General features: G+C 41.3%; 1 protein-coding gene across 8 annotated transcripts; it reads right to left on the bottom strand.

Moving 5' to 3' along the window:
- Window positions 1-22,005: 22,005 nt before the first annotated feature.
- On the bottom strand, window positions 22,006-70,978 carry SRD5A2 (steroid 5 alpha-reductase 2). Of its 8 annotated transcripts, none has more exons than XR_011255755.1 (7): window positions 70,570-70,899; window positions 48,635-48,694; window positions 43,163-43,326; window positions 33,700-33,801; window positions 29,924-30,074; window positions 24,054-24,208; window positions 22,006-22,855 (listed from the first exon to the last, which is right to left on the bottom strand). XR_011255755.1 is itself a non-coding variant. In XM_069583630.1 (7 exons), the coding sequence occupies exons 1-6, from the start codon at window positions 70,848-70,850 to the stop codon at window positions 24,072-24,074; spliced, it is 783 nt and encodes a 260-aa protein (XP_069439731.1). In that variant the 5' UTR covers window positions 70,851-70,899; the 3' UTR covers window positions 22,006-22,855; window positions 24,054-24,071. The 8 variants fall into 8 exon arrangements, 5 of the variants coding, with proteins under 5 accessions (XP_069439731.1, XP_069439733.1, XP_069439734.1 ...); XM_069583630.1 differs by having other exon boundaries at window positions 30,036-30,074; XR_011255756.1 differs by lacking the exon at window positions 48,635-48,694 and having other exon boundaries at window positions 70,570-70,932.
- Window positions 70,979-72,089: the final 1,111 nt, after the last annotated feature.

Genomic DNA, 72,089 nt, shown 5'->3' with positions numbered 1-72,089 from the left:
TACACCTGCAAAATGTTGCCAGGGAACTGGAACCAACCAGAGCATCTATCACTTTGTAGCAGATTTCTTTGCTCATAAACTATTCCTTGTTGCTGTTTAGTCACTAAGTTGTGTCCAACTCTTGGAGACCCCCTGGACTGCTGCCTGCCAGGCTACTCTGTCCACCAGATCTCCTAGGCAAGAATACTGGAGTGGGTTGCCATTTCCTTCCCTGGGGGAATCTTCCCAATCCGGGGATCAAATCCATGTCTCCTGCCTGAAGACTTTATCACTGAGTCACCTGGGAAGCTCCTATCTATTCCTACATGTTAATTATCCCTGATTAAAAATAAAGTAAATTCTTGTTTGGAGTGTCTAACAGCATTATTTTTTGTTTCATTTATAGAGAAACAGTTGTTGCAGCTCAACGGGCCCTTGAGAACCCTGTTGCATGGAACTGAGGCTGCTAACCCACCACCAGTGTTTCCATAGCTGACACACTCTACTACCTGGAAACACAGCTCAGAAAAGAGCTAGATCTCAGGAAAGGGTGAGTGACTGCCCCGCCCTTCCTGAGCACTTGATTCCACCTCCTCTGGAATAAATCTGTGGCATAGAAAAGTGACACATAGCTTCTATCAAAACGGATGAACTGGAGAGCTGTATTCAGCAACCACCCAAGCAACTCAAGTAAGTGGGTCCAACCAAGAGAGCAGAAATCACTGAGCAAACTTGAGTGGCTTGTTCATTGAGCTCAGGTGAGATCTTACTGCAGTCTTTGGACTAAATATGCTGGTTGTTGTTCAGTTGCTCAGTCCTGTCCAGCTCCTTGTGACCCATGGACTGCAGCACGCCATGTTTCCCTGTCCTTCACCATCTCCCAGAGCTTGCTCAAACTCATGTCCATTGAATCAGTAATACAATCCAGCTATCTTGTCCTCTGTCATCCCCTTCTCCTCCTGCCTTCAACCTTTCTCTGCCTTCAGTCTTTCCCAGGAAATAAGTATGCTGGATCAGGCAGCTTATGTGCCATGTTTCATTAACAACATAAGTGAAAACAGCAGGGGCAGAGAGCAGCTACCACAGGTACTAAAAGGAACCAATGTTCACTCATCATCTCAGTTCAGTGGCTCAGTCGTGTCCGACTCTTTGCGACCCCATGGACTGCAGCACACCATGCCTCCCTGTCCATCACCAATTCCCGGAGTTTACCCAAACTCATGTCCATTGATTCGGTGATGCCATCCAACCATCTCATCCTCTGTCATCCCCTTCTCCTCCCACCTTCAATCTTTCCCTGCATCAGGGGCTTTTCCAATGAGTCAGTTCTTCGCATCAGGTGGCCAGAATATTGGAGTTTCAGCTTCAGCATCAGTCCTTCCAATGAATATTCAGGACTGATCTCCTTTAGGATGGACTGGTTGGATCTCCTTGCAGTCCCAGGGGCTCTTAAGAGTCTTCTCCAACACCATAGTTTAAAAGCATCCAATTCTTTGGTGCTCAGATTTCTTTATAGTCCAACTCTCACATCCATACATAACTACTGGAAAAACCATAGCTTTGACTAGATGAACCTTTGTTGGCAAAGTAATGTCTCTGCTTTTTAATAAGCTGTCTAAGTTGGTCATAACTTTTCTTCCAAGGAGCAAGTGTCTTTTAATTTCATGGCTGCTGTCACCATCCGCAGTGATTTTGGAGACCAAGAAAATAAAGTCTGTCACTGTTTAATTTATTTCCCTTCACTTAGAGGTTAAGTTGGAGCCATGGTAAAGCCCAACATTCCCTATACTAGTGCAATAGTGTCTATATTTTTTCCATATGCAATAAATAATTCTGCAAAAGCACCATCAAGTTTCCACGCAAATCTATGACACACCTTACTACAAGGTCTGTGCAAATAATAATTTTTTAAAAAGCAAAAGAAAAGAAAAAAAGGAAAGTATCTTGTTGGAGATCAGTAGACACTAGCGGGGACCCTGACAAATTACATAGCATGTTGAATGGCATGTGCTTAGAATAAAAGGGGTGGCTGCCAATCGGTTCCCACTTACTGTTGTCATATGGAAATTCAGGTTAAGGATAAATGGATTTTTGTTATTTTTCATTTATTTCAAACCCTATTTAGTTTAAACAACCAAAATATTCCCGAGGCTCCATAATTTGCAAACTCCAATTCAGCCAATCACTCTGACTTGGCAGAGACCCTTAATGTGGGGGGAGCCGCTGAGGTCCCAGGGCAGTCCTGACATGGTGACCAAGAAAGGCAGGGTACGAAAGGAAGATTATGAGTTCAGCATGGGGCCACCAGGCTTGGGAGAGGACGCCAGAGGCTTGAGGGCATTTTCCTGGGAGCCCACCAGAGCTCAGGAAGCATGAGAAGGAGGAGTGGGGCCTGAGAATTAACCACGCAAGAAGTGGGAGGGAAGCCAACGCAGGGGTCAGTCACAAATGTAAGGAGGGAGTGGACACTTGAGAGAGACCCTGCACAGGGTAAAATCCTTTATTTGGTGTGTTAGTCCGTTTGGGCTGCTGTCACAAAAATGCCATAGTCCTGGTGGCTTAAACAACAGAAACCTTCTTCTCACAGTTGCGGAGATTGGGAAGTCCAGGATTAAAGGGCCAACCTATTCGGTTCCTGGTGAGAAGTCTTCCTGGTTGTGTCCTCAGATGGGAGAGTGAGAAAGGAAGCAAGCTGCCTTGTTTCTCTTCTTAAGGGGGAACTAATTCCATCATGAGGGCTCCATCCTCATGACATAATCACCTCCCAAAGGCCCCACTTCCTACTACCATCACAATGGAGACTAGGGCTTCAACATATGAATTTTGGAGGGACACGAATATGCAGTCCATAGTACTTGGAAAGGACAGTTAAATGCTTGCTGTATCTGGCCAGTATGAGGTCCTTAGCAGTGCTCTTAGTGAGTGTGGTGAACAGACTAAAAGATGGACCCACAAACCACACCTGCTGGTATTCACACCCAGTGTGATCCCTCTCACATTGTGCTAGGGTGGTCTGTGTGTCAGAAGGAAAGATGAATGTATGGGTGAATAAACGGATGTGTGGGCTGACTGACAAAGAAAACAGCTCTGGCAATTTGGTCTGTCCTTGGAGCACCCCATAAGTAGAATGCTGTATCCCTTAGGATTATCTTACTTCACTTCTGTGTATCTGTGGGGAACATGTGAGACAATCACATTAAAGGTCATTTTCAGAGCTGATAGCCGGCTGTCACTCGTTGGGTACTAGTTGAAGGTCATCCTGATACAAACATCTAATATTTCTGCAGTTCCAGTTCTTGGTTTCAGAGGCCCTCATGGCTGCGTGTTTTCCACTGCAAACCTGCCAAAATGAGAACAAGTCCCATGAATCAACTGCTGCTGAAGAGGCCAGAATCTATCAGCATTCAGAGAAGGCTTTCCTTCTCATCACGATTTGTTTTCATAGCTACTGTGTGAGATCAGTTAGGTAAGTGTTAACCCCACTACACAATAGAGCTGTGATTAAATTCCACTCTGCCAAAATAGCTGTACTCATTATGCTAGTAGCTTTTCACTTTTCTTAGGGACACAGTCACATGCGTTAGTGGTGTTATTCTTATTTGAGCAGAATTCTGCTTCTCCTGGCTTTAAAGTAAGGGGGGAAATCTGGAGGTGCATGGAAGGTCTCAAACAAAAAGGAAGAGAGTGTATTTTTTGTTTAACATACTTTGCATAACATTCCATAACTATGTTTTTGAGATTTCTCTTTGTTTATATTTTCAGCTCTGATTTATTTAACTCTGTACTGTATAGGATTTCATTTCATTTCATGGAGACAAATTAGTCATAGTCATATTAATTAACATAGAGGTTATTTCTAAATTTGTCTTTGCAAGCAATGCTACTACAAGCATTCTTGTACATACCTTCTCAAGTGGATGTATGGGAATTTTCCTAGACCAGCACTGTCTAGTAGAAATATAATGCAAGAAACATTGTAATTTAAAATTTTCCAGTAGCCACATTTTAAAAATTAAAAGTAACAGGTTAAATTTTAATTCAAACAATATATTTTATTTTACCAATATATCCAAAGTATTATCATTCCAATAAGTAATCATCATATATAAAATTATGAATTAGATACTGTACATGCTTTTTCTTATACTGTCTTTTCAATCTGTAGTTTATTTTACACTTATTTTTGTTGTTGTTTAGTCGCTAAGTATTGTCCAACATTTTTGCAACCCCACTGACTGTAGCCTGTCAGGCTCCTTCGTCCATGGGATTTTCCAGGCAAGAATACTGGAGTGGGTTGCCATTTCCTTCTCCAGGGAATCTTCTCACCCGAGGAACTGAACTTGAGTCTCTTGCATTGAAAGCAGATTATTTTTTACTGCTAAGCCACTAGGAATTTCATTTCACACTTAGATTATATCTCAATTTTTCAAGTGCTCAAATAGCTACATGTGGCTAGAGATTACTGTAACAGAGGGTGAAACTATAGTCACCACGCCGAAAAGTAGAATTGGTGAATTGTATGGACATCACCAGATGGTCAACACTGAAATTAGATTGATTATATTCTTTGCAGCCAAAGATGAAGACCAGGAGCTGACTGTGGCTCGGATCATGAACTCCTTATTACCAAATTCAGACTTAGATTGAAGAAAGTAGGGAAAACTGCTAGACCATTCAGGTACAACCTAAATCAAATCCCTTATGATTATACAGTGGAAGTGAGAAATAGATTTAAGGGCCTAGACCTGATAGATAGAGTGCCTGATGAACTATGGAATGAGATTCATGACATTGTACAGGAGACAGGGATCAAGACCATCCCCATGGAAAAGAAATGCAAAAAAGCAAAATGGCTGTCTGGGGAAGCCTTACAAATAGCTGTGAAAAGAAGAGAAGTGAAAAGCAAAGGAGAAAAGGAAAGATATAGGCATCTGAATGCAGAGTTCCAGAGAATAGCAAGAAGAGAAAAGAAAGCCTTCTTCAGTGATCAATGCAAAGAACTAGAGGAAAAGAACAGAATGAGAAAGACTAGAGATCTCTTCAAGAAAATTAGAGATACCAAGGGAACATTTCATGCAAAGATGGGCTTGATAAAGGACAGAAATGGTATGGACCTAACAGAAGCAGAAGATATTAAGAAGAGGTGGCAAGAATACGCAGAAGAACTGTACAAAAAAGATCTTCACAACCTGGATAATCACGATGGTGGGATCACCAATCTAGAGCCAGACAGCCTGGAATGTGAAGTCAAGTGGGCCTTAGAAAGCATCACTACAAACAAAGCTAGTGAAGGTGATGGAATTCCATTTGAGCTATTTCAAATCCTGAAAGATGACGCTGTGAAAGTGTTGCACTCAATATGCCAGCACATTTGGAAAACTCAGCAGTGGCCACAGGACTGGAAAAGGTCAGTTTTCATTCCAATCCCAAAGAAAGGCAATGCCAAAGAATGCTCAAACTACTACACAATTGCACTCATCTCACACGCTAGTAAAGTAATGCTCAAAATTCTCCAAGCCAGGCTTCAGCAATATGTGAACCATGAACTTCCTGATGTTCAAGCTGGTTTTAGAAAAGGCAGGGGAACCAGAGATCAAATTGCCAACGTCCGCTGGATCATGGAAAAAGCAAGAGAGTTCCAGAAAAACATCGATTTCTGCTTTATTGACTATGCCAAAGCCTTTGACTGTGTGGATCACAAGAAACTGTGGAAAATTCTGAGAGAGATGGGAATACCAGACTACCTGACCTGCCTCTTGAGAAACCTATATGCAGGTCAGGAAGCAACAGTTAGAACGGAAAAGGAGTACGTCAAGGCTGTATATTGTCACCCTGCTTATTTAACTTCTATGCAGAGTACATCATGAGAAATGCTGGACTGGAAGAAACACAAGCTGGAATCAAGATTGCTGGGACAAATATCAATCACCTCAGATATGCAGATGACACCACCCTTATGGCAGAAAGTGAAGAGGAACTAAAAAGCCTCTTGATGAAAGTGAAAGAGGAGAGTGAAAAAGTTGGCTTAAAGCTCAACATTCAGAAACGAAGATCATGGCATCCGGTCCCATCACTTCATGGGAAATAGATGGGGAAACAGTGGAAACATTGTCAGACTTTATTTTTTGGGGCTCCAAAATCACTGCAGATGGTGACTGCAGCCATGAAATGAAAAGATGCTTACTCCTTGGAAGAAAAGTTATGAGCAACCTAGATAGCATATTCAAAAGCAGAGACATTACTTTGCTGACTAAGGTCCATCTAGTCAAGGCTATGGCTTTTCCTGTGGTCATGTATGGATGTGAGAATGGACTGTGAAGAAGGCTGAGCACCAAAGAATTGATGCTTTTGAACTGTGGTGTTGGAGAAGACTCTTGAGAGTCCCTTGGACTGCAAGGAGATCCAACCAGTCCATTCTGAAGGAGATCAGCCCTTGGATTTCTTTGGAAGGAATGATGCTAAAGCTGAAAGTCCAGTACTTTGGCCACCTCATGCAAAAAGTTGACTCATTCCAAAAGACTCTGATGGTGGGAGGGATTGGGGGCAGAAGGAGAAGGGGACGACAGAGGATGAGATGGCTAGATGGCATCACTGACTCAATGGACGTGAGTCTGAGTGAACTCCGGGAGATGGTGATGGACATGGAGGCCTGGCGTGCTGCGATTCATGGGGTCGCAAAGAGTCGGACACGACTGAGCGACTGAACTAAACTGAATATAAGCAAAGTAACCTAACCAAGTACTGCAATATCACCCTTTGAAGTGATTGTCCCAACTTCACTCCCAGCAAGAATGTACGAAAGTTTCCATATTTCCACATCCTTGCCAACAATTCAGTTTTGAATTTGTTTTAGTGTTTGAAAACTTGATAATTGCAAAGTATCTCATTTTTGTTTGTTTTTCCCTGATCAGTAATGAAGTTGAACCTCTAGCTTTCTTCTTCCATGAACTGCCTGTTTAAGTTCTTTGTCACTGGGGAGTATTGATTTGTGAAACTAGTGCATACATTCCTGATCAGATATATTCACTGCAAATATGTTCTTCCAAGCTATGGCTTATCTTTTTACTTTCTCTATGTTATCTTTATTTTGAAGAAGTTGACGGGTATTTTTAAAAAGCTAAGAAGTTATCGATTGTTTTATTTCTTATACTTTTGGGGGGATTTTTTAAAGAAATTTCTTTCTAAAAAAAAAGAAATTTCTTTGTATCTCAAATTCATAAATATATTATTCTATTGTTGTTCATTCGCTCAGTCATGTCTGACTCTTTGCAACCACATGGACTGCAGCACACTAGGTTTCCCTGTCCTTCACTATCTCCCACAGTTTGCTCAAACTCACATCCATTGAGTCATTGATGCTATCCAGCCATCTCATCCTTTGTCGTCCCCTTCTCCTCTTGCCTTCAATCTTTCCCAGCATCAGGGTCTTTTCCAATGAATCAATTATTTGCATCAGGTGGCCAAAGTATAGGAGTTCCAGCTTCAGCATCAGTCCTTCCAATGAATATTCAGGACTGATTTCCTCTAGGATGGACTGGTTGGATCTCTTTGCAGTCCAAGCGACTCTCAAGAGTCTTCTCCAACACCACAGTTCAAAAGCATCAATCCTTCGGCGCTCAGCTTTCTTTATAGTCCAACTCTCACATCCGTACATGACTGCTGGATGCTTACCTTAGTATCACTACCTTCAAAATAACTTTTATTTCTGCGTAGGAAAGACTTCTAAACATGTTCTTCAAAACTGTCTTTCCTTCAATTCTGGTATCCTCAGTGTGTATGCCCAGCAGTGGGATTGCTGGGTCCAAGTTCGATGCATGAAACAGGGCTCTCAAAGTCAGTGCATTTGGAAAACCCAGAGGGATGGGATGGGGAGAGAGGTTGGGGGAGGGGGTTGGGACAGGGGGACACATGTACCCCCATGGCTGATTCACGTCACTGTATGGCAAAACCACCACAATATTGTAAAGTAATTAGCCTCCAATTATAATAAACAATTTAATTGTCTTCCCTTATATTGGCCTTTTCTTGTTTGTTTCCTTTGAATTTTAGAATCATTCCATAAAGCTCCATGAAATACCATGGAAATTATTATTTTATAATTTCTTCTAAAACTTACCTTTCCCACATTTAGACTTTAAATCCATGTGTAATGTTTTTGTATGAAGTGAATTAGGAATCCATTTTTTTCCCAAATGGGCAATTACTCGATTGTCCTAGAAAAGTATTTTATTTTATTTTTTTAATTTTAAAATCACTTTATTTACATTTTAAACTTCATTTGTACTTTCAATATATTTGGTTTCTTTAAGCCATTGTGATTATCAAATATAATAACTAGATACTTATTTTAAAGAGCTCATCTTTCCCCCATGTATAAGAACTGCCATTTCTGATTTTATATATATATATAAATGGCATCATCACCACCACCACCATCATCATCATGAATTTATGTTTCAGGGTCCACATCCTATACCAGTAACCTAGTTGTTTCTCCCCAACTCTGTGCATGCTTACCTTAATAGATGTACCTTCAAAATAAGTTTTATTTCTGCTTAGGAAAGTCTCCTAAACTCTTTCTTCAAAATTGTCTTCCCTCATATTGGTCTTTTCTTGTTTGTTTCCTATAAATTGTAGAATCATTCCATAAACCTTCATGAAAAATCATTCTAAAAACCTCCTGTTGCCATTTTTACCAAAAATGCCCTGAATTTGTGAAGTGATAGGTAGACATGTGCACAGGGAGGCCTGGCATGCTGCAATTCATGGGGTCGCAAAGAGTCGGACACGCCTGAGCGACTGACCTGAACTGAATGCAGACACTTGACATGTTCATACATTTTAGTCTTCTTATCTAGGAACACAGTATATCTCTGTGTCTGCTCAGATATAATTTGGCCTTCAATTTGTTTTTTAATATTCTCTATACAGGGCTCATACATCTTTCATTTTTAATGAGAGTTATCTCTAAATGCCTTTAGAGTTTTGTTATTACTATCAATGCCTTTTTCTTCTATTAAATATTGATTATGCCTAGTGTAAATAAAAGCTATTAATTTCTGTATGTAAATCTTTTAACCAACAAATTTGCTTAATTCTCTTTTTTGTTTCTACTCATTGTATTTAAATTCTTTTGAATTCTATGTGAACAATAATATATCTGTAAATAAAGATGGCTTTGTGCTTTCCATTTCAGTTCTTACATCTTACGTTTTTTCCTATTTTACATTACTGGCTATAACCTCTAATACTACATTGAATTGTAAAAGCAAGCACACTTCTCTTCTTCCTGAGTCTTAGCTCTTAAGTCTGACGTTTTCTGTAGTATTCAAAAGGCATTATTTGTCAAATTGGGGCTTCACAGATGGAGCTAGTGGTAAAGAACCCACCTGCCAATGCAGGAGACTTAAGAGGTTCAATGCCTGGTTTGATGCCTGGGTCAGGAAGATCCCCTGGAGGAGGGCATGGCAACCCATTCCAGTATTCTTGCCTTGAGAATCTCATGGACAGAGGAGCCTGGTAGGCTACAGTCCATAGGGTCACAAAGAGTTGAATATGACTGAAACTACTTAACACGCACTCAAGCTCATTTGTCAAATTAAGAGAGAGTTTCCTTTTATTAGTTTGTTAAGAGTTTATTTTTAATCATGGATGAATATTGACTTCTCAAATGTCTTTCATGCACTTATTTATATCATCATAAAGCATTTCCCTTCATCTGTTAATGTAAAGAATTATGTTAGTAGATTTGGATGTTGAACCATCCTTGTATTTGTGGAATAATCCCTCTTCTTGTGATGTATGATATAAATAAATATATGATATGCAAACATTTTCTTTGAGATTTTTGTATCTATACTTACAGATACAATTTATAATTTTGATAGCAAGGTTACTCTAGCCTCATAAAATGAGATGTATAGCTTTCCATTTGATACAATTTTATGAGATAGAAATAATCTGCAATTTTTTTAAAAGAAAGAGAAAAAAAAGAATTCACCTGTCCCTTCAAAGTTCAAAAACCTGATTGTTAATCTCTCTGGGTACATTTTGAGTATGGCAATGTTCAACGTGGTCCGTGAGATCAGATTGGTTAGTTGTCTGTGATTTCAGTGTCTGCCCTCTGATGCCCTCTCTCAGCACCTACCATCTTACTTGGGTTTCTCTTACCTTGGACGTGGGGTACCTCCTCATGGCCACTCCAGCAAAGCGCAGCCGCCGCTCCTTACCTTGGATGTGGGGTAACTCCTCTAGCCGCTGCCCCTGACCTTGGATCTGGGGTAGCTCCTCTTGGCCATGCTTGTGCACCATCACAGCCATGAAAAAGTTGGCTTAAAGCTCAACATTCAGAAAACTAAGATCATGGCATCCAGTCTCATCAGTTCATGGGAAATAGATGGGGAAACAGTGGAAACAGTGGCTGACTTTATTTTTCTGGGCTCCAAAATCACTGCGGATGGTGATTGCAGCCATGAAATTAAAAGACACTTGCTCCTTGGAAGGAAAGTTATGACCAACCTAGACAGCATATTAAAAAGCAGAGACATTATTTTGCCAACAAAGGTCCATCTAGTCAAGGCTATGGTTTTTCCAGTAGTCATGTATAGATGTGAGAGTCGGACCATAAAGAAATCTGAGCACTGAAGAACGGATGCTTTTGAACTGTGGTGTTGGAGAAGACTCTTGAGAGTCCCTTGGGCTGCAAGGAGATCAAACCTGTCAATCCCAAAGGAAATCAGTCCTGAATATTCATTGGAAGACTGATGCTGAAGCTGAAACTCCAATACTTTGGCCACCTGATGCGAAGAACTGACTCATTTGAAAAGACCCTGATGCTGGGAAAGATTGAAGGCAGGAGGAGAAGGGGACAACAGAGGATGAGATGGTTGGATGGTATCACCGACTCAATGAATATGAGTTTAAGCAAGCTCCGGGAGTTGGTGATGGACAAGGAGGCCTGGCGTGCTACCATCCACGGGGTTTCAAAGAGTCGCACACGACTAAGTGACTGAACTGAACTGATGGCACTGGTACAAAAACAAACACACAGATCAGAGGACAGAATTGAGAGCCCTAAATAAACCCATACATATATAAAATTAATATATGACAAAGATCAAAGAACATTTAATAAGGAAAGGATAGTCTCTTCAATAAATGGTGTTGAGGAAAACGGACAGCCACATGCAAAAGAATGAAAGAAGGCAACTATATTACACTGTACACAAAAATTAATTCAAAATGAATAATTAAGCTAAGATCTGAAACTACAGATGTTTGAAAACTATGTTTTCAGAAGAAAACATAAGCATAGACATCCATCTCTCTGATATTTTTGACTCCAAAGGCAAGGAAGACAAAAGCACTAATAAACAAATGGAACTATATCAAACTAGAAATTTCTGCACAGAGGAGGAAACCATTGTCAAAAAAAGAAAAGTGAACTTACTGAATGGGAGAAGATATTTGCAAATCATATATCCAATAAGGAGTTCATATCAAAACATATAAAGAACTCACTCATATAACTCAACACAAACAACCAGATTTAAAAATGAGTAGAGCATCTAAATAGACACTTCTCCAAAGAAGACATACATATGGCCAACAGGTATATGAAAAGATGTTCAACATCACTAATTATTAGAAAAATGCAAATCAAAACCACAGTGATATGTGGCCTCCCACCTGTCAGAGTAGCTATTAGTATTATTGAAAAAACAAGAAATAACAAATGTTGGATAGGATATGGAGAAAAGAGAACCCTCATCCACTGCTGTTTGTACTGTAAATTGTTGTAGCCACTATGGAAAACAGTGTGGAGGTTCCTCAAAAAATCAAGAAGAGAGCTACCAGCGATTCCACTTCTGAAGAACAGAAATAGGTATGTATTTATCTGAAGAACACGAAAGCAGCAATTCAAAGAGACGCATGCACCCTTATGTCCGCTGCCGCGTTATCTACAATAGCCACAATACAGATACAACATAGGTGTCCATCAACAGGTGAACAGATAAAGAAAATGTGGAATGCATAGACAGTGGACTCAGCCATAAAAGAAGAATGAAGTTCTACCATCTGCAACAACATGAATGGACCCTTGGAGATAAAACGTGAAGAGAAATAAGTCAAACAGAGAAAGACACGTACTTTATGACTCCACCCATATATGGAATCTAAAACAAACAAATGAATAAACAAAATAAATAAAAACTAAGGTAGATAAAGCGAACAGATTCGTGGTTACTGGAAGACAAGGGGGGTTAGAGGGTGGGCAAAATGAGTGAAGGGGGTCAGCTGTACGGTGACAGATGGTAACTGGATTTGTGGTGGTGACCCCTCTGTAGTGCACCCAGATATCAAACTATAATCCTCTCTACCTGAAACTCAGATAAAGAAAAAGATCAGAGAGTTAAGAGAAGAAGAGTGCATTGAGGGAATTCTGAAGCAGTCTATCACCATATCAGTTACTGAGACCTGTACAGCTTCACATAGTGCTTTGTGCTAAAAGGATCCTGAAGTGTGAGACACAGGCTCTGGACCTCAGAGGGGACAAGACTCGCATCCATGAAATGGTCAAGAAACCATCCTAGCAGGACATAAATCATGACCAGGCTGCGTGGGACCACTGGGGAATGCATGAACAGAAAGCAGCAAAGGGAGGGAGTCTGGGGAACTCGAAAGAAGGGAGTGAGACTGGGGCAGGATTTGGAAGAAGAGTTGGGTTAGCTGAGGAGTATGAATGCCGTGGGGGAGGTATTCTCAGTTTGGACGGGAAAGAAACAAAAAGGAACAAAAACTCTGAGAGGTAACTGAGTGCTGAATGTCCATGTGACCAGAGGAGGTAAAGTACAGAAAAAGAGGATAAGGGGTTCATAGGAGAAGCTGTTAGAAAATCTTGTAAACTGAGAAGTCCGTTTGAGTCCACATTTGGGGAAATACAAAGCCTTGTTAGCAAATGGTAAATAGAAATCTATCAATTCAGCTGCTATTGGCCCCAGGACTAGAGTGAAGCAAATGAGGTGAAACAGGCATTTGCTTTTCTATTGCAAAATTTAAGAGGGCACGAAAAAACTCAGCAATCAATATAAATAATATTCTGGGCAACTAAGAACATTTAAAGGGCATTTAAAGAACAAAGCAATGTACAAAAATTTATTGTGAACAAAATATCGAGGTTTTAAACAAAGGCAGAATCAGTGATGGTGGCACACTAAGCCATATTAAAGCTTGAGACAAAAGCAAGAATAAGTAATATCTTGTCCTCTTTTTGAAAACACAGAATATGTATTAACATATTAAAGGCTTTGAAAAATACTGCAGGAAAGAACCCTATTCAACTTTGTTTAATCCTACAGATTCTACATATATTTAACCACACAACCTTTTTGCAAGGAACATTTCTTTTCTCCGTAGGATACTTTTCAGGGCAGACCAGGATAGTCTAACTTTTAAAAAAAACTGATAATGAAGCCAAGGCATCGAGAGTCTAGTTAAGTAGGAGTAAAATCAGTGAAAATGATTTGAGTTCTTTGAAATTTGAGTTCTTGAAAATGTGTGAGATCTTTTCTTCATTAACAAGTGTGATATAAAGAATAGTTTTAAATCTTTAACTGTTTTTACAGACCTTAGGTCATTATTATTATTATTAGTTCATTGAGAGCCATCTGTGAAAATGATTGTATAAATTGTGAGTGGTTGGGTTAAACCCATGCTAACTTCAAGGTAAAATACTACCTTTAGTTTCTGCTTACTGTATTGCAAAATGACCTGAAAACCTGAACTTGCTGAAATAAGAGTTGTAAAGTCTGGACAAAATATAAAAACAACTGCCTGAGACTCTAGAGATGTAACAAAAGCAGGCAAGTTTTGGAGGAGAGTTGAAATCTGTTGCAAGGAACGCAATGGAAAACAATAACGTCCCCTTTTTTGTGACTTTCTTCTGAAGGCTGTAATTTAAAGATGGATCAATAGAAAGTATACAATCTAAACAACAGGAAAAAAATCAACACAGCTTCTTGGATATATGGAACAATTTCAAAAGGTCGATATATGTGTAAATGTTAAAGAAGGGAGAGAAAAGGGAGCAGAAAAAAGTATTTGAAGAAATAACAGCCCAAACTTCCAAAATTTAGTTAATAATTTAAATTTAAAAATTCTGTAGTTTCACGAACCTCAAACAGGATAAAGTTGAAGAGAACCACACCTAGATACATCATTTCTCAAACAGTTGAAAACCAAAGATAAAGAGAAAATCAGGAAGTATGATCTGTAAAAAACAAAAAAATGACACATAAACATAGCATTCAACAATTATTTGAACGATCACAACTTCTCATCAGGAAAGGTCAATATACAGTGAAAAACATCTTTATAGCACTGACATAGCATGAAGCACACACGCTATAATATGGTATTTGTCTTTCTCTTTCTGACTTACTTCACTTTTGATAATCTCCAGTTCCATCCATGTTGCTGCAGTTAAAAAACAAAAACTGTTTCCTAAGAATTCTATATATCACAATAATGCTTTTCAAGAATGAAGATGAAATAAAGATGCTTCCAAACAGTGGAATGGTCCTCATCTCTGCTGATCCACACAAGCACTTGGATGAGTCTCATGACTGCCTTGTGATGCCCAGTGAAGAAATCAACACATAGCAGAGTGCATCCTGTAGGATTCCATTCAGATACAATGCAAATGACAAAGAGGTGGACTCAACTCAGCACACAGGCTGACAGTCTCAGAAGGATGGGCTTACTTGCTGTCATCCAACCAGTCTGGTGACTCTGACAGTAAAGAATCGATCTGCCTGCAATGCAGGAGACCCGGGTTTGATTCCTAGGTCAGAAAGATACCCAGGAGAAGGAACTGGCAACCCCCTCCAGTACTCTTGCCTGAATAATCCCATGGGGAGCCTGCGGAGCTACAGTCTGTGGGGCTACACAGAGTTGGACACGACTTAGAGACTAAAGAACAAAACTATGGTGAAGAAAATCACTTCGGTGGTTGTCTGTGACTAGGGTTGGAGGGGAGAGTGGACTACAAAGCGGCATAAGGAATCTTTAGGATGAGGAAAGATTCCGTACCTTGATTGGAGTTGCAGTTTCATTGATGTATAGCAAACTCATCATACCTATACTCAGAACAGAGGCAGTTCTTTGTAAATAAATGATTCCTTATCAAGTTGATAAGGAAAAAACATCTCTAATACCATTTTGCTTTCTTATGTTTTTCTTTCTCCTAAAAATGTATGAAAAAGAAAAATTTGTCTAATAAAGTGATTAACATAATCAAGTCACCCATATTTTTCTTAGTTGCTTCTCCTCTATCACAGTTTCTCCATTCTTTTCTCCACTGGTTCCTTTAAACGCAAGTAGTGCAAGTGTTTGGGAGCACTAACCCCACTTCTGTAGGCAGAACGTCTGAAGCTGTTGCCCAGAATTTGGTGCTCCAGAAGATAAGGCTGTCCCTGGAACTGGGGTAAACTCCTTGAGCCCTGCATTTTCCCATCCACTCACATCCAGGTGTTAGACTCAAAGCCCAGTGCAACTGAATTGTTGATGCCTTGAGAGCTACTAGGTGGAGCTAGATTGATTTCCTAAGGTACCAGTTGGGACCGTAGGCCAGGTTAGCCCAGCAAAATTTGTCAACCAGGAATTGTGTCTTCAATGCCTAGCACTTCGGAGAAGGCAACGGCAACCCACTCCAGTACTGGAAAATCCCATGGATGGAGGAGCCTGGTAGGCTGCAGTCCATGGGTCGCTAAGAGTCGGACATGACTGAACGGCTTCACTTTCACTTTTCACTTTCATGCCCTGGAGAAGGAAATGGTAACTCACTCCAGTGTTCTTGCCTGGAGAATCCCAGGGATGGGGGAGCCTGGTGGGCTGCCGTCTATGGGGTCGCACAGAGTCGGACAGGACTGAAGCGACTTAGCAGCAGGAGCAGCCTAGCACTTAGAGTCGTAAACTCTGAAGAGGGCTTAGAGAATATTAGTCGAAACCCTAGCTTCTGTTCAACCTGACCTTCCCCCAAATTATCTTCCATTCTCTTCCTAAACACTCCAGCGATGGGGAACTCACAGCCAGGTTCTTTGTCTTCCTATAGCTAGTCAAATCTCTCTCCCTTAAGATTTACCCCTTGCTCCTTTTCTGGCCTCTCTTCCCAGGCCAGGGGTGCCCTAATTCTCTTCCCAGTCCCCAGGTGCCCACAGCACCTATTGCACTTCTAAACAGTCCCCACCAGAGGGCACTCCAAGCACTGCTCAGTCTTTCCTCTCTTTGGGTTCCTCCTCTACAACCCTGTGGAAAGGGTTCAGTCAAACTAATTCCTGCCAAAAGGTATTTAATCAGTTGTCTTTTCGGGTTACTTGCTGCTTTAACCCAACTAAAAGAAGGTAAATACCTAACAATAGAATTTCTGAATTATTAGGTAACCTATCTTTAACATTTTCAGGAACATGTCAGGAACCACCAAACTGTTTTCCAAAGACGCTGCACCATTTTATCTTTCCACCAGCAAATGTTTAAGGGCTCTGATTTATTACCTTTTTTATTATCATCGTTCTAGTGGGTGTGAAAAGCATCTAATTGTGATTGTGATTGCATTTCTCTAATGACTAATAATGTTGAGCTTCTCTTTATGTCCTTTTTGGGCATTTGAATATCTTTTCTAAAGAAATGTCTTTTCAAATCCTTTGTCCATTTTTAATTAGGTTATCTGTCCTTTTATTATTGAGCTGTAAGAGGTTTTTATATTCTGGATATAAGCCCCTTATTAGATACATGACTGACAACCCAGTCTGTGGGTTGCCTTTTTACTTTTTGGTGGTGTTCTTTGAAAGAAAAACTGAGCTGAAGAATTGATGCTTTTGAACTATGGTGTTGGAGAAGACTCTTAAGAGTCCCTGGGACTGCAAGGAGCTCCAACCAGTCCATCTTAAAGGAAATCAGTCCTGAATATTCATTGGAAGGACTGATGCTGAAGCTGAAACTCCAATACTTTGGCCACCTGATGCAAAGAACTGACTCATTGGAAAAGACCCTGATGCTGAGAATGATTGAAGGCAGGAGGAGAAGGGGACGACAGAGGATGAGATGGTTGGATGGCATCACCGACTCAATGGACATGAGCTTGAGTAAGCTCCGGGAATTGGTAATGGACAGGGAGGCCTGGCGTGCTGCAATCTGTGGGGTCCCAAAGAGTCAGACACAACTGAGTGACTGAATTGAACTTGAGGTACAAAAGATTTTGATTGTGATGAAGTTCAGGTGCCAATCTTCTCTAATATCCCTTGTGCTTTTGGCATCATATCTAAGAAATCACTGCCTAATCCAACATCATAAAGATTTATTCCTGTGTTTGCTTCTATGGGGTTTTATAATTTAATCTCTTACATTTAGCTTTATGATTCACTTGGAGTTAATTTTTGTTTGTTGTACAAGGTAAGGATTCAAATCCCTTCTCCTGCATGTAGCTATCCAGTTTTCTCAGTATAAATTTGCTTAATGAATGAAAAATTTGCTATGATGCGTCTTCAGCAATCACCAGGCATTTGGGTTTTCCTTACAGTGCTTACAGGCTAAAGCAAGATAATGAATCTATCAAGGCAGATTTGTCACAGGACAGAACAAATCTTTTACCTAACGTATTTCTATGGCTTTTAGGATGGAGGAGAGTGTATTAGAACAGTTGACAAAGTGTGGTGGTGTTTCAGCTACATTAGGCTCTGCTGGTAATCCTGCTAGTTGCCAAGTTAGGGGGTGGAGAGTTAGAGCATTCCTAGCACCTACAAATTTCAGAATAGGAATGCATCATATGTCAGTGAAGAGTAGACTTCAGTTGCATGTAAGACCAGATAAGGATTAGGTAGAGCCCCTAGAGTCCAAATGACGACTACACAGAAGGCTACAGGACTTGTTTTCTTCTTTTACATTTTTCTATCTCAAATTTTCAATAAAATATGTTGAGGGTTTTGCCCATATTTAAAGTTCATCTCTAGTTTCATAATGTGACATGGTGAGGGCTCAGTTGATGTGACAGTCCCTCCGAACCCTTCTCAGGCTCCCTGCAAATACCATCTCACTATCTGCTATTTTTCCCTTCTGGTTTTTTTTTTTCCTTTGTTTTCATTTCTTCTACTTTTCCTGTGTTATTTGGGGATTAAGGATTAACTGTTTTTTGTGATTGCTTTTCATCTTTTCTATTAGTTTATTATTTATATCTCTTTGTTAAATTGTTGCCCTAGAGCTTGTGCAATATGTATCTTTAACTTAACACAGGTTATGTCTATACCTCTATAGTGTAAGAATCTTACATTAAAGAATTAATTAACAAAATGAATTAATGGATTAATGAATTAATAAAATTTGACTGATTTTTATGGTACTTGCTTTCTGCTGCTAAGTCACTTCAGTCGTGTCCGACTCTGTGCGACCCCAGAGACGGCAGCCCACCAGACTCCCCCGTCCCTGGGATTCTCCAGGCAAGAACACTGGAGTGGGTTGCCGTTTCCTTCTCCAATGCCTGAAACTGAAAAGTGAAAGTGAAGTCACTCAGTCGTGTCCGACCCTCAGCGACCCCATGGACTCCTCCGTCCATGGGATTTTCCAGGCAAGAGTCCTGGAGTGGGGTGCCACTGCTTTCTCCGACTTGCTTTCTAGTCAGTGCTGAAAAATGCACCACAAAAGGATCGTCTTCTTCGGGGCCTCTGGAGTAAAGGAAAACAAAGACGGTGCCGAAGGGAAGCCTGCCCACTCTGGTTCCTCTGGCTGCTGTCCTCTCCCCGCACTGGCCTCCCAGAACTTGGATGCTGCCGCGCGCTTCTCGGAACACTTCCTTCACCTCTTTCTGACAAGTGACACTGCTCCGCAGACTTAAAACCATCTTTATGAGGTGAGCGGACAGAAATACAATTAAACTATTTATCTCGAGGCACAGCCATATGGCTTATGTTTTAAGAAACTCAGCGTCTTCCCCTATAAAAAAGGAGCTCTGAGAAGGGCTTACTTTCTCTCTCGGAGGGAATTTGTTTTCCCCTGGGAGGGTAACGCAAGGATCTGGATTATACAGATCTGGACACCAGGGAAGGGAGGAAACCGTTCTGTCAGAAGGCCCCACTCCCAGGACCATTTGCCCCACTTCCCTGTCAACCATGCCCCACTTCCACCCCACTCCTCCCAGGAAACCCTACCTTCTCCGCCCCTCCTTCGCTTTCTCTCTCTGTTCTCCCCTCCTCCCAGCCAGCCTGCCAGGTGGAGAGGATGATGGAAATCCTTCACCTGGACTCCGACTACACTGAGCAAAGCTGAGCCCTGTACCCACGAAGGTTAGGACAAAAGGCATTAATATGGTATAGTACATACTCTGGCCTTTTCCCAAAGAATATTTCACTCATCCAGACCCTAAGCTGTGGTTAATGGGGAGAAAGAGGACACGATACAAATGACATAGAACCTTTTAAGATCACAGCTCAGTGGACTTATAGAGAAAAAGAGTGAATCTCTTGTTTAGAAATTAAATCTACTCAATGGCTATTAAATCACCCAAGCACCTACTTGACTGGCACCATGCCTCCTTTATCATGGGAGAGTATAGATGCTATAAAACAATCAGCAACCTTCTCTAGAAGGTTTTGCTTTACATGTATTGTTACCCTGTGTATTTGCCATGCCTGGACCTCAGCCCACAGCTTAGTAGGTAATCAAAAAGCTGGGCAAGAAAGGAAATGACTCCTCACAAATCCATCCCTTCACAAGCCAAGAGTTTTCTCCCTTGCTTCTTGGCGAGTTGTTGTGAGGTTACCACGAGAAGTCAAGACAGTGATTGCAAAACTGTGGGACAGTAAAATCATAGGTTTATTAATTGGTTTTTGAAAGAGTTTAAACCACCTAAATCACTATTTAATCGCAAACTTCTCATTAGCAGTCTTTTCTTCTTCTGAACAAGGCAGAGCCGATGTTGCTCCATGTGAAGGTAAGTGTAGGGAGCGGAGAAAGTTGTGACATTTACTGAACACACGTGTCCTCTCTCCTGCACCTTCATTTTATCAAATAGGCTCAAGATAAGGGCAGCAGCTGGATCCTCCCCACAGAGTGAGGGGAACAGTTTCCCCCAAAGCCCATAACAATCTGTGCATCTGAACTGCGGCACTGCAGTTAAGCTCTGGCTATTTTTCTCCTGCAGTAGCTCTTCAGAAATCAGCCCGTAAAGGGCAAGAATAATGTCTAATTCAACACTATGTCCCCACTTCTCACCATTTTCACATCATAAGCATCGATAAACGATCGCCGAGTATGTTCAGGCCTTAAATCCACACCTATCTAGGAAGGCTCTGCTGGGTCTCTCTCATAAAAGCCTGCTGTGCTTAACGAAGAAAAAGACTTCTGACCCTTAAACGGACAAGATAAAACCACCTTGGAAGGCATTTAACACTGGGTCTTAGTGTCTCCATCTGTAACACGAAGGGGTGGGACTAGCTGATGTCCTAAATGTGCTTTATCTCTTTAACTCAGAAAGCAAACAAAACATTACAACACCTCCTACAGGTCAGTAGGAAAACTTTGCCTCCATGAACGTTTCAGGAAGAGCAAGACAGAGTAGCTGGTTAACTAAGCCAGTCCTATTTTAGCCCTGATTTGAAAAGAAAAAACACTCCACCTAAAATAACCATATTTTTGCTGCATTTCAGTGTTAGGAGAGAAGGGAAATATGTTTAGGGATGAGCATACCTTCAGACTTCATTGTATTCCTTCTGTATGCAAATCCTAGACCTAAAGAGAGAAAGCGAGTTGAAAGCAATAGCCCCAGAGCACTGAGAATACCTCGGCTATCAAGAGAATATTTAAAATTACATGAAGCTTGGACTTCCCTGGGGGCCCAGCGGTTAAGACTTCCCCTCCCAGTGCAGGGGGTGCTAGTTCAATTCCTGGTCAGGGAGCTAAGAGCCAACATGCCTTGAAGCCAAAAACACCAAAGCAGGAGAAACAGTGACAATAGCAACAACAAAACCAAAGCATATGCTGGAAGCAATATTGTAATGAATTCAATAAAGACTCTGAAAATTGTCCACATCAAAAAAAATCTAAAAACAAATAAAATTATATGAAGTTAATTCTACCCTATATTTAAATTAAGAAATCATTGTAAGCTGTAATTATAAGAGTTTCTTAAATTTCAAACATGTGAATTAGACCTAAGTATAATAAATCAGTTGTCCTAAATAAAATTCTAAAGAACACCCTCTAGTGGCAAGAACATGAAACTGCTGAACAGCAGTTTCATCCTGAGATTGCACACACTGAGCAAATAATAGCTACCATTTATTGAGCATTCAGGAGAAGGCAATGGCACCCCACTCCAGTACTCTAGCCTGGAAAATCCCATGGACGGAAGAGGCTGGTAGGCTGTAGTCCATGGGGTCGCGAAGGGTCAGACACGACTGAGCGACTTCTCTTTCACTCTTCACTTTAATGCACCGGAGAAGGAAATGGCAACCCACTCCAGTGTTCTTGCCTGGAGAATCCCAGGGATGGCGGAACCTGGTGGGCTGCCGTCTATGGTGTCACACAGAGTTGGACACGACTGAAGCGACTTAGCAGCGGCAGCATTGGGCATTTATTACAAATCAAGGACTGGTCTGGGTATTATATATAGTGATAAGATAAAGGATCTCATAAAGGCAGTTTTTAAGCGTCACAGAGAGAACCAGAAGTCATTTCACAGAGGCCAAGCTACACCTTAAGACTGACTTCACTGAGTGTGTTTTCCCCACTCCTCTGTGTATTCCTGAACACCTGGAGGGGCATCCAGCCTTAGTACATTCTCCTGCACCTTTATTGTACCCGCTTGGAGTTCTCAGCCGTAGTTGACAAGCTCTATAAGTCATATTTCTCTTTTATTTTCAGCTCAGGGCCCTGAATTTCAATTTGGCAAAATAAAGAAGGAAAGAAAGGAAGCAACACTCAGGGGGGGAAAAAAAACACAGAATAAAAGGGAAAAAACACAGCTCAACGCCTTAAATATTTATAAGTTTGGGGGTCTTTTAATTTTAAAAAATTACTTATCCATAATTCAAGAGAAATTTAAACAGCAAAACATGTATGTAAATGATTACAATTTATATTTTTCAGTCATATACATTTTCAGATCTTTTGAGTGTCCTATGTATTTTATCTAGTGAATTTCTGCACTTAGCACTACATCTGATGAAACTGGTGCTCACTTCTCAAAGAGATTTGCCAAAGATTACCAATGCTGGACACAAACCTAGACCTACAGAGACAGATATCATCATGCATTCTGATTAGGAGGGTTCAGTCCCTTCCTTACAGAACCCAAAGTTTCAGCATCCACTTGAGGGTGACCCCCCTCCACTGAGGTTGCAAATTCTGATGTCTACCAGCTGACCAGTCCCAGTTCTTGGCAGGCTCCACAGGCCCAGATTCTCCAATGTTCTAAAAGAAACTGGAAAATGAAAAAACCTCCTAATTTTTAAATTTTTGAAAATTTAATGTAAAAAGAAAACCAAACTATGTTAAAACATTGTTGGGGCCAAACAAAGCAGGTTGTCTGCCTAGAGGTGTCCCTCTGGTTGTGAATTCCAGCCTCGTCTCCCAGGACTTCTAAAGACTGAGGTTCAAGGCGCCTCTTGGGGATTCCTTCTTGAACAGATCCTGGGGATTGTGGTGCAGAAACTCCAGAAGGGAAGAGATGCTGGGTGCTTCTGAGATGCTTCACCATCACTGTACACGTCTGGTCAGGGGAAACAGCGTACACTCTAATTCAGTACTTTCCATTGTCTGACACTCATTATTTGGCTATTTCCACCAGTTTCCAGGGCTTCTCTGGTGGCTCAGATGGTAAAGAATCCGCCTGCAATGCAGGAGACCTGGGTTCAGTTCCTGGGTTGGGAAGATCCCCTGGAGAAGGGTATGGCAACCCACTCCAGTATTCTTGCCTGAAGAATCCCCATGGACAGAGGACTCTGGCGGGCTATAGTCCATGGGGTCACAAAGAGACAGACACGACTGAGCAGCTAAGCACATACACACATCAGTTTCCAAACACATGAGAGTTTGCAGTCTATATGCAAAATACTTTCTCCCTCTGTGGTCAACCAGAGCCATCTCTTCTTCTTTGTGGTCATTAAAACCTGACCTTTGATAAAATCCACATCAGTTATCTGTGTTAGCCTATGCACGATATCTCTAATGGGGACTGTGAAATCTTCAGGAAGACAGAGGCACTAAGACAACATACAAATTTGAAATGAGGTTAATGTATTGTTGCATTTTCAGCAGAAGAATGAAGAGACGGTTCCTCTGCTCAAAGTCTACTTAATCATTTCACATCTTTCATAACTAACGAAAAGGGAGAGGTGAGTAGGTTTTCATTTGGGAGGAGAATTGCTCTGGGTCTGTGCAGTTTCAGAATTTAAATTGCTGTTAATTTGTACAGGAGTTAAATGTGTACTCCTGCTGCTGCCGCTAAGTCGCTTCAGTCGTGTCCAACTCTGTGAGACCCCATAGAGGGCAGCCCACCAGGCTCCCCCGTCCCTGGGATTCTCCAGGCAAGAACACTCGAGTGGGTTGCCATCCTTCTCCAATGCATGAAAGTGAAAAGTGGAAGTGAAGTCGCTCAGTCGTGTCCCACTCTTAGCGACCCCATGGACTGCAGCCTACCAGGCTCTTTCATCCATGGGATTTGCCAGGCAAGAGTACTGGAGTGGGGTGCCATTGCCTTCTCCGAGTCAAATGTGCACCTTTAATAAATTCTATAAGCAATGCCCTCAATTCAAAGCTTTCTCGACTGCAGAAAGTCTTAACACTGATATAGAGTAGGTATAAAGCCACATGTACTTGGGTCATTCAAAGAAAAAAACACATTGGAAAGTCTGTACTTTCTAGGAGGGATAGCTAAGAAGCAGATATCTCTGCATTAAAACGTGGGGCCTTATTCTTCAACAGGAGAGCAGCACAGAGACCCCCAGGGGGTTGGGAGGACACACCAGGGGGGCCCGTGCAGACTCCTCAGGCCAGCTGCCAGGACACCACACTACTATTACACATACATGGTGCGAATTTAAGAGTTACAGGTTCAGCAGCTTGATGCTTTTCAACAGGATCTTGGGAGCTTTGTTCCCTTGTTCTTTGGTTTCTTTAAAAGATGAATGGAATGAGGGCTCTTCGAGACTTGGGGTAGTCATCAAACATCTTGAGGTAGAATCTAAAAGACAAAAGAGGAATAATTATAAATACAATCAAGCAGTGGTCACTGGATGAGGTTTGATCTGTATGAAGTCCCTGTTACAAGTCAGCCTGCAGTTATTCGGGGCCTAACTTTTCCATCTGTCTATTTTCTTCCTCCCTCCAGCATCCTATCTCTTGCAAATGTTGAAGCTTCTCATGTTGGGAAATAAAAAACAGGAGCCAGAGATCAGAAGTAGTGGCTGTACCACATGGTGAGCATACCTGATGCCACTGAGTTATATATTTCATATGGTTAAAATGGGAAATTTTGTTATGTATATTTTACCCAGTAAAGAATATATAATAGCCAGAAAGAAGTACTCGGTGGATTCAACTGAGGCATACAGGAGCAAGAGATCCCAAAGAGCATGGTCAAGGTTAACTCTAGAGAACTGGTCAGGTTCCCAGGTAAAATATCCCTTCACAAGGCCTGGGGGAATGCCAAAAGAAAAAAAAAATGTTACCTTGTATTGTCTATTGAATTGTGTGTCCCCTAAAACATAGGCTGAAGTTCGAACTTCCAGTACCTGAGAAGGTGACCTTATTTTGAAAATAGGGTCATTGCAGATATAATTTATTAAGATAAGGTCCTACTGGAGCAAGGGGGGCCCTTAATCCAATATGACTGGTGTTCTCATGAGAAGGGGAAGAAGACACACAGAGACAGACACACAGTGGGGGAAAGCCTTGTGAAGACAGAGGCGGGGATGACAGGGATGCAGCAACAAGCCACGAACACCAAGGAATGCCTGTCCCTGCCAGAAGCTGGGAAGAGACAAAGAAGGACTCTGCCCTCGAGCCTTCAGAGAGAGTGCAGTCCTCCCACACCTTGATTTCAGACTTCTGCCTCCAGAACTGCGAGAGAATACATTTCTGTTCTTTAAGCCACTCAGTTAGTTCCTCTTTGGGCAGTCAAGGGAGACTAATACATCTTGTAAAAATGCTTTCTCTTTAAGTGACCAGGCTGTTCTCTTAACTAGTTGAAGCTGGTAGCTCATAAGCTATAATTAAACTAATACACTCTGTTCAAATATCATAGTTTGAAATGGCAGACAAACAGTGTTAATATGTCACAGGAGGTGGCTGGTTTTCCATGCAGTGATGTGGGGTCTGCTGAGCTGCCTTTCACAAATCCCAGTTAGCCTTATAAAAATGACGCCCTCCAGCCTTCCCTCTGAAGCAGTCAACACAGCAGGACAGGGCTTCAGTTTGGATTTTGTTGCTGCACTAACTAGAACCCTCTGGTAGAACTGCCACCTCCCCTGACCAGGCCCAGCACAGTCCATACTTATCAGTCTTCTACTGACTGCTGCCCTGTCCTTCCAGGGTGGGCAACAGGCCTACCTGAATGGGGCAGGATTATTTCACTGACCCCCTTCCAGGCTGAGGACCCCACCTGTGCCCTTCTCTACCAAGCCCAGGAGGGGGTAGAAATAAGTCATGAGGAGAGTTGCTGTTTCATTCATTTCTAGAAGGTTTCTGCATAAATCCCATTCCAAGGAAAAGAACCCATTCCTAGTTAAGCCTTCAAGACTATGAAATTGATCATTAGCTGGACCAAAATGCCTATGCAGGAGCCTAAAGGTTTCCTTCAGGGTCCTGATTCCAAGCCCGTTCTCCCTCTGGGCATCCTCCCCACTCCCTGCCCCACTATGTGTCCAGGAACAACAGGCTTTCTCTTTTCTCTAGCCCCATTCCAGAAAAGGGACCTGAAACTTGTCTTTAAAGCCTGATAGCAATTTTGTGTGTATTCCTTTCACTTTCAGTGATGCTTAACTTTTTGTCCCCACCCTATTGCAGGTGCAAGGATTCGGAGGGAGGTGGAAGCTGGTAAAGCTTTAGGCTAGACCGGTAGGTGAATGCTAAGTCTCTTCAGTCATGTCCAATTCTTTGTGACCCTATGAACTATAGCCTGCCAGGCTCCTCTGTCCACAGAAGGGTCTAGCTCCTGCAGTTCCCAGAATTCCCCAGAAGATGAGACAGTCCTGCAAGTGTCCCACACAGGTATCACACCAAATGGTTGACCCTACCTTCCCAGGAGAAATAAACACAGAAAGAATGAAGAGACAGAGCCAAAGCAAAAACATCACCCAGTTGTGCATGTGACCGGTGATGGAAGTAAAGTCTGATGCTGTAAAGAACAACATTGCATAGGAACCTGGAATGTTAGGTCCATGAATCAAGGTAAATTGGAAGTGGTCAAACGGGAGATGGCAAGAGTGAACATTGACAGTTTAGGAATCAGTGAACTAAAATGGACTGGAATGGGTGAATTTAACTCAGATGACCATTATATCTATTACTGTGAGCAAGTATCCCTTAGAAGAAACAGAGTAGCCCTCATAGACAACAAAAGAGCCTGAAATGCAGTTCTTGGGTACAATCTCAAAAATGACAGAATGATCTCTGTTAATTTCCAAGGCAAACCATTCAGTATCACAGCAATCCAAGTCTATGCCCCAACAAGCAATGGTGAGGAAGTTGAAGTTGAACAGTTCTATGAAGACCTACAAGACCTTCTAGAACTAACACCCCCAAAAAGATGTTCTTTTCATTATAGGGGACTGGAATGCAAAAGTAGGAAGTAAAAAAATACCTGGAGTAACAGGCAAATTTGGCCTTGGAATACAGAATGAAGCAGGGCAAAGACTAATAGAGTTTTGCAAGTGAACGCACTGGTCATAACAAACACCCTCTTCCAACAGCACAAGAGAAGACTCTACACATGGACATCACCAGATGGTCAATACCAAAATCAGATTGATTATATTCTTTGCAGCCAAAGATGGAGAAGCTCTAAACAGTCAGCAAAACAAGACCCGGAGCTGACTGTGACTCAGATCATGAACTCCTTACTGAAAAATTCAGACTTAAATTGAAGAAAGTAGGGAAAACCACTAGACCATTCAGGTATGATCTCAGTCAAATTCGTTATGATTATACAGTGGACGTGACAAATAGATTAAAGGGATTAGATCTGATAGACAGAGTGCCTGAAGAACTATGGATGGAGGTTTGTGACATGGTACAAGAGGCAAGAATCAAGACCATCCCCAAGAAAAAGAAATGCATGAAGGCAAAATGGTTGTCTGAGGAGGCCTTACAAATAGCTGAGAAAAGAAGAGAAGCTAAAGGCAAAGGAGAAAAGGAAAGATATACCCATTTGAATGCAGAGTTCCAAAGAAATGCAAGGAGAGATAAGAAAGCCTTCCTCAGTGATCAATGCAAAGAAATAGAGGAAAACAACAGAATGGAAATGACCAGAGATCTCTTCAAGAAAATTAGAGCTACCAAGGGAACATTTCATGCAAAGATGGGCTCAATAAAGGACAGAAATGGTACAGACCTAACAGAAGCAGAAGATATTAAGAAGAGGTGGCAAGAATATACAGAAGAACTATACAAAAAAAGATCTTCATGACCCAGATAACCATGATGGTGGATTCACTCACCTAGAGCCAGACATTCTGGAATGTGAAGTCAAGCGGGCCTTAGGAAGCATCACTATGAACAAAGCTAGTGGAGGTGATGGAATTCCAGTTGACCTCTTTCAAATCCTAAAAGATGATGCTTTGGAAGTGCTTCACTCAATATGTCAGCAAATTCGGGAAACTCAGCAGTGGACACAGGACTGGAAAAGGTCAGTTTTCATTCCAATCCCAAAGAAAGGCAATGCCAAAGAATGCTCAGACTACCACACAATTGCACTTATGTCACACAATAGCAAACTAATGCCCCAAATTCTCCAAGCCAGGCTTCAACAGTATGTGAACCGTGAACTTCCAGATGTTCAAGCTGGATTTAGAAATGTCAGAGGAACTGGAGATCAAATTGCCAACATCCATTGGATCATGGAAAAAGCAAGAGAGTTCCAGAAAAACATCTACTTCTGTTTTATTGACTATGCCAAAGCCTTTGACTGTGTGGATCACAACAAACTGTGGAAAATTCTGAAAGAGATGGGAACACCAGACTGCCTTATCTGCCTCCTGAGAAATCTGTATGCAGGTCAGGAACCAACAGTTAGAACTGGACATGGAACAACAGACTGGTTCCAAATCAGGAAAGAAGTACATATATCGTCACTGTGCTTATTTAACTTATATGCAGAGTACACCATGTGAAATGTCAGGCTGGACAAGGCACAAGCTGGAATCAATACTGCCAGGAGAAATATCAATAATCTCAGATATGGAGATGACACCATCCTTTTGATAGAAAGAGAACTAAAGAGGCTCTTGATGAAAGTGAAAAAGTTGGCTTAAAACTCAGCATTCAGAAAACTAAGATCATGGCATATAGTCCCACCACTTCATGGCAAATACATGGGGAAACAATGGAAAACAGTGAGAGATTTTATTTTCTTGGGCTCCAAAATCACTGCAGATGGTGACTGTAGCCATAAAATTAAAAGACGCTTGCTCCTTAGAAGAAAAGGTATGACCAACCTAGGCAGCATATTAAAAGGCAGAGACATTACTTTGCCAACAAAGGTTCTTATAGTCAAAGCTATGGTTTTTCCAATAGTCATGTATGGATGTGAGAGTTGGACTATAAAGAAAACTGAGCACCAAAGAATTGATGCTTTTGAACTGTGGTATTGGAGAAGACACTTGAGAGTCCCTTGGACTGCAAGGGGATCCAACCAGTCATTCCTAAAATTCTGAATATTCATTGGAAGGACTGATGCTGAAGATGAACTCCAATACTTTGGCCTGATGGGAAGAACTGACTCATTGGAAAAGACCCTCATGTTGGGAAAGACCGAAGGCAGGAGGAGAAGGGGACAACAGAGGATGAGATGGTTGGATGGCATCACTGACTCAATGGACATGAGTTTGAGCAAGCTCCAGGAGCTGGTGATGGACAGGGAGGCCTGGCGTGTGGCAGTTCATCGGGTCGCAAAGAATCAGACATGACTGAGCAACTGAACTGAACTGAACTGATCTTCCCAGGAAGCCAGCAATGACCTGGGTTATGATCTATAGAAGGTGGGGGCAGGGGAAGGAGGAGAGTACCAGAATAAACCCTGGTGTATTCACAGACTCCAAGAAAAGAATTCTCAAGTTTCCAGGGCTCTGCGGTTACCTGAACTGTTAGCACCAAACCTAGAATTAAAAATAGCAGCCACGCACGGCTCAGAGCTAGTGCTTTTCCGCATTGACTCTCCATCCAAACTGTGCCTCAGAACTGCCTGGGAAGCTCTGGAAAGTGCAACCTGGTGTCCCAGCCATGGAACACACTTGGAGAGTGTGGCCACGGTGAACTGAAGCACCCCTTGTACCTCCTGACTCTTACCTGTAGCCCACAGCCAAACAGCAGCCATAGCCAGATAAGCCTGATAGGCGGCCACAGAGCCCGGTCAACTACCTCCCGGGAAAACCAAGTGCTTCTGTCTGGGAAGCCTTCTTCAACAGGCACGTGGCTTCGCAAGTCGCCTCTGTGCCTTGTCCTTGTGGAATTGTGTTTGTTTCCAGGAAGGTAAAAAGTGTCACTGCTGCTGCCACCCAGCTAAATTCCAACGTCAGTGAAAACCTGAGACGTCAGAATTGACCCATCTGGGTTATTGTGTCAACCTTACCTTGTTAAAAAATAAATCTTTTCGGTTTCTACATCTGACTCCGTGTTTTAAGAAAAGCCTGTTTGGAGAAGAAAGCTATGTAGATGCTGCCGCCTTAATTGAAAATTTTACCTATGATGATGAAAAGCTCGCAGCCCAAGGAAACAAAGTGAGAAAAACGCAAATGCAAGCGCTGGGAGGGACCAAGAGGCCAGGGCATAGCCGATCCATTCAATGATCTCACCGAGGAAATTGGCTCCAGAAACGTACGTGAACAAGCCACCTGCGTGCGGAAGAATCGAGTCAGTCACCTGCGCTTCATTATTGCCGTGTTAGAACCCCTCTGCTTTGTTCCAAAACACATAAGGGCACCTAGGTCAAAGGCGGGGCTGGAGACCGCCTGCAGGGTCGGGGGAGTTTGGTGGAATCCTCTTGGGGAGAAGGGAAGACAGTGTCGGCATCCTGTAGTCCTCAGAACATCCTGGAAGGATGAGGAGTGACCCGAATCACTGGACGGGCTCCATCCGGACCTCCGGCAACTGCTGGACCACTGGCTCGGGGAAGGATGAGAAAGGAGGAGGGATGAGGTGCAGGAGGTCGGGGCTTGTTTCATTCTATTAAGTAACATTTCCAGCCACCTCTGACCTCAGTCCTTCCTGGGGCACCCACACTGCCTCAGCCCACAGCAGGTCCACCATCACACAAAGTGAAACAGCACACTGTGTGAAAATAATAAAAGCCTGGATTGAAGTGAGCGGCAGTCCGATTCTCCTTTGGTGTTTGCCCTCCCACTTTTGCAAAGCAGTACACTCCGTTCAAGTTTAAGTTAAGAGTGGGAGCTGCAGGGTTTTTCCCTCCTGGAGACTGGTGAAGTCTGTTTCTATTGATTTTAAAGGTTTCTTTTTCTATCCAACCACTATTTCTGATCTCTAAACTGTATCTATAAATCAACACGTTTCTAATGATAGGAAATACATTTGCATTCAATATTTCTGCCCCACACTAACCTGGGAAAGCTTCACCCAAAACGATTTTTTTCCCCATACTTATACAAAGAATATTTTGTTTTTAAACCATTATCTAATGTAACTTAATATTGGGTTGGCCAAAAGTTCACTCAGGTTTTTTGTAAGATGCTACAGGAAAATTCAAATGAACTTTTTGGCCAACCCAATTGTTGGAAACTAATCTTGACAATCTAGCTTTCAAGAATTTTCTCTGCTCTTCTCTATTTGTCTAGTTACTGAGTGAAGACTTAAAAAATAAAAGACCCTTAAAATTATCTTCCTTAAGGATGATACTGCATCAGCAGTTCCTGGCCTGTAACTCCCCAGGCCCCAGGAAGAACAACTGGCTGATTGCAAAGGGTCTATGAATAGTCTGTGAATATAGCAAATAGTATACTTCAGCCTACAGTATTGTTTTTGTTGGATGTAGGTACTGAAGGGATGTTGCTGCTGCTAAGTCGCTTCAGTCATGTCCAACTCTGTGCGACCCCATAGACGGCAGCCCACAAGGCTCCCCCGTCCCTGGGATTCTCCAGGCAAGAACACTGGAGTGGGTTACCATTTCCTTCTCCAATGCATGAAAGTGAAAAGTGAAAGTGAAGTCGCTCAGTTGTGTCTGACTCGTAGTGACCCCATGGACTGCAGCCTACCAGGCTCCTCCGTCATGGGATTTTCCAGGCAAGAGTACTACAGTGGGGTGCCATTGTCTTCTCTGGAAAGGATGTTCAGTTCAGTTCAGTCGCTCAGTCGTGTCCAACTCTTTGTGACCCCATGAATCACAGCACGCCAGGCCTCTCTGTCCATCACCAACTCCCGGAGTTCACTCAGACTTGCGTCCATCGAGTCAGTGATGCCATCCAGCCATCTCATCTTCTGTCGTCCCCTTCTCCTCCTGCCCCCAATCCCCCCCAGCATCAAAGTCTTTTCCAATGAGTTAACTCTTTGCAAGAGGTAGCCAAAGTACTGGAGTTTCAGCTTTAGCATCATTCCTTCCAAAGAAATCCCAGGGTTGATCTCTTTCAGAATGGACTGGTTGGATCTCCTTGCAGTCCAAGGGACTCTCAAGAGTCTTATCCAACACCACAGTTCAAAAGCATTAGCCACAGTCAAATTCATTTAAGTGTTGCTGAATTCAAAGTTAGCTTTGTCATTATTTTTAATCATAGATTAATCAGTGGGTATTAGTATGTGCTAACATTATGTTATAATTCAGTAATTTTTGAATGTAAATAAAGCGTTGTGTTTCAGAGAAGGCAATGGCACCCCATTCCAGTACTTTTGCCTGGAAAATTCCATGGATGGAGGAGCCTGATTGGCTGCAGTCCATGGGGTCGAAAGTGAACAACTTCACTTTCACTTTTCACTTTCATGCATTGGAGAAGGAAATGGCAGCCTACTCCAGTGTTCTTGCCTGGAGAATCCCAGGGATGGGGGAACCTGGTGGGCTGCCATCTATGGGGTCACACAGAGTCGGACACAACCAAAGCGACTTAGTAGCAAAGGGTTGTGTTTACATCAAAAAGGGTAGGAGCCACTGACCTACACAAATATTCACCTAAAAAAGTTGGAGAATCACTTGGGTGAATTCACTCCCATCTGCTTATATGTCAATCTCACACCCTGGTTACTTGGGAACAGTTAGACCTTCAAATATTCTGCACTTTTATCTCTGAAAATGCACTTGTAAGGCTTCCCATCCTAAGTTTTGATGAAGTAAATATGGTTCTCTACATCTTTAAGAACACACAAGTGGCAGGAAATAAACAAATGCTACCCCCTGACTACTCACTAGTTAAGTCTAGTGAGACTTCTTGAAGAGGACAAATGTGTTGGTTGTGCATGATATGGCTTTATTTGCTAACCTAGGAAAGATCTGCACTCTACATACAAATGATTGTTAATTTCTTGTGTCATCTTGACTGGGCCTTGTGGTGCCCAGATACTTGATTGATCATTATTTCTGGGTATGTCCGTGACAGTGTCTGGATCAAATTAACAGTTGAGTCAACAGACTGAGTAAAGCAGATTGTCTCCCCACGCCACGCCCAGACCCCAGATTGAGAGGCATCAATCCTCTGGAGGCTTGAACAAAACAAAAATCTGCTGAGGGAGAATTCAATCTCTGGTTTTGAGCTGAACATTGGTTTCCTGCACTCAGACTGGAATTTACACGGAAGCTCTCCTAGTTCTCAGGCCTTGAGAATTAGAAATTACACTACCTATTCCCTGGGGACTCCACGTTGGAGATGGCAGATTCTGGGATTTCTCAACCTCCACAGCCATGTGAGCCACTTCCTCATAATAAATCTCTTTCTTTATCCGTTGTGTGTGTGTGTGTGTGTGTGTGTGTTTAGTCATGTCCGACTCTTTTGCAACCTCATGACTATAGCCCACCAGGGTCCTCTGTCTGTGAAATTTTTCCAGGCAAGAATACTGGAGTAGGTTGCCATTGCCTCATCAAGGAGGTTGCCATTTCCTCCTTCCAGGCCTAGGAATTAAACCCCTGTCCTCCTGTGACTCCTACATTGGCAGGTGGATTCTTTATCACTGAGCCACCTGGGAAGCCTATATTCACTTGGTTCTACTTCTCTGGAGAACACTAATACAGCACACGATAAACAGCAACTAAGTGACTGCCTACTTCCCCTGACCCCAAACCCCACACTCCCCACACTGAGGGTATCATGATCATGAACCTTCCTGGGGGCTCTTCTCTTGCTCTTTCAGGTTCAGACCAGGAACACAAATGTATTGTGGGGCAGGAGGGGACATGGGGGAGAAGTCAGGGACCTGCTGGGATAGACTGCATCATCTGTGCCCTCTCTTTTGTTACTCATAGTGAAATTCCTGGGACAGGCTCTCAAGGAAGAGTGAGAATCTGGAGGGCAGGGGAGACATTACCTTGTGGAATCCTATAGGTGATTTCTCCAGGCTTCCTGAGCTGGCGCAATATATAGTCACTGTGAATGTTGATTCCCATTCCCAAAATGAATAAGAAGACACCTTGGCAAAGAAGAGAGGGAGAAGTTAACCATGTGTGCTGTTTTTGGTGTTTTCTCACAATCAAAGTGTTTTGTGGTTTGTTTGTTTTTTTCGTTTGTTTGGTTTGGTTGTTTTCTAAAAAGTGAAGGGAAGGGCATTTGACCTCATATTCTAAGAATGCTACTAAAGCAAGAAAAGAGGGAGGGAGCAACGTACTCTGGTCCCAAATTTGAATGAAAGAGCTATGCTGTTTCATAAGCCAAAAGACTGAAAATGCACAGTGTCAGGTGATAGAGATGAGTGAGAGAGGAGAGGGAGCCCCCACCATCATCCAACATTTAAACAAATAAGTACCTAAGCAAATAAATGAATGAATAAACAGCAAGCCTTCAGCTCATTCAAAAACAATCAAACAATGGTCAGCAAACTTAACCACCAATTCGAATCCCTCCTCCTTGGCCACCCCTACTCTAGAGGCTGGAAGGCTGAGAAGAGGTCTTGTGACCTAGTTCCGCTGAGACGGTGTAAAGGAAAGATTTCTGGTGGTTTCCTTGGAACTCTTTTGCTTTTCTGATAAAGGGGGCAGGTGGGACCAGTGCCTCGACTGCCTTCCTCTTTCTTCGTTGCTAGGTGTGATGCCTGGAGCTACAGGAAATGTCTTGCAACCATGTAGTGACTGTCACGAGGACATGAGATAAATATGTTCAGAACAGTGGAGCAGAAAGTGCCTGGGATCTTAGTGACACCAGGAAGCAGCTGAAGGAATGCAGAAACCACCTACCTTTGGACAATCTTGTTATGTGAGAAATATAAATTCTTGATTATTAAAGTTACTAAGAGTTGGTTTAAAGCTCAACATTCAGAAAACTAAGATCATGGCATCCAGTCCCATCATGGCAAATAGATGGGAAAACAGAGGAAACAATGGCTGACTTTATTTTGGGGGGCTCCAGAATCACTGCAGATGGTGATTGCAGCCATGAAATTAAAAGATGCTTACTCCTTGGAAGGAAAGTTATGACCAACCTAGACAGCATATTAAAAAGCAGAGACATTACTTTGCTGACAAAGGTCCATATAGTCAAGGCTATGGTTTTCTCAGTGGTCATGTATGGATGTGAGAGAAAGCTGAGCGCCAAAGAATTGATGCTTTTGAACTGTGGTGTTGGAGAAGACTCTTGAGAGTCCCTTGGACTGCAAGGAGATCCAACCAGTCCATCCTAAAGGAGATCAGTCCTGGGTGTTCATTGGAGGTACTGATGTTGAAGTTGAAACTCCAATACTTTGGCCACCTGATGTGAAGAGCTGACTCATTTGAAAAGACCTTGATGCTGAGAAAGATTGAGGGCAGGAGGAGAAGGGGACAACAGAGGATGAGATGGTTGGATGGGCTCACCGACTCAATGAACATGAGTTTGGGTGAACTCCAAGAGTTGGTGATGGACAGGGAGGCCTGGTGTGCTGCAATTCATGGGGTTGGAAAGAGTCGGACACGACTGAGCAACTGAACTGAACTGAAGAGTTGATTTTCTGTGACTTATTGCTCAGAGTACTACTGACTGATATATCTACTCTTGTGGAAGTAGTTAGAGAGGTTGGCACGTAGCAAACCGATTTTCACACTGCACACTCCTTTTCCCCATTCACAGGCACAGAAAAGTCTGAGATGAGGAGAGCCAGGACTGTGTATGTTAGGTCTTATGCCATAGATCCCCAAGCCCAGCTCTCAGCCAAGTGTATGTGTGCTGATCAAATTACAACAGGCAAAAAGCAAGAACATTTGAATTAAAAGCAGTCACATCTACTCTCACCACACTTGCTATGATATGAAACAATCATTTTCAATCTTGTCTAGTCAAAAGATTATTATCCTGGAGGGAAGGGACACCAGTGGAGGGAGCGCAGAGGATGGGATAGGGGCGGAATAGCACACACAGCAATGAAAAAGCAGGCACCTTCGATCTGATGTCTGTGTGTCCCTGGACAAGTCACTTAACTTCTCTGAGCCTCAGGTTTCTTACCTGTAAAATGTAGATTCTAATAGCACCTATCTTAAAGGATAATATGAGATTCATTCACATGTTTACTCTTTCATTCATTTATTCAAATAACATTTGCTGAGTTCTTATTAGGTACCAAGCACTGTCTTAAAACACAAGGGATGTAGTAGTAAGAAAAGCAGTCAAGGTGTCTGTTCTCATAGAGATTACATTTCAGTGGGGAAACACAGAAATGAATTAAAATAATGAAAAAATTTAAATCACATATCACTACAAAGCAGAAAACCAAAGTAGGATGATGAAACAGAGAGTGAATTGGGGTGGAGAGGAGGTGTCTCTACTTTAGATGAGGTCAATATGGAAAGCTTTTCTGAAGATTTGGCATCTGCCCTATTGTTTGAATAATGAGAATACAAAGATCAGTATTTGCAGGGAGAGCTTTCTGGTAGAGGAACTAACAGATGCAAAGGTCCTAAGGATAGTATAGGTTTAGTATGTCTAAGAAACAGAAGGAAGGTGCTGAAGTTAATGTTTTAAGTTAGATGGCGGGAGGTGGGGGATGAGGAGATGAGAATAGGGTGATAATTTCAAAATTTCATTGGGCTCTATGGGCCATGGTGAGAAGTTCAGATTTTTAAGAGCAACAGGAAGCCACTGGCAGGTTTTAAGCAGGGGAGAATAGGATCTGATGTCAGTTTATTACAAAAGAAGTACATATGTCTTTTGGAAGATGAAATGCTTGTTAGCAAAGATAAGAAAAACAAGACACTTTGTTCCTACCGCCAATAAACACCTTGGTGCATATCCTTGAGATCTTCATCTTATGTAATACCTCAGCATATTTCAGTTTCCATGATATCCCCAGAACTCTGCTTCTAGCTGATTCGTGTAAACCAAAGTTCAAAATAGGCACACATCTAACATCTGGTCATTACATCCTTTAAGGACATTTATATTTAGCCCAGATCCCTACCTTTTATTTTTTTTCAGGACACTGACTTCTTAAAAAGACTGAACAGTTCAGATCAGTTGCTTAGTCCTGCCGATACTTTGCGACCCACAGACTGCAGCATGCCAGGCTCCCCTGTCCATCACAAGGTCCCAGAGCATGCTCAAACTCGAGTAGGTGATGCCATCCAACCATCTCATCCTCTGTCGTCCCCTTCTCCTCCTGCCCTCAATCTTTCCCAGCATCAGGGTCTTCTCCAAGGAGTCAGCTCTTCGCGTCAGGTGGCCAAAGTACTGGCGTTTCAGCTTCATCATCAGCCCTTCCAATGAATATTCAGGACTGATTTCCTTTAGGACGGACAAGTTGGATCTCCTTGCAGTCCAAGGGACTCTCAAGAGTCTTCTCCAACACTGCAGTTCAAAAGCATCAATTTCTCAGTGCTTAACTGTGGAAAATTCTGAAAGAGATGGGAATACCAGACCACCTAACCTGTCTCTTGAGAAATCAGTATTCAGGTCAAGAACCAACAGTTAGAACTGGACATGGAACAACAGACTGGTTCCAAGTAGGAAAAGGAGTATGTCAAGGCTGTATATTGTCACCCTGCTTATTTAACTTCTATACAGAGTACATCATGAGAAATGCTGGACTGGAAGAAACACAAGATGGAATCAAGATTGCCAGGAGAAATATCAATAACCTCAGATATTCAGATGACACCACTCTTATGGCAGAAAGTGAAGAGGAGCTAAAAAGCCTCTTGATGAAAGTGAAAGAGGAGAGCGAAAAAGTTGGCTTAAAGCTCAACATTCAGAAAACGAAGATCATGGTATCCGGTCCCATCACTTCATGGGAAATAGATGGGGAAACAGTGGAAACAGTGTCAGACTTTATTTTTTGGTATCCAAAATCACTGCAGATGGTGACTGCAGCCATGAAATTAAAAGATGCTTACTCCTTGGAAGAAAAGTTATGAGCAACCTAGATAGTATATTCAAAAGCAGAGACATTACTTTGCCGACTAAGGTCCGTCTAGTCAAGGCTATGGTTTTTCTTGTGGTCATGTATGGATGTGAGAGTTGGTCTGTGAAGAAGGCTGAGTGCCGAAGAATTGATGCTTTTGAACCGTGGGGTTGGAGAAGACTCTTGAGCGTCCCTTGGACTGCAAGGAGATCCAACCAGTCCTTTCTGAAGGAGATCAACCCTGGGATTTCTTTGGAAGGAATGATGCTAAAGCTGAAGCTCCAGTACTTTGGCCACCTCATGCGAAGAGTTGATTCATTGGAAAAGACTTTGATGCTGGGAGGGATTGGAGGCAGGAGGAGACCGGGACGACAGAGGATGAGATGGCTGGATGGCATCACGGACTCGATGGACGTGAGTCTGAGTGAACTCCAGGAAATGGTGATAGACAGGGAGGCCTGGTGTGCTGCGATTCATGGGGTCGCAAGGAGTTGGACACGACTGATTGACTGAACTGAACTGAACTGAACTTTATAATCCAACTCTCACATCCATACATGACTACTGGAAAAACCATAGCTTTGACTAGATGAACATTTGTTGGCAAAGTAATGTCTCTGCTTTTGAATATGCTGTCTAGGTTAGTCATAGCTTTTCTTCCAAGGAGCAAGCATCTTTTAATTTTATGGCTGCAGTCACCATCTGCAGTGATTTTGGAGCCCAAGAAAATAAAGTCTCTCACTGTTTTCCATTGTTTCCCCATCTATTTGCCATGAAGTGATGGGACCATAGGCCATGATCTTAGTTTTCTGAATGCTGAGTTTTAAGCCAACTTTTTCACTCTCCTCTTTCACTTTCATCAAGAGGGTCTTTAGTTCTTCTTCTCTTTCTGACATAAGGGTGGTGTCATCTGTGTATTGAGGTTATTGATATTTCCCCTGGCAATCTTGATTTCAGCTTGTGCCTTGTCCAGCCTGACATTTCACATAATGTACTCTGAATAAGTTAAATAAGCAGGGTGACAATATACGTACTTCTTTGTCGATTTGGAACCAGTCTGCTGTTCCACGTTCAGTTCTAACTGTTGCTTCTTGACCTGCATACAGATTTCTCAGGAGGCAGGAAAGGTGGTCTGGAGTTCCCATCTCTTTCAGAATTTTCCAGTTTGTTATGATCCACACAGTCAAAGGCTTTGGCATAGTCAATAAAGCAGAAGTAGATGTTTTTCTGGAACTCTCTTGCTTTTTTGATGATCCAGCAGATGTTGGCAATTTGGTCTCTGGTTCCTCTGACATTTCTAAATCCAACTTGAACATCTGGAAGTTCACAGTTCACATACTGTTGAAGCCTGGCTTGGAGAATTTTGAGCATTACTTTGCTAGCGTGTGACATGAGTGCAATTGTGTGGTAGTTTGAGCACTCTTTGGCATTGCCTTTCTTTGGGATTGGAATGAAAACACCTTTTCCAGTCCTGTGGCCTCTGCTGAGTTTCCTGAATTTGCTGGCATATTGAGTGCAGCACTTTCACAGCATCACCTTTTAGGATTCGAAAGAGGTCAACTGGAATTCCATCACCTCCACTAGCTTTGTTCATTGTGATACTTCCTAAGGCCCACTTGACTTTGCACTCCAGAATGTCTGGCTCTAGGTGACTGATCACACCATTGTGGTTATCTGGGTCATGAAGAACTTTTTTGTACAGTTCTTCTGTATATTCTTGCCACCTCATCTTAATATCTTCTGCTTCTGTTAGGTCCATACCATTTCTGTCCTTTATTGTGCCCATCTTTGCATGAAATGTCCCCTTGATATCTCTAATTTTCTTGAAGAGATCTCTGGTCATTCCCATTCTACTGTTTTCCTCTGTTTCTTTGCACTCATCACTGAGGAAGGCTTTCTTATCTCTCCTTGCTATTCTTTGGAACTCTACATTCAGATGGGTATATCTTTCCTTTTCTCCTTTGCCTTTAGCTTCTCTTCTTTTCTCAGCTATTTGTAAGGCCTCCTCAGACAATCATTTTGCCTTCTTGCATTTCTTTTCCTTCAGGATGGTCTTGATCTCTGCCTCTTGTACAATGTCACAAACCTCCATCCATAGTTCTTCAGGCACTCTATCAGATCTAATCCCTTTAATCTATTTGTCACGTCCACTGTATAAGTTATGCCTGAATGGTCTAGTGGTTTTCCCTCCTTTCTTCAATTTAAGTCTGAATTTTTCAGTAAAGAGTTCGTGATCTGAGTCACAGTCAGCTCCGGGTCTTGTTTCGCTGACTGTATAGAATGTCTCCATCTTTGGCTGCAAAGAATATAATCAGTCTGATTTTGGTATTGACCATCTGGTGATGTTCACATGTAGAGTTTTCTCTTGTGCTGTTGGAAGAGGGTGTTTGCTATGACCAGTGCGTTCACTTGGCAAAACTCTGTTAGCCTTTGCCCTGCTTCATTTTGTAGTAAGGCCAAATTTGCCTGTTACTCCAAATATTTCTTGACTTCCTACTTTTGCATTCCAGTCCCCTATGATGAAAAGGACACTTTTTAGTTGTTAGTTCTAGAAGGTCTTGTAGCTCTTCATAGAACTGTTCAGCTTCAACTTCTTCACCATTGCTTGTTGGGGCATAGACTTGGATACTGTCATATTGAATGGTTTGCCTTGGAAACAAACAGAGACATTCTGTCATTTTAAGATTGTATCCAGAACTGCATTTCGGGCTCTTTTGTTGACTATGATGGCTAGTCCTTTTCTTCTAAGGGATTCTTCACAATAGTAGATATAATGGTCATCTGAATTAAATTCACCCATTCCAGTCCATTTTAGTTCACTGATTCCTAAAATGTCGATGCTCACTCTCGCCATCTCCTGTTTGACCACTTCCAATATACCTTGATTCATAGACGTAACATTCCAGGTTCCTATGCAATATTGTTCCTTACAGCATCGGACTGTTGTTTCCCATCACCAGTCACATCCACAACTGGGCTTTTTTTTCTTTCATTTGGCTCCATATCTTAATTCTTTCTGGAGTTACTTCTCCACTCTTCTCCAGTAGCATATTGGGCACATACCAATGTGGGGAGTTCATCTTTCAGTGTCCTATCTTTTTACCTTTTCATACTGTTCATGGGGTTCTCAAGGCAAGAATACTGAAGTGGTTTCCCATTCTCTTCTTCAGTGGGCCACGTTTTGTCAGAACTCTCCACCATGACCCGTCCGTCTTGGATGGCCTTGTAGGGCATGGATCGTAGTTTCATTGAGTTAGACAGGGTTGTTGTCCATGTGATCAGTTTGATTAGTTTTCTGTGATACTGGTCTTCATTCTGACTGCCCTCTAATCGATAAGGATAAGAGACTTATGGAAGCTTCCTGATGGGAGAGACTGACTGTGGGGGAAACTGGGTCTCATTCTGATGGGCAGGGCCATGCTCAGTAAATCTTTAATCCAATTTTCTATTGATGGGTGAGGCTCTGTTCCCTACCTGTTGTTTGACCTGAAACCAAAGTATGGTGGAGGTAATGAAGATAATGGTGACCTCCTTCAAAAGGTCCTGTGCAAGCACTGCCACATTCAGTGCCCCTGACACTGCTGCAGGCCACCCCTGACCCACACCTCTGCTGGAGATTGCTGGACACTCACAGGCAAGGCTGGGTCAGTCTCTTGTGGGGTCATTGCTCCTTTCTTCTGGGTCCTGGTGCACACAAGGTTTTGTTTGAGCCCTCCAAGTGTCTCTGGTGGATATGGGGTTTGATTCTAAATGCAATTTCACCCTTCCTACCATCTTTCTGGGGCTTCTCCTTTGCCCTTGGACGTGGGGTATCTTTTTTTGGTGGGATCCAACATTCTCCTGTCCATGGTTGCTCAGCCGCAAGTTTTAATTTTGGAGTTCTCGCAGGAGAAGATGAGTGCATGTCTTTCTACCCCACTATCTTGGATAAACTCCTCAAAGACTGGACAGTGGTCCCTCAAATGTCCTCCTTTCTAAATAAGACTGGCTTATTTCCTCATGGTGGCATTTAACTTATTTCTTTATTCTCTATATTTCCTACAAATTGGCATAAATCACTTCCCTGTGTGGTTATGGTACTAGTTTAATAACCATACAATTAGGTACATTTATTTATTTATTTGTTCTCAATGTTGAGGAACTTCATGTGGATTTTTAATTAAGTTACGAAGTTTCATGATTTAAAGGACAAAGCTATCTTAAAAGAAGATTTCTGCCCACCATCCCATTCTCTTTACTCTAAACCCTAGAGATACTCTTTTAAAAAAATAGTTTCTTTTTTTTATCAATCCAATATTTCCTCTTCCACTTTTAAATACACAAAAACAGTGTCCTATTTCTACACAAAAAGCAGCATGGTGTATACACTATACACACTTTATTTTTACTTAACCATGTGTTCTAGAGATGTCTCCACATGAAAAAGAGACATTCTTTGCTTTCTTTTTTTTTTTTTTTTTTTGCTTTTGTTTTGCTTTGGTTATTTTTCTGAGGCTTCAGAATATTCCATTGTGTGCAATACCAGTATTCATACAACCAATGCTCTGGCTATCCGTGTGTTCAAATGTTCGCTCTGACTGCTGTGTGGAGGAGGGGCTACTGAAGGCCAGGACTTGAAGTAGGAAGGTTAACTTAAAGGTCACTGTGGCAGTCCAGGCAAGAGGTCATCCTTGTTCAGACCAGGATGACGTTAGTGTGGTCATGGAGAACTGAGCTCAGTTGACACATGTTTTAGGACTAGAGGGAGCTGTTCTAAGCTAATGGAGAGAAGATGTGTGATGTAAAGAGAAGGACTAAAGATAATCTCTGCCTTTTTTCCTTTGAGCAAGAATAACGCACAAACAGTTGAACCTTTACTTTATTAAAAAAAAAAACAACTTTAGTTCCTCTTGCAGATAATGAAAAATATTCAAGGATCATTGTTTTCTACTATTTTAGATAGGTGGTCAAGAAAGTCTCAATGAAGAGATGTGAACTGACAGAGACCTAAATAAAAGGAAGGACAAGTTCCCCAAGTATATAGGGGTTGAGCATTTCAGACAGAGGGTGTAGTCTATAGAGCAGCTCTGGGCCAGGACAAACCTGACCATTTCAGGTCCAGCAGGAAGGCCACTGAGGCTACAGGACAGTGAACAAGATGGATGGAGATAGGAAACGAAGTCAGGCCAGGATCAAGAACATTTGGGTTTCACAGGCAGTGGTAAGGAATTTGTATTTTATCTTGAGAGTAACAGAAATGCATTGGAGGATTTTGAGATGGGGAATGCCATAGTGTTTTTAAAAGATCTCTCTGGCTTCTGTACAGAGAAAAGACCAGTGTGGAGATGGTTGTGGTAGGGGAAGGGGAATAGAATCCTTGAGTGTTTATTATAACAGGATGGGGAGAAGTGATGGTGATATAGCCTGTAGAAAGAGGCATTAACTAGGGTGTTAACTAGGATGTGGGTTAGAAGTAGTCAGGTTTACTTACCCAGGCTAAACCGTATGTCTGTGTACCACTCAGCAGGGTATTCAGCACAGTAAACCAGATAGTAGCCTTGGAGGAGTCCATTTCCCATGCAGAAGACAAAGCCTCTGAAAAGGAATACAACTGGAAACGGCCTCCCTCTAGTGAGGAGTGAATAAACAAATGTCCTGGGGTATACGGGGGAGAAAGGTCAGGATCCATTGTTAAAAAGATATCAAGCAATGAGATGAAACAACAGGCAATCACATTAAACCCATTTTTAAAAACCATTTCCCTTAAATGTATGCAATGAGAGACATTACTATTAATATCTAGTTCTGTGTGTGTTAGTAGCTCAGATGTGTCCAACTTTTTGTGATCCCATAGACTGTAGCCCATGAGGCTCCTCAGTCCATGGATTTCTCCAGGCAAGAATACTAGAGTGGTTGTCATTCCCTTCTCCAAGTGATTTTCCCAACCATGGATGGAACCCAGGTCTTCCACATTGCAGGCAGATTCTTTACCATGTAAGCCACCAGGACTTGTAATAGCTGGTTCTAGAGCAATCATCTATGCTATGATTTGTCTTGTTTCATTAAAATTCATAGTAGCCATCATCACAACAGCTTTGAAAGGCAAATTTCATCTTTATAAATTAATAAATTCAATCCTGTAAACCCAGAACTGGAAATCATCTTGTATAGATCTAGAAGTGAAATCCAGATTGTATCGGAGGAGGATAGAGCCAGGCTTATCCCATGCAGCAGTGCAATGGAATTTTTATAGCAGCCATACAATCATACGGCTTTCCATATGTCTCTCTAGTATTATTTAACTCCTGGTATTATAGCATTCCCCAGAAAGTGGGCTGCAGATCCTCTAGAGAAAAATAAATAAGAAATTCCTCTAAATGCTAGGAACTGTGAATATAGGGGAATCCAGGAAGACATTAAAAAATAAAAATAACTTCAAAATTAAAATTTGCCCAAGATATAATGCTAAATACCAAACATCAAACTACATCATGCTTTTTATTTTTCTCCCTTGATGGTGCAATATAACCATCATAGAGTTTATAAACCTATATTAATAGATTAATGAATTACTATCAAATATACACCCATAAAGTCATTAACCAAGTCAAGAAATGGAACATGGCCATCACCCAGAAGCCTCCTATAGGTCCTTCCTGTTAACAGTACCACCATCACACAAGAGGTAACCACCACCCTGATTCCTGTAATAATCATGTCTTTTGCTTCTTTACAATTTTGCCTCATTTGCATGCACCCCTAAAATATACTTTGCTCACATTTAATTCCATATGAAAGGAAACATATCATTACGTTTCTAAGACTGAAGTATGTCATTGTGTGTAGCTATAGTTAATTAATTTTCATTGTTGTATGTTATTGTCATGTGTGTGAATATATCACATGTATTTATCTGTTTTACTTTGATGCATATGTGGGTTGCTTGCATAGTGTTTTATGTATTCAAAGATTATTTTCCCATTATTTTAATGATTTTTCACTTTATGTTTAAACCTTTGGAATTTATTTTGTTGCAAGAAGTTAGATAAGAATCAAATGCAGTTTTTTCCTCTAATGCTAGTAAATATACTAAATATCTCTTTCCCACTGACACACGTTGCCATTGGTTGTGTCACACATTGCCATTGTTGTTGAGTCGCTAAATTGTGTCTGACTCTTTGTGACCCTATAGACTGCAGCACAGCAGGCTCGCCTGTCCTTCACTATCTCCCAGAGTTTGCAAAACTCATGTCCATTCTGTCTGATGATACCATCCGACCATCTCATCCTCTGTCACCCCCGTCTCCTCACGCCCTCCATCTTTCCTAGCATCAAGGTCTTTTCCAGTGAGTCAATTCTTCGCATCAAGTGGCCAAAGTACTGGAGCTTCAGCTTCAGCATTAGTCCTTCCAATGAATATTCAGGGTTTGATTTCCTTTAGGATTGACTGGTTTGATCTCCTTCTTGTCCAAGAGACTTTCAGGAACTCTTCTCCAGCACAACAGTTCAAAAGCATCAATTCTTTAGTGCTCAGCTTTCTTTATGATCCAACATGCACATCTGAACATGACTACTGGAAAAACCATAGCTTTGACTATTATGGACTTTTATCAGCAAGGTGATATCTCTTCTTTTTATTATGCTGTCAAGGTTTGTCATAGCTTTTCTTCCAAGGAACAAGCATCTTTTAATTTCATGGCTGCAGTCACTGTTTGCTGTGATTTTGGAGCCTAAGAAAATATATTCTGCCACTGTTCCCATTTTTCCCCATCTATCTGCTATGAAGTGATGTCCCATCACTGGGGAAATAGTGGCTGACTTTATTTTTGGGGGCTCCAACATCACTGCAGATGGTGATTGCAGCCATGAAATTAAAAGACGCTTACTGCTTGGAAGGAAAGTTATGACCAGCCTAGACAGCATATTAAAAAGCAGAGACATTACTTTGCCAACAAAGGTCCATCTAATCAAAGCTATGGTTTTTCCAGTAGTCATGTATGAATGTGAGAGTTGGACTATAAATAAAGCTGAGCACCAAAGAATTGATGCTTTTGAACTGTGGTGTTGGAGAAGACTCTTGAGAGTCCCTTGGACTGCAAGGAGATCCAACCAGTCCATACTAAAGGAAATCAGTCCTGAATATTCATTGGAAGGACTGATGCTAAAGCTGATGGAAGGACTGATGCTAAAGCTGAAACTCCAACACTCTGGCCACCTGATGCGAAGAGCTGACTCACTGGAAAAGACTCTGATGCTGGGAAAGATTGAGGGCAGGAGGAGAAGGGGACGACAGAAGATGAGATGGTTGGATGGCATCACCAACTCAATGGACATGAGTTTGAGTAAACTCTGGGAGTTGGTGATGGACAGGTTGGCCTGGCGTGCTACAGTCCATGGGGTCACAAAGAGTCAGACACTACTGAGTGACTGAACTGAATTGAACTGAACTGATGGGACTGGATGCCATGATCTTAGTTTTCTGAATGCTGAGTTTTAAGTCAGCTTTTTCACTCTCCTCTTCTACCTTCATCAACAGGCTCTTTAGTTCCTCTTCACTTTCTGCCGTTAGGGTAATATCATCTGCATGTCTGAAGTTACTGATATTTCTCCTGGTAATCTTGATTCCAACTTGTGATTCACCTAGCCTGGCATTTCACATGATGTACTCTACATAAAAGTTTAATAAACAGAGTGACAGTATACAGACTTGACATACTCCTTTCCCAATTCGGAACCAGTCCATTGTTCCATGTCTGGTTCTAACTGTTGCTTCTTGACCTGCATACAGGTTTCTGAGGAGGCAGTCAGGTGGTCTGGTGTCCCCATCTCTTGAAGAATTTTCCATAGTTTGTTGTGATCCACATAGTCAAAGGCTTTAGTGTAGTCAATAAAGCAGAAATAGATGTTTTCTGTAATTCTCTTGATTTTTCTATGACCCCACAGATGTTGGCAATTTGATCTCTGGTTCCTCTGCCTTTTCTAAAACCAGCTTGAACATCTGGAAGTTCTCAATTCACATACTGTTGAAGCCTGGCTTGAAGAATTTTGAGCATTATTTTGCTAGCATGTGAAATGAGTGCAATTGTGTGGTAGTTTGAACATTCTTTGGCATTGCCTTTCTTTGAGATTGGAATGAAAACCAACCTCTTCCAGTCCTGTGGCCACTGCTGAGTTTTCCAAATTTGTTGGCATATTGAGTGCATCACTTAAAGAGAATCATCCTTTAGGCTTTGAAATAGCTCAGCTGGAATTTCATCACCTCCAGTAGCTTTGTTTGTAGTGATGCTTCCTAAGGCCCACTTGACTTCACATTCCAGGATGTCTGGCTCTAAGTGAGTGACCACAATGTCATGGTTATTTGGGTCATTAAGACCTTTTTTGTACTATTCTTCTGTGTATTCTTACCACTTTTTCTTAATATCTTCTGCATCTTTAGGTCCATACCATTTCTTCCCTGTATTGAGCCCATCTTTGCATGAAATATTCCCTTTGTCTCTAATTTTCTTGAAGGGATCTTTAGTCTTTCCCATTCTATTGTTTTGCTCTATTTATTTGCTTTGTTCACTTAAGAAGGCTTTCTTATCTCTTCTTGCTGTTTTCTGGAACACTGCATCCAGTTGGGTATATCTTTCCCTTTCTCCTTTGCCTTTCACTTCTCGTCTTTTCTCAGGTATTTGTAAGCCTTTGTCAGACTACAATTTTGCCTTCTTGCATTTCTTTTTCTTTGAGATGATTTTGGTCACCACCTCCTGTAAAATGTTAATTTTTTTCCTAATGCTGGTAAATATACTAAATATCTCTTTCTCACAGACACACACTGTCATTGGTACTATACATGAATTTATCATACACATTGGTCCCTCTTCTAGACTCATGTTTCTGTTCTATTGATTTATCTATAGTCAGTACTACACTTTTAATAATTGTACTTTTAAAATTTATCTTGGACTTCCCTGGTGGTTTTGTGGTTAAGAATCCACCTGCCAATGCAGGGGAAAGCGAAAGTCAAAGTGTTAGTTCCTCAGTCAAGTCCAACTCTTTGTGACCCCATGGACAGTATGGACAGTAGCCCACCAGGCTCCTCTGTCCATGGAATTCTCCAGGCAAGAATACTGGAGTGGGTAGCCATTCCCTTCTCCAGCAGATCTTCCCAACCCAAGGATGGAACCTGGGTCTTCTGCATTGCAGGCAGATTCTTTACCATCTGAGGCACCAGGAAAGCCCACCAATGCAGGGGACACAGGTTCAATCCTTGGTCTGAGAAGATCCCACACGTGCCAAAGAGCAACTAAGCCTGTGTGCCACAGTTACTGAAGCCCACACACCTAGGGCCCACGCTCCATGACAAGAGAAGCCACCACAATGAGAAGGCCACACACCACAACGAAGAGTAGCCCTTGCTGGCCGCAACTAGAGAAAGCCTATCTGCAGCAGCAAAGGCCCAGTGCAGCCACAAATAAATAAATAAATATTTTTTAAAATAAAATATATTTTAATACTGGCTGGGGCTATTCTTATACCATTACTCTTCCTAAGGAGTTTCAAGATGCCCTTCATTGTTTATTCTCCATGTGAACTTTAAAACCAACTTGTTAAACGCACACTCCCAAATGTAAGAAATACCGTTGACCTTTGAACAATGGGGGTGGGAACTGCCTGGGTCAACTCAAATTTTTTTCACTAGTAAATCCTACAGTACTACACTATGTAAGGTTGGTTGAATTCATGGATGCAGTACCTCAGATAAGGAGGAATGGCATATACTGGGGAACCGTGGACATGGAGGACTGCCTATGAGTTATGCATGGATTTTCAATTGCTTGGAGGATCAGTGCCCCTAACAGCCACACTGTTCAAGAGCTCTGGGTACCAACCAAGGCTTGCAGCAACACAGGGAGCATTTAAGTAAGAAAAAGATTGAATCTCTGGAAGGATAACAAGCTTTGTGGTATTTTTAACTGACCTTAATCCCATCTTCCCCTTTCCAGCTCTGCACAGCCTTGAAAAGTAACAGCATCCATCCCTGGGTTTGGAGACAGCAAAACAGGGCTTGAGGTCTTTCAAAGCCTCATTTCCAAAAAGAAGTCATTATCTTACTTGTTTGGTGGTTCCCTGGTGAAGAATCCACTTAAAAGACTTATCTTTAGTCCCCCTCCCTCAGACTTACCCAGTGCTAAAAGTTTCTGGATTTGGGGAGTGTTTTTAAAAATATTTTAGCACCACAGTGGCCTGAGGCAGTGGATAACAGGTGGGACAATATTAGACTAATCAAAAAGCTTAAAAGGAAAGACTGAGAAATAAGCCCATAGAAGCTTTGATAATATCATACATTATCATGCATATGCTTAAAAGAAGACTTGGGGTTTCCTTGATGGTTCAGTGGTTGAGAATCCAACTGCCAATGCAGAGGAAACTGGTTTGATCCCTGATTAGGGAAGATTCTACATGCCATGTGGCAATGAAGCCCACAACTGCTGAGCCCATGCTCTGCAACAAGAGAAGCCACTGCAAGCAACCCTTGCTCACTGCAACTCGAGAGGGCACACGTGCAGCAGTGAAGACCCAGCACAGCCACAGATAAATAAATAAATATCTTTTAAAAGACCTGAAAATTTCCTAAGCTCTCACTTCTGATTGACTTTGAGGTCTGAGCAAGTGCTAAGTGAAGCCAAAGCAGAATTGTAAACTACATGGGTGGTTGTTAGAGGACTTCTCTAAGATGCACACAGAGGACCTTGACAAAGACTGGGAGACTTTGGTTTCAGGTGTTTTAGGAAATCTCTGATCATTAACTAGTCACTAAGAAAACCAAGTAGTGACTTCAGCCACATCAACGAAGACAAAGGCGTCAAAGAATAAGTTCAGAAAAGCTACTAGGCAAACGGTAACAACAAAAAACCTTAGGAGGCAGAGAGAATCTGATTTCCAGAGTAGTTACACAGTATTATAGTTTTCAACAATAAACGATGGAACATTCAAAGAAACAAGAGACTATGAGCCATTCATAGGGGAAAATGCAACCAACTAACATTGTCTCTGAGAAGACCAGACACTGGATTTACTAGGCAAAATTTTTAAATTAATTGTTTTAAAAATGTTCAAGGAGCTAAAAGAAACCATGTCTAAAGACTTAAATGAATTTATAAGTATGAGAGACTATCAAATAGAGAATACCAATAGAGATAGAAATTATAAAATGGAACCAAATAAAAACCTGAACTTGAAAAGTATAACAACTGAAATGAAAAATTCACTAGAGGGACTTAGCAGTAGACGAGCAGGCAGAAGAAAGAATCGATGAAGTTGAAGACAGTTTAATTGAATTATTCCAGTTTGAGGAATAGAGAAAAATAAACAGAGGTTCAGAAATCTGTAGGACACAGAGAGAATAATGACAAAGGGGCAGAAAGAATATTTGAAGAAGTAATGTCCAAAAACTTTTGAATTTGATGATAAACATTAATCAACACATCCAAGAAGTTCAGTGAATGCCACTGAACAGGTATCAAAATTTATGTGTATCACGGTTAAACTGATGAAAGCCAAAGATAAAGAGAGAATCTTGAAAACAGCAATAGAGAAGAAACTCATCACATTCAATAGAATAATCATGAAGGGAAGCAGGCAATGTAAAGACATATTCAGTAGTCTGAGAAAAAAAAAAAAACCTGTCAATTTTTTACCAGGGAAAATGATCCTTCAAAAGCCAAGAAGGGAAAAAATATATGTATTGGACTTCATCAAAACCGTAATGATACATGTGTATGTATAGTGGTTCTAAAGGCTAAAGAAAGGCTATTGAAAAAAAAAGTTGTTGGCCTCCCAGTGTGGCACTGTAAGTGCCATCAGTACTCCCAAAACAGGCCCAAAGGCAAAGTCCTTGCCTTTTGAAAACCCAGCACATAGTGCATGCAGCCATTTTCCAAGTTAAACCATGTATCCACTCTTTAAACCATGTATTCCCCCTTCTGAACTTTCTAAGAATCTGAACGGAAAGTCAATACTCAATCACATTTCATCCAAAGGAGTATATATTACTCAGGACAGGCTCACTACTATAATAAACAACTCCCCAGAGGTTCCACATATTAAAAGCTCATTCCTTGCTTGTGTCATAGCACAGTGCTGTTCACAATGCTTTGCTCCATAATCACTGAAGATCCAGGCTCTTTCAGCAGCAGACAAAAACAGCATGGAGGATTGTGTAAAGGTTTTCTTAAGGGCCAGGCTGCAGACTGTAGCATATATTACTCCCACTTTCATCCCTTTGGCGCCACCCAACTGCAACAGTGACTGGTAAATGTGACCTAGCTGCACGGGCAAAATGCTCTGGAAAGCCGGGAGTCCTGGAGAACAAATCAAATCATTCTGATTGGAAAAACTTTGCTCTTGGAAAGCTGGGAACAGTCTAAAATGAGAGTTTCAGTGCAGAAAGTGGTAAGCACAACGAAGAGGGGAGGAGAGAACACCCAGGAGGCTGAGCATTAGTGCTGTGGAGGTTTGCAGGGGGGTTATACCTTCAGATCCCAGCATAGCCTGAGACTCAGTTTCCCTGGGGTTTGGAACCTGTTCACTTTAATTCCCTCCTACACTTTTTATTGTAAATTTTCATTCCTCTGTGTTTGTTCTGAATCAAAGTCTGATAAGCCCTATGTAAATATAAAGTTTTCTATCACTGCTAAGTAAATATTCATTTGGGGGGATGCTTATTGGAAAGGGTTAACTGAAATTCCACATCCAAATTAAACTAAAGAAAAAAACTTTAAAATTATACATCTTGCATAGACCATCTCATATTTGACTAAGTCTTCTTCAAACATAAATGCTATTGCTGAGATTATCAAGTCTATTGAAGACTTTTCACTTATGAAATTTTAGATTTCATTGTCAATCAAAATGAATTCAAATTCTATATATAAAATACAAGGCTTCCATGTATATATTTACTTGTTATGTATAGTAATAACTCCATCCTCACCTCCATCTCCCCCTTTTTCCACTACCCCATTTTCCTGCTTTCTTTTACAGGAAAACTCCTCAAAAGAGTTGTCTATACTTGCCATGTCTATGTCTGTTCCTCCTTTTGTCTTTCCTCTCCCCAACAGAAACTGATCTTGGTGAGACCTCCAGAGACCTCCATATTTTCAATTCTAAGAGCCAATTTTCAGCTGTCTTATTTGACAAGTTGATCACTCCATCCTTCTGTAAACACTGTCTTCGTTCAGCTTCCAGCACACCACTTTCTCTTGATTCTTCTCCTTTCTCACTGACTTCTCTTCATTTTCTTTTGCTGGTTTCTCTTCATTCCCTTGACTTTTAATTCGTGGAGTGCCCCAGGGCTAAGGACTCTTTCTGTCTTTATTTATAGCCCTGTAGATATGATCACATCTAGACTCATATCGGTTATTAATATTATCATCTATAATATGACAATTCCCAAATACATGCCTCCAGGCAGGATGTCTGCAGTCCTTGAACTCAGATTCATATAGCCAACTCCCTACTAGACATTCAGTTGAAAAGATTTCACAAATTTAATACACCCAAACCCCTGATTCCCCACTCATCCCCAAACCTGCATACCCCTGAACCTGTCCCATCTCAGTTCATTCTTCCACTTGCTTGGACTGAAGACATTGAATCATCATTGACTTCTTCCCCTTCTCTCTCTCATTTTCTCTCTCATAATCCACATAGAACCTATTAGCAAATTCTACTAGCTCTACCCCAAAATATTTCCAGAATTTGGCCACGTCTCATCAGTGCTCTCAGAAAATTGTGTAGTACTAAATACATACAATGGAAAATAGGAAAGGTCTCAAAACCCCTACTTTAAAATCCTAGAAAAAAAGAGCATGATAAATCCAAAGGAAGGTAATAATAAGGATAAGAGCAAAAAATCAATAAAATTCAAAATAGTAAAACAGCAATAAAATGAATTCTTTGAAAATATGAGTAAAATTTACCTTTAAAGAGACTAATAAAGAAAAAAGAGAAAACATAATCAGGAAAGAAACAGAACCTGCAAACATCAAAAGGATATTAATGAAATACTATGAATAATTATGTGAAAGTGAAAGTTCCTCAGTCTTGTCTGACTCTTTACAACCCCATGGACTATACAGTCCTTGGAATTCTCCAGGCCAGAATACTGGAGAGGGCAGCCTTTCCTTTCTCCAGGGGATCTTCCCAACCCAAGGATTGAACCCAGGTCTTCCACATTGCAGGCTGATTCTTCACCAGCTGAGCACAGCGGAAGCCCAAGAATACTGGAGTGGGTAGCCTATTCCTTCTCCAACTGATCTTCCTGACCCAGGAATCAAACCAGGGTCTCCTGCATTGCAGGCAGATTCTTTACCAACTGAGCTATCAGGGAAGCCATGATACATGCATAAATTTGACAGTTTAGATGAAATGGATTAAATCCCTGAAAGATACAAGCTATCTAAACTTGCCCTAATGAAATAGACCATTTGACTAGCCCTATAGCTATTAAGGAAATTTAATTCATAACTTTAAAACTCCTCAAAAAAAACCCTCCAGGCCCAGAAAGTTTCACTAGAGAATTCTACCAAACATTTAAAAATAATTTAATGCTAATTCTGCTCAATCTTCTCACTTTATAAGGCTAATGTTACTCTACCACAAAAACCAGACAAACACAGTACAAAGAAAAAAGTATTACGAGCTACTAAAACCCATGATTACAGACACGAAAAATTTTAACAAACTATTAAGGAATAGAACTCAACAATGTATAAAAATAATTATACAACATGATCAAGCAAGTAAGATTTATCCCAGGGATGCAAGACTGGTTCAATATTCAAAATCAACCAATGCAATTCAACTTTTTAACAGAAAAATAAAAGGAATATTATGATCATATCAATCATTGTAAAAAAAGTTGATGAAAGTCAACCCTCACTAATGATAAAAACACTGAGAAATAGGAATAAAGAGAAACTTGCTGAACTTGATAAAGTCCATCTACAGCTAACATTGTACTTAATGATCAATGACTAAATGTTTTCCCTCTGAGATCATAAAGAAGACAAAATGTCTTATCTCTCTACTCCCATTTAACAAAGTGCTGGAAATTCTAATCAGAGCAATAAGGCAAGAAAAAAGTTAAAAGCATACAGATCAGAAGGGAAGAAATAAAATTGTTCTTGTTTGAAAATGACATGATTGTCTCTATCAGTTTGGTTCAGTTCAGTCACTCAGTCGTGTCCAACTCTTTGCAACCCCATGAACCGCAGCATGCCAGGCCTCCCTGTCCATCACCAACTCCCGGAGTTCACTCAGACTCACGTCCATCAACTGTCTCTATAGAACATCTCAAAGAACTATCCATAAAAGTAAAAATTCATAAACTGGACTTCACCAAAAAGTTTTGGTTTTCATAAGACCCTGTTAAGAGAATGAAAAGATAAATTACACAATTGGGGGAAATATCTGCAAACCACATATCTTACAAAGAACTAGAATTTAGAATACATAAAGAACTCTCTCTTAACTCTCTCTTTGGTACCAACTTTTAAAGGAAGTCACATCAAAAAAATTTAGAGATATATTTTTTCAACTACCACAATGATCTTGGCAACTTAACTCCTCTGAAGCTCAGTTTCCCATTTATAAAAGGATAATAACAACCAAACTCAGAAAGTTGTTGAAAGAATTAAACAGTATGATTGATGTAACTGGCACTTATTAGAATTTAACGGTTAAGTGTTTCTTTCCAAACCAAGGAAATATATCATTAGAGTGTCTCTGTATAAAGCCAAGGGCCAGCCTAAGACAATGTGAAAATGATCTTTGAGCCCTAGTCTTTGTTTGCTCATAATATATCCCCTGTGGGTCCCTCTCCTGCTGCTTCCCTATTTCTCCTCCCCCATTCTCAGGATTCCAGACATGCATGACACAGACATACGTGGCCATATCCCAAAAGATTTATTTTTCCTGCAAATCCCCTAGTCTCAAATCTTTTCTTTCCAGTTCTTTTATTGAAACCTCCCATTTTTTTTGCCCCACTTTCTCAGGGTGCTCTACTTCCTATTATCTTCTAAGTGACACCTAAAACCTATGGGCAATAATCTCTCAGAAGTGGGAGTTAGCATCTGTTATGAGAACATTTGCAACCAATTCTAGGTGACTAGGAAAAAGACCCAAGTATCCTTCTCAAAAACTCTTATACCAAAATAGAAGATGAAATATCAGTATTATCCCTGAAAGAAAGTTGAGCCTGTCCCTCATTCATGCTTTTCATAAATACTTTAACAAATAGTAATCAGATGCCACTCACCCTACCTAACATCAGCTCCAGTGTGAAAATGAGAATTGCAATTATGGAGAAGAGAGGTCATTTCACAACCTGAGACACTTGGGGAAAGGAGAATTCTAGATAGAGATTTTCCTTGTGGAGGTTCCCTATGGCATTGGGTATCCCTAGAGAACATGAAGGCCCTGCCTGAGTGAAAGGAGAAATAGTGAGGCAAGAATCCTAAAATAGATGTGGAAGGACAGAGAAAGCATTTTTCTCAAGGTCTTAATGATTGCCTTGCAAGTAGTAACAAAAATCATCTCACAGGTGGCTTTCTATGGCTCATCCCCTCTTTAGTTCAGTTCAGTCGCTCAGTCGTATCCAACTGTTTGCGACCCCGTGAACTGCAGCACGCCAGGCCTCCCTGTCCGTCACAAACTCCCGGAGTTCACTCAGATTCACGTCCATCGAGTCAGTGACGCCATCCAGCGATCTCATCCTCTGTTGTCCCCTTCTCTTCCTGCCCGCAATCCCTCCCAGCATCAAAGTCTTTTCCAATGAGTCAACTCTTCACATGAGGTGGCCAAAGTACTGGAGTTTCAGCTTTAGCATCATTCTTTCCAAAGAAATCCCAGGGCTGATCTCCTTCAGAATGGACTGGTTGGATCTCCTTGCAGTCCAAGGGACTCTCAAGAGTCTTCTCCAACACCACAGTTCAAAAGCATCAATTCTTCGGTGCTCAGCCTCCTTCACAGTCCAACTCTCACATCCATACATGACTACTGAACCTTAGTCGGCAAAGTAATGTCTCTACTTTCGAATATGTTATCTAGGTTGGTCATAACTTTTCTTCCAAGGAGTAAGCATCTTTTAATTTCATGGCTGCAGTCACCATCTGCAGTGGCAGATAAAGAGTAGTCAGTGACTCAAGATTTCCTGTTACCTTTCCTTGGAATTTTTGAAAATTGCTTGGAATTCTTTACCTAGCTCTCTGGAGATACACTGCTTTAAACCAAAGAAAATACTTGAATGATAGGATTTCAGACATATTTCAAGGCTGCAGAAAGAATTATTGGGGCAGATGTGTTTTTGATACCAATCAGATTGTGTTTACATAGGCTTATTCTGTCAATGCACCCTGATGTCCTGAGAAGAAGGTATTTATTCTGAGTGTGTGTGTGTGTGTGTGTGTGTGTGTGTGTGTGTGTTACTATTGTTAGGCCAGTGAGCAATATGAAGCTCACAGAGGTGTGGTAGTTTTCCTAAGGCCACACAGTTACAAAGGGACAGCAGAAATGAGATTTAAAAGAAGGTCTTCTGCTTCAAAACAACTCGCTCATTTCTAACTGGAAAGGAAAATTAAGATCAAAATATCCAATTGGAAAAAAATTCCACATGCCCTTCAAAAGAATCCATGTTTGGTTTTTTAGTCATTTTAGTCCAACGATCTTGTTGCGTCTCTGGTAGTCATTCGTTGGCATCTGTCACCCAACATTCATTCTTCCTCCTTAGGTAACTACCCTGGTTCTCCACCAGGGACCCACTTCCTTCCCATCTTACTCTGTGAAAAGGTTCATTCTCAGCCAATCAGAACAAGGATAACCCTACTACACTGGCTATATCAGAGACGGGCATATAAACTCCAATAAGGTTTGGCTTATGATTTTTCTAAAACTCTTCTTTTCCACATGCCCTGGATCTGAGAGGATGTGCTTAGTCGCTCAGTCATGTCCAACTCTTTGTGACCCCATGGAGGATATACACTCTTAGATGCTGCAGTTGTCTTGTTACCACCAAATGACAGCCTTTCTGAAAACAGAGCCAGTAAAAGAAGTAGAACCAACAGCTGCAGAGAGAAACCAGATCGTGATGGTATCTTTGGAACCACTAAATCAATCTGGACCTGAAGTTAGAATTTTCCAGTCATGAAAGGTAATTAATTCAGATTTTACTTAAACCTACTTGAATTTTCTGTCACTTGAAACTGAAAGAGTCCTGATTAATACAACACCACACTGTTCTCTTGTAAAATGAGCATCGAACTTTTCCATATTTAAAGCCAGAATTGGTGAAGGTTTTGAGTTGCATTTGATCATAAAACAGAGTTTCCCCAAAGTTATTTTCTTGGAGCAGAACTCACCAAGAGGCCTTTCCTTGTAGGAGCCTTTCTGAACGCCAAAGAGCATTAGGCCAACCAGTCCTCTGAGCCCTTGGCCTACTTCCCCAAGTGCTTCCCAAGAAATGATGAACAGTCACTTGTCTATAGACTCAGATGATACCTATTAATGTGAGTAATGGTTTTGGACATCTTAGAGAGTGGGAAGTACAGGTCAAATGCAAAAGTGACTAAATTCAGAATGAGTCCGTGGTGCATGCCATCCAAGCTTACGTTTAATTATGGACCTTGAGTTGTGGTTTGAATGCTGGCCCCCAAAATATGTTTATGCCGTACTCCCCAGAATTTGTGACTATTACTTCATTATAGCAAAAGCGTGAATATTCTTACATGGCAAACGATGAGATTAAATTAAGGATCTTGAGAAGATGAAGTTATCCTGGATAATCTGAATAGACGCTAAATGCTGTCACACGTATCCTTACACAAGAAAGGAGCAGAAGAGAGGAAAGATATACAGAGAAAAAGGCAATGGGAAGATAGAACATAGATAAGCCAAGAAATGTAGGCAACTGCTGAAGCTTAACGAGCCAAGGAAGGATCTCCCTTTAGAGATTCCACAGGGAACCCAGCTGACGCCTTCTGGCCTCCAAAAGGACAAGAGAGAAAAATTTCAGACTTCTGGCCTCCAGAATGATGACAGAAAAAATTTCTGTTGTTTTAAGCCATCCAGTTTGTGGTAATTTATTATAGCAACTACAGGGAACTAGTCACCTTGTTAGATGACTAATTTCAGTTCAGACATCCTATAAGGGAACTGCCAGCAAAGAACCACATACAACTAATATTTATACAGCACTTACTATGCTCCAGGTACTATTCTAAGTACTTTGCACATATTAATTCATTTAATCTTTACAGCAACACTAGGAGATAAGTAATATTGTAATTATCCTCTGTGCAGATGAAGAAACTAAGGCACAGTGAGATTAAATTAGCCCCAATTGGTACAGCTATGAAATATCACAGTTGAGATCCAAGTCCAGAGGGAACTATTTTCAGAGTTTATGTTCTTGAGCACTTTGCTCTATTGCATTCACTGTACGAAAAAATGCCAGTTTCACGGGGATTTGTCTACATTGGAGGCTCTCACCTTTGGTTGCATATTCAAATCACCCAATGCTAAAGGTGAAGAGGCACATTGAAGATAAATAACTCAGGATCAAGGGCATAGGATTGGGAGCCTCAGCAGCACTTAAGAATCGCCCCAGATGACTCCAACATATAGCCAGGGTTAAAAACCACTGAGTTCATACCTCCAATGGCAAATTTAACAAACTTTTCAAATTGGCAGTGACCAGATGTTTGGTTTCTCCAAATGTACACATAGAGAAATTAGAGTATTTTTTAAGGGCCTCAATTCAATAAAACTACTTTTTTCCCCCTGCAGTAGAATGGTTGATCATTTTTCATAAGGGTTGTACCATGGAAAAACTCCAGAACAGATAGATTCCATTGTCAACCTCTTGCAAATGTCATCTGGTGTGAATTATCTGGTGGTCATGATCCAATAGATATATTAAAATTATGAAAAATGTTGAGATGACCAGCTCATGAAGACCTAAAACAGTATACCATTTTTAAGTTTCCTGTTTATATTGTCTGTTAATATTTTTGTCCTGGGTAGTATTGAGAGAACTTGGAATTGCTCATTCATTCAATTTTCCTCTTTCTTTCTGCCTCTACATCAAAATAGAAGTTCAGTCTGAATAGCCAATTAATTACCAAAGTTTTAAGAAACTGAGGATTCTTCTGAGTGATGGAATGAGTAATCATCATTGAGGTACAACCTCCTACAAGAGACAGGCTACAGACCACTGACCCTATTCATTTATTTGTTTGTTTGTTCCTAAGATCAAGATCTTAGTGTACTAATAGACCCAGATGGATCTCTTGACCTGAGTAACTAATCAATTAATTTGAATAACTAGTTTATCTCTTCTTTTTAAGTTGACAGGTTTGGTGTGTGTTTTGGCATTGTGTAAACACACCTGCTCAGCCACTCATGATAAATGACCATGACCAAAATAACAAATTGTAAATTGTGACATTGGGTGGTTTTCACCTTGAAGTACAAAGTTCAGCAAGCTTACCAAGTTAAGCTAAGGACAAGACATGTTCACTGTCGGACACAAATACATCATTTCTCTAAGCTACAACTTTGTATCCTATATTTCTCGTTGTTTGCAAAAACAAAACTGTGGTTTTCTAATTCTAGTTGTTTGACTTTACACTGTAGCCCAGTTTTATAGGGATTCTGATGTCATTCCGAATGGTCCAGCAATAGAGCCCATCACCACCAGCCAGAATGAAAAGATACATGGGACACTGGGTAGAGTACTCAACAAGGCCTTGGATCAGAGGAGAGAATTAATTAGCTCTTGCACTAGCACTCTTCTAGAAGTACCTAGAAAATCAGATCAAGATCTGAAAGGGCCAAATTACTTCAAAGGAACTTAACTGCACCCCAGAACAAAGCTCAAGAATATTTATAGGAATACAAAAATATGCAATAGCCAGCAAGGTACAATGTGCCGAGCTGTACTTAGTTGCTCAGTCATGACTCTTTCTGACTCAGTGCACCAAGCTCCTCTGTCCAGATTACCAGGCATGCAAAGAAGCAGGAAAACGCAGATGTTAGAATTACCAGACAATGACATTAAAACTGCTATTATAATTGTATTTCATATGTATGTAAAATTAAGTAAAGACATAGAAAATAGCAAAAAAGGCCAAAATCGAACTCCTAAACATGGAAACTGCAATGTCTGAGATTGGAAACAGGATTAACAATACATAAGATATCACAGAATAAAAGACTGTACACTTGAAGAAATAGCAACAGAAACTATCCAAAAGAAACACACCGAAAAAAAATCTTAAAAAATGATAAAAGCATCAGTGATCTGTAAGACAGTTTCATAAAAGAGGAAAACGATCAGGGAAAAGACAGGTTTCTTTTTGGAAATGATGTAAGCAAGATAACAGTGGAGCAACATATTTACAGTACTGAAAGTAAATAGCTGCAATCTAGAATGTTATATCTAGAATTATATACCTTCAGAAATAAAGGAGATATAAAGACATTTTCAGATATTCAAAATATGAAAAAAAACTGTCCTAAAAAATTAAATTCTTCAGGCAAAAGAAAAAATAAGATAGAAATATAGATCAACATTCAAAAGTAAACATCATAAATGGCAAATACGTGATTTTATCATTTAAATACCTTTAAAAGATAATTGACTGTTTAAACAAAAATAAGAGCAATATGTTGAAGATTCTTATGGCGTGTGTGGAAGTAAAACAAATACAACAGCATAAAGGTCAACAGGGGAGAAATGGAAGTATATTATTTCATATTCCTATACATGAAGTAGTGTAATATCACTTGAAAGTAAATGGTGATATAAAATGGAATAAAATAACACTCAATTCAAAAGATGGAAGATAGAGGGAAAATATGAACAAATAACAGAGAGACAAATAGAAACAAATATCAATATGATGGATTTCAACCAAACTACAAAAATCTCTGCTTTTAATTGGAAGGACTGATGCTGAAGTTGAAGCTCCAATACTTTGGCCACCTGATATGAAGAGCCGACTCATTAGAAAATTCCTGATGCTGGGAAAGACTGAAGGCAGGAGGAGAAGGGGATGACAGAGGACAAGATGGTTGGATGACATCACCAACTCACTGGATATGAGTTTGAGCAAGCTCCAGGAGATGGTGAAGGACAGGGAAGCCTGGTGTGCTGCAGTCCATGGGGTCACAAAGAGTCAGACACAGTTGAACGACTGAGCAATAGAACAACAACTTTAAACACAACTCCATTTTAAGGAATCTTCAATACCCTAACTCAAAGGGTCAAAATGAAAGATGACAATTTTAGAAGTTAGTGATGTCATAGTGGCTTAGTGGGGGAGATCACGTAGTGGTGACTTTCCCCTCAAAGCAATGCTTATTTGTAGAAAGATCTTTCCTTTTGATTTATCATTTTATCAAAGCATAGTTGATTTAGAGTGTTGTGTTAATTTCTGCTGTACCACAAAATGACTCAGTTATACACATATATATTCTTTTCCATTATGGTTTATCACAAGATATTGCTTATATTAATAGTTTCTTGTGCTATACAGTAGGACCTTGTGTTTATCCATTCTTGTAGAAATGTCTTGATCTCTACTGGCATTTAACTATATAGCTAGCAAGGTAACTTAAAATCTCATGATGTCAGTATTATTCCTTCTATTCGGTATAGTTCTGCTGCTGCTGCTAAGTCGCTTCAGTCGTGTCCGACTCTGTGTGATGCCATAGATGGCAGCCCACCAGGCTCCCCCATCCCTGGGATTCTCCAGGCAAGAACACTGGAGTGGGCTGCCATTTCCTTCTCCAGTGCATGAAAGTGAAAAGTGAAAGTGAAGTAGCTCGGTCGTGTCTGACTCTCAGTGACCCCATGGACTGCAGCCTTCCAGGTTCCTCCGTCCATGGGATTTTCCAGGCAAGAGTACTGGAGTGGGGTGCCATTGCCTTCTCCGATTACATATTAGGTATAGTGAGAGTTATACCATTAAACACTTTGAAAATATTACATACAAATCTATAAACCAAAATTATCAGCTATTCATATCACTTTAATTAATATATTAATTCATAAGTGTTGATAGGGATTTCTCAGAGCATATTCATTTTGCACTATTTCTTCACTAAATGACCTTATACATTATACTTATTTTCATCAGACACAGATCCAAGACACAGATTTGAAGTATACATAATATTCAATCATATTAGTTACAATCAGCCCTTGATAGTACAGCATTTAAGTAACTTCCAGTATTCTACAGTTGTGAACCATAACACCATAATTTTATGTAAATTGTTTCTTTCTTTTGGACTATTTCCCTTGAGTATCCTCCCCAAGTGAAATTTCTGGGGGAAGAAAGTGAACAGCTATTCAGCTACTGTTAAACATTGCCTCACAGAAAGTCTAAACAATTGTCAGTGACACAAAACCACACATACACACAGTTTTTTCATAGGTCTACTTATAGTTTTTTTAATCTTCATTGAGATATAATTAACAATCAACTGCACATATTTAGAGCATGCAGTTTGATAAATTTTAAAACAGTCATGACATCAAAATAATGAACATATCATCTCCACCAAAATTTTGTTCATCCTCCTCGTAATCTCACCCTTCTGTCTCTCCCTTTGTCCCCAGGAAATCACTGATGTCCTTCATGTTCCGTAGATGAGTTTGGATTTCACAGAGTTGTATACAAATGGAGTCGTAAAGCATACACTCTCTTTTTGCTTGGCTTCTTTACCCATAATAATTATTCTGAGCTTCATCCTTGTAGCTCACATCAATAGTTCATTCATTTTTATGATGGAGTACTATTCGATTATTTGGCTATACCAGTTTGTTTACTCATTTACTTTTTGATGGACGTTTGGGTGGTTTCCAGTTTTTGGCTACTACAAATAAAGCTGCTAGAAACATTTGTATACAAGTCTTTGTGTCAACATATGCTTCTATGTTGCTTGGAAAAAGAGCTAGCAATGGAATGGGCAGGTCACATGGTATGTTTATATTTAACTGTTTAAGAGACTTCAAAATGTTTTCCAAAGAGATTGCCATTTCACATTCCTATCAACAATGTATAAGTGTTCTAGTCTTCCACATCCTCAGTAGCACTTGGTACATTTAGTCTTTTTAATGTAGCCATTCTAATGGAAACATACTGGTATCCCATTGTAGTTTGATTAGCATTTCCCTAATGACTAATGTCATGTGACATCACATGTGATGTGAGATGTGAGATTGTATGTGTATGTGTATGTGTATGTATGTGAGAGTTGGACCATAAAGAAAGCTGAGCACTGAAGAATTGATGCTTTTGAACTGTGGTGTCAGAGAAGACTCTTGAGAGTCCCTTGGACTGCAAGGAGATCCAACCAGTCCATCCTAAAGGAAATCAGTCCTAAATATTCATTGGAAGGACTGATACTAAAGCTGAAACTCCAATATTTTGGCCTCCTGATGCAAAGAACTGAATCACTGGAAAAGACCCTGATGCTGGGAAAGATTGAAGGCAGGAGGAAAAGGGGATGACAGAGGACAAGATGGGTGGATGGCATCACCAACTCAAAGGACATGAGTTTGAGTAAACTCTGGCAGCTAGCGATGGACAGGGAGGCCTGGTGTGCTGCAGTCCATGGGGTTGCAAAGAATCAGACACGACTGAGTGACTGAACTGAACTGAACTGAATGACTAATGATGTTGAGCATCTTTCCCTGTTTGTATTTGCCGTTCATATGTTTTCTTTAGCAGAGTATTTGTTCATATCATGAGGTGCAGGAGCAATTTCATTAGAGAAAGAAAAGTATTTTTAACAATTGGTACTGGAACAATCGGCTATCCATATGCAAAAGAAAGAACTTTGATTCATATTTCTAACCCTATATAAAAATTAACTCAAAATAGGTCATAGACAAAAATGTAGAACCTGAAGCAATAAATCTTTTGTAAGAAAATAAGAGAAAATCTATGTGACCTTAGACTAGATAAAGGTTTCTTAGATCTAATTGCATGAAAAGAAATAGAAAAACTGGACTTCATCAAAATTAAGAACCTCTGTTTTTCAAAAGATACAGTTAAGAGAATGAAAAAAGAAAAGTCATGCAGACCAGGAGAAACTAATTTCAAAGCACATATTTGGTAAAGAACTTGTATCTAGAATATATAAGAATTTTCAAAATTCAATAACAAGAAAACAAAGGACCTAACACACTAGGATTTAGATTTGTTTATCAGATAGGGAACTTTTAGTAAGTAAAGAACATTCACTGGGAGACTGAAGTGAGACCAAGCAGTGCTGTTGAAAGAGGATAGATAGAGGCAGGAGCAAGAAACAAAGAATGCACACAGAAAAGGATTTGGGATTTTTCACTGTCAAATAGGAAAACTGTCAAAAGCAAATGGCCTTACTTTCTTCACAGTAACTTTTAGGATCAGCCTTGACAACATGAAGTAAGTATAACGGGAGAATCTTGAAAATAGTCCAGAACTGATTTAAGGCTTGGATAGTAGGATCAGATATTATGGCATGATAAAAGAGAGATTTGATATTAAAAAGAGGAGACGTATTCTAAGCTGGAGCACACATGGCACATAGGGCAATTTTAAGTCCTAGGTTACCAAACAGCCCCCTTTCCCTGACTGAACGTCTCATTCCCACTCACAAACCTGGGAATAGACCATCCTTTAAGGACCAGCTAAGTGCTTGCTCATCACTCCCCTTCACTCCCACCAATCACCACAATCAGGCAGAGCACAATTATTTGTGAAACCACATTAATAACAGCAATTGTCTCAAGGACAAAATGAGATAACTGATATAAAACACATAACATAATTCCAGGAACACCCGGAGCTCAATAAATGTTGGTTTCTCCTTCCTTTATCCCCCTTCCATAACCAAATGGAAGGCAAATTGCACTGCTGGCCCCGGTTCAGAGGGTTTTAAAATTTAGAGCTCCTATGCTAAGCTGAGTCTCCTCAAAGGCTGTTGGGTTGAGCACAGCAACTTTTTAAACATCTTGAATCCAGCCTTTGATATCCCCATTGCCATATGTGGCAAGGAGTCAAAAAGCAAGATGGGAAGGGCCCCAGGTTCCAGAACCAACTTGCCAGGCTCTGGCAAAAATCAATAGGCAGACAATTTTCGTGGTCTACCTGGTAACAGAAAACACTCATGTTCCCCCTCATGCTTACTGAGGGCTCTTCAGTTGAGTATCCCTCCTGGCCTTTCCACTCCCCCTCACGTATTTCCTCTCAGGAAAGGAGGAATAAATGATAAATTTGAAAGCAGGACCTCTCAAGGAATGTTTGCAGCTCAGGCCTTCTCTCATTCTGCTGTCTTTCCAGAACAGGCACTCCTGCGTAAGGCCTGTGGTAGTTAGCCATCGTTGTTGCTGAGTATTTCTGAGGGGCAGTGTTAAGATCCAAAATGGAAACCATGTTGCCCCAAACCAGCTTTACCACTAATAAGGGTGGTAATTTGTCTCTAGTTGCCTAATTCCTGGGTCTCTTAGTTGACTATGAACCTAGGTGGGGAAGAGGGGTGTCATTATTTATTGGGCTTCCTCAAAACCCACCCACCTATCTGCACACTGAGACAGGCATCAGAGACCTCAGCACGTTCAGCAGCATGACCACATGTCCCTCAATTTGCATTTTCCCACCCGTCCTGGACCTCTCACACTGACACTGCCACCACCAAGCTTTCACACCAGATGGAGTGTCAGACACACTACGATGCATTTTCCTGCCTTCCTACTGGAGGGCAAGGACCAGCTAGTGTACTTCTTTTGTGTGTTCCCCCTAGGGCCCAGCACAGTTCTGAGCTAGTGGAACTCTGAAAAAGAATTTGGAGACCCAGGTTCAAGCCCCTCTCTGCCCCTTCCTCACCATGTAACTTCATACACATCACTTCACCAATAAGGATCGCTGTTTCCTTATCATGATTGTTCTTTTAAGTGACATTAAATTGACTTAAAACGAGTAAGAAGTTGGTCCCTTCTTCAATGTGATAAAAGTGGTCACGATCTCTAAACCTTGTTTACATCTCTGGCAAACATGGCTGTATATGTTTCAGATGTGCTTATGATGTCACCCCATTTAGAATGTAAACTCCAAGGCTCCTACTATTTCCCACAAAGGTTCAAATAAAGGACTCAGAACCCAGGAATCCTCAGAAAATGAGATTTACTACCAAATTCCGATTAAAAGGTAGCAGAATTTTCCTAGACTCTGTCCACTGCTTTTATACAGGATTTAACACAATTTTATGATATAATTTAACAGAGAACTAAATGTAAAGCTATGCTACTCATGATTTTCTTAAGGAAGGACTGGCAAAATACGACCCATAGGCCAAATACAGCCCACTACCTGTTTTTGTAAATGAAGTTTTACTGGCACATTACCACAGTCACTTCTCTACATACTGTCTGTGTTTTCATGCTACAATAGCAGAGTTGAGTACCTACTGTAGCAGAGATTTTATGACTGCAAAGCCTCAAATAGCTACCATCTAGCTTTTCTACAGAAAAAGCTTGCTGACCCCCATTTTAAAGAATCTCTCAGTTAATCTTAATTGATCCAAATTATGCCTCATGAATGTCCTTAACACACGATTAAGTGACCACAAGAATTCAGTTTATTCCATGCAGGCCTCTCTTCTCAGTGTGTAAAAGGACAGATTTGTTAAGATGGTTTCCAATGTCCACATTAATCATCATTCTGATTTTCAGCCAATAACTAATTTCCTTCACGAGGTTTGATTACTTCTGGATATTTGAGACGTGTCCAGGTCATGAGATTGGAGAGGCACTGACAGGGCACAGGAGACTCAAGTCCCAGTCCCTTCTTTGCCCCTAACTGACTAAACTCTGTGGTCCTCTGCTTCTATGAAATGAGGAGCCTGGACAAACGTGACATTTCTTTAAAACAGAGAATTAGGATCAAGTGTGTGAAGTGCCTCAGGGAAGGCCACCCTGGCTGCTGTGAAAGCCCAAGAAATGGTACCACATCTTGATTTACAAAAGGAGAAAGGACTCAGAGAAGGCTTCTTGGAGGAAGTGATGATTTGAGTCTTGAAGGATGGAGGATTCATGCCCTGGAGGATGAACTGAACAATCAAGCAAAAAGACCTTTTACTGAAGCCCTCATTGTACTTGGCTGAATAGAAAACATCATTAGTTTCAGCATCTAAACTACAGAAAAGTTCTCTCCAAATTCAAATAGATTCTAACGTGTGCATTACCCTCTGCTTCTGGACATGCCTCATGGAAGGTCAAATTGCCATCAACTTTTTACAAAATAGTCACCTTTTTTTGAAAAGAGATTTTTCTTTTTCATCTAAGCACCAAGCTCACACCCAAGTCTTGAAAAAACTTCAGCTTCCCCCAGGCTTAGGTGGTATGATGACTATTGCATGAAACACCATGGCAAGTTGAGAAAATGATCAATCAGGGATTAGGGGTAAAGTATCGTTTCAGGCTATAATCAAGGTCAACAAGAGGTGAGAAAATTCTGACTTTAAACAACTTTAGATGTGGGATTAGGCAACATGCTTACACAGCAGTCATTTTCATGTAGCTAAACCATCCAAATATCTACAACAATAGATTCTGAAGGGAAGAGAATGATCTGAGTTGACCTGGCCATGCAATCTCAGCAATGATTCCTAAGTAATTGCTAGCTCTCCCACATTTCTGACTGCCTTTACTGATGTCAGAAGAGTTCATTCATGCATTCAACAAATTTTAGTGACTACCAGCTACGTACCAGCACTTTCTACACGAAGACACAGCCATGAACAAACGAGACAAACACCTATGCCCTCGTGAAATTCACATTATAGTATGTCATCCTTGTATGGAGAAAGGTACAAAGAGTTTCACCTTCTATCCTATGGGACATATTGCTTTCTGAATAGTCCCCAAAGGACATTTTGCAGAAGAGTCTAAGCCACAGATAATCCAGCCTTCTTGTGAACACTTTTTCCTCCATCATATTCTCTGTACCATAGCTATGCAAAGGACAGGATAAAACCAAGACAGTCTGGAGCTTTTTTTTTTAATGTGCCCCCACTATCAACCCAAATGACTTTTAAAACTTAAAGCCAAAATACTCATATCTTTGAACCACTTCTGGGAATCCTGGCTGAAAGAATGGTCCTGACTTCTGAAAAAATATTAGGTGCCAAAATGTACATCATAGCCTTATTTAACCTAGCCTAAACAAAAAGACAAATTGTCCCATTTAATAAAATGTTTATGTAAAAATTATTTACATTATTTTAAAAACTATAAATTAATGGATAGATAAATGATTGTTTTTAGGATAAGTGAAGTAACAAGCAACCACTAAGATGATATTTATAAAGATTCTGTGATAATGTGGGAAATTTTTATTATGGACAGTACTCAGGTAGAACTAAAATCTATATATATTCAATATAGCAAGCATGCATAAAAATCTACCAAGAAAAATTAAAGCCTTGATGGAAATGTCCCAAAACATTAACAATTAATGTACTCAGGTGCTGAAATTATTGAAATTTTTCTACTTTTGTACTTTTCATAATTTCTATTCATTACTTTTATAACTTAAAAACTAACTTTAAACCTAAATATAGTTTTTTAAAAGGCAAGAACAAGACAGCAAGAACAAATATAAAACAGTTTATTGTGGTAGCTAAGAGCCTGAGCTCTGGATTCAAACTCCATGGACCTAAATCCTAGCTCCCTGGTTACTGTGTGACCTTGGGCAAGTTATTTAATCATTTTTTGGCCCCAGTTTCCCACCTGCAGAATGGAGGTGATAATAGAACTTCCTTAATGGGCTGGCATGAGGACTATAGATAACTCAAATAGTGCTTGGAGAAACCCCTTGTGAGCACTCAAAATGATAACAGATTCAATAGTCCAGTGGATTCAAACAAAGAGTTCACACAAGGGGAATGATGTACAAAACATCACATCTTCATTCCTTAGGGACAACTCATTCACCCAGAGTTGTGTTTTCAGTGGGAATTTTCCTGCAGGCAGACTTAGTCCCCAGATCCTTTACTTACATTTTAAATTTCCCCTGAATAAGATGAACAGTATGTCGATATTCATCTTATGAGTAATTACTTCCTTGGTTCTTTTAATGTACTTGTCATAATTTATTAAGGAAAAGTACTTTTTGGCTTTAAAAACAAGTCTAAAATTCTTTGTTAAAAGGATTGTCGAAAACACTAAGCTTTACTGCAAGATGAAACGAATTCATAAAAATATTGTTTATGGTGCTAAAAGTAACTTTCTGATAAAAATCACATTTTTTCTGTTAAATATGCTTTCAGAAAACAAGCGAAATAAAAAACTGGTCTCTAACCTTCTGCATCTAATGTCTTTCTTTCTGTGCAAATTAAACCACTTAAATCTGGGTAAAATAAAATCCAAAAAGGACAACCATTTATAAAATGGTTGCTTGGCAATAATTATTAAAAGAGTGAGAATTCAGTTAAAATTGCATAAATATTAAATCTGGTTAAGATCCAGAGGATAAGAAGAGGTTATAAGAAAAGACAGTTTAAAACTTGTTCTTCTTCACTTCCTTTTCCCAAAATGAGGCATCACTTTTCCCTTATGATCCATTACGAAAGAGGACGATGCCTTTCAGCTTTGAGACAAATTGTTTACCCTAATGCCTAACCTAGATTTCCTTGATTTTTTGATCCCATAAATTCTCTATTCAAAAAAGGCTGTGCTTCTTGTTCCAGTTCTTGGTTTGGTTTGGCAACTTTTCTCTGTCTATGAATTCTGTTTTCTCCTTGCAGAGTATCTACCCGTTTAACATGGTGGGAAGGTCTTGAGCCACGGAGTTTCGCAGGCTATTTTAAATTGGCTGGGCACTAGCTGTGTCATGTTCATTCAGCCACTTAACCTTAAACAGCCTCAGTTTCTTTGTCTATAAAATGGGCACAGTAAATGCATATCTCACAAGGTTACAACGGGGCTCAATGGGACTGCAGGTGGCAAATGACTAGGCATGGTGGGCAGCTGAATCAAGCGCTTGTTCCTTTCCCTATGAGTCTCTTTTGAGCAGTCATTCGCCAAATCCGGAAATCCCTTGGTTTCTTTCCTTCTTTCCGTCTCAGACCAGAAGGTAAATTTCTCCTGAACTTGGGGGTTTTTTTCATTCAGAAGAACATTAAGTTAACTTCAACTCATTAACACTTATGTACCAGGGGAACATGAAGCGAGTTGGTGGTGAGCGCGCTCCCTTTTCCGTGGGCCCGGAGAAGTGGGACTCCTCAGGCCCGGGGGTTCCCATTGCATCCTCTTTCCCACCATTTAAGTCTGGCTCTGCCCGTCTCCCTGCCGAGATAAGTTGATCCAGAGCCTCTGAGCTACATTTCCTTCCGGAAATGCCAATACTTGGGCTCCCTCAAGACCTCAAGACCAGCCCGCCCGCACCCTGTAAAGGAAAGGCGAAGAAGGAATGAGAAGGGGAGATGGGCAAGACGCCACAGGTAACACGGGATCGCGCGGAATCGGAGAGGTTACCGCTGGGCCAACAGCTCTGCCCAGCTTGAGCTTTCCAGGTCGCCTCCCGCCCCGCTCTTCCTCCAGCGCAGTCGAAGGATACGAAGCAGACCTGAGAAGCGCTCGGAGCGGTGGAGAGCGGAGGCGGCGTCTGCCCGCGATCGCTTCTCCCCCAGCCCGCGTCCGGCCCGCAGCCCCTGCTCTGTCAGACGCTCCCCCGGCCGCGCACTCCTTACAGCCGCCCGCACCTCCCCTCTGCGATCCTCCAGGCGCCCCGCGCGCTGTGCTCCTGGACGCCGGGAGCCTGGCGGTGCGCTCCACTCCGCGCTCTCAAAGGAAAACGCTACCTGTGGAAGTAATGCGCGCAGAAGAGGCCCAGAAGCACAGACGCAGGCGGACCCAAAAGAGAGCTGGGCTGCCCTGCGAGTATCCCCGCGGGCACCGCGAAGGAGGGCAGCTCCTGCAGGAACCAGGCGGCGCGGGCGGGCAGACGGATAGCCACCGGCATCAGGTTCTCCGAGTACTTCCCGTAGCCAGAGGGCTCCGCGAGGTACAGGACCAGTGCCCCCAGGGCGGCCAAAGTGGCACTCCCTGCCAGCACCGGACTCTGCTGGCAGCGAACAGACATTGCTCCGTGTTCCCTGCCGGTGGCGGCTAGCAGCGCAGAAGAGAGTGAGGCCCCCACGGTCCCTTTATGGAGAGCTAGACGCCACCCCGCGTCCGCCCCTTCGGCCTTGGCTCACGCCCCTGCGTCCTACCTCCCATCCCGGTGCGGTCAGCCCTGGCTAGGCTCGCAGCGATGCCCCTTTCGCAAGACTGGCACTTTGGGAAGCAGCCAGGCGGAGAATGGACGAAGGCTTTCGTGGAGCCATCGTCGTGTCCTGGGCCCTTCTATTAGCCCATTTTAGCGCCTTCGCCCTCTAGCGCGCCCTCTCATCGTCTGCCACCCTTCTCAGCTTCTAGGTGCCCTTTGAAGATTTGTTCTTCACCCATCAACCTCTGAAGCTGCAACTTCTGAGACTAGGAAATAAGAGAAAAACACAGGTACGAGTTAGCCAGGGTGATTCTGTGGCCGTAACACACACTGTGTGGTCGCCACGCAACCCCCACCCACTGACCATCAGCAGCAGGGTCTCCCCAGCTCCTCCGGTTCTGTGTGCTCCTTCGTTCTGCTTCCGCTCAGCCCTGCACCCTTCCCTCGACCCTGGGCCCAGCATCCGGCACGTCCTGCATCCCCCAGGCTTTCTGTGTCTCGGAGCCACGTTCCTCGGTTAGTGAACCCTCCGCACCGCCTTGCCCCCAGATAGTTACCAGCCTCTCCCCATCTCTACTGCCTCCGCGGTCTTTCTGCATTAAAGAGGCCAGTCTCTCATCTAATGTGGATGAATCGAGTTCCACATAATGTTGCCATTCGAAGGGCAACTGCGCTCTGAACTCCTAAGACGCATTTCTTTCTCTCTCTCCCTTCTGTCTGCCGCGCTTCTCTCATCCTTCACCCTTTCCTTCACTATCTGTTTCTTCTTCCCTTTTCTGAGAATTTCCTGGTGGTCCAGTGGTTAGGGCTGTGCACTTGCATTGCAGGGGGCAGCGGTTTGATCCCTGGTCGGGAAACTAAATCAGCATGCCACTGGGCATGGTCAATATATATATATATATATATATATATATCTTTTTCCCATCTCTGATTCCAGACCCAGGCTTCCTTGACTGCATTCTTCATATGCTTTGTGCTCCCTTTTTCCTCTTCTTTCTTTAACCCAGTTACCTCCACCCAGGGTGGCCTCCTCTTCCCACCTACTGTTTATCTTCTTGTCTTCTTGTCCCACCTGCCTTGATTGCTTCATCCCTATTAATTTTCTCCTCTTGT

The sequence above is a fragment of the Ovis canadensis genome, chromosome 3, assembly GCF_042477335.2.
Source record: "Ovis canadensis isolate MfBH-ARS-UI-01 breed Bighorn chromosome 3, ARS-UI_OviCan_v2, whole genome shotgun sequence".
NCBI lineage: Eukaryota > Metazoa > Chordata > Mammalia > Artiodactyla > Bovidae > Ovis > Ovis canadensis.
This window is presented reverse-complemented; position numbering and strand designations above follow the sequence as displayed.

Coding starts and splice junctions, on each gene's coding strand:
- SRD5A2 (XM_069583629.1), bottom strand. CDS start 70,850: ATGTCTGTTCGCTGCCAGCAGAGTCCGGTGCTGGCAGGGAGTGCCACT. Junction 33,802..43,162: donor AGACATACGGTTTAGCCTGG/GTAAGTAAACCT, acceptor TTCTTTGCCAAG/GTGTCTTCTTATTCATTTTG. Junction 24,209..29,923: donor CGAGCTTTTCATCATCATAG/GTAAAATTTTCA, acceptor TTTGTCTTTTAG/ATTCTACCTCAAGATGTTTG.